Source organism: Cynocephalus volans, chromosome 9, assembly GCF_027409185.1.
Source record: "Cynocephalus volans isolate mCynVol1 chromosome 9, mCynVol1.pri, whole genome shotgun sequence".
NCBI lineage: Eukaryota > Metazoa > Chordata > Mammalia > Dermoptera > Cynocephalidae > Cynocephalus > Cynocephalus volans.
Window position 1 is genome coordinate 64937618 of NC_084468.1, and position 55038 is coordinate 64992655.

A 55038-nucleotide genomic window follows, 5' to 3' on the forward strand; every position below is an offset into this window, starting at 1 on the left:
CTCACCACTCCATCTCCAGAACTTTATCATCTTCCCTAAATGTGCTTTTAAACAAGAACTCCAGGTGATCCAATATGCTCATTAAAGTTTGGGAAGCACTGGTCTAGCGGGCTCCTGGCCACGATAAACATAACCACAGCTTACCATGTGGCGGACACAATGGTAAGTATTCTGCATGTCTTATCCTCCCAGCAACCTTTTCAAGTAGGTACTATCATGAACTCCACTGTACAGAAAGGGAGGCATTTAAGCATTTTACTCAAGGCTGCACAGCTGGTAAGGGGTGAAATTGGGATATCACGTGGGGTTTGTGATTCCAAAGTAAATACTTTATTTTTTCCTGACTTCCTCTGAGCCCAGAAAGATCCCATCCAGGTGTCTTGCATTTGAGAATGTACATTGAAGAAGAAAGATTTCTGGATATGCAAAAGGAAGAAATCAATCTCCACTGCAAATAGATCTTTATCTTTGTGGCTTTACACAACTCATGCTTCTAGTAAAGAGATTTGGAGAATCTAGAACTCTGCTTTCACTGTGTTGTTTTATTTTGTTTCTCTAAAACTTTACTTTCCTACCCAGACTTTTTTCCCTTTCTTAGGCATTTCAACTGATACTATTTCTCTCTTTTCAGACCCCTCTGGAACAAACAGGGAGACCAAACAGCAAGCTACCATGTGGAGTTCTATGCTGGATGGAGTGGTGTGGCCAGGTTCACTCCCTTCCTGCCTCAAATCTCAAGGTTTCAGGACTCAGCATGATTCAGGGATGCAAACTCCGGAAGATCTGACTTGGACTGTGACTCAGGAATTCTTGCCAGTCTTCCTTGCACATATCTGAAACTGGGAAGTTTACAAAACCCACAATCAGAAAAGATAAACCCCTATAAGGAAGAGAAACACAATGGAAAATTCCACTAGAGATATCTGAAACTGCCTGACTCTTGTGTCAGCAATTGGGAGGTCGGATGTGACCAGATGGCCACAAAGGGTATACAGCTGGACAAGGTCTTCCAGGGAATGAGCACCTAGAAGGTACCTGTGGTCATTTAAAAAGTTGCTTGAACTACATAAACCAAGACCCAGTCTTCTTAATGATTGTCTCAGAACTTCTCATTGATCAAAGGTCAGTTAGATGAATGGTTCTCAACCCTGGCTAAATAGTAAAATCAGTCACCTGTGCAGATTTATTTAAAAACCCCTATGCTGAGAATCCATGCCCAGAGATTCTGATTTAATAGGTCTGGAGTGACACCAAGACCCCGGTATTTTTCAATGTGTATCCAAGTTTGAGAAATGCTGAATTAGATAAGGTAGGGCCAAGGTCCTATTTATCTTTGTATTTGCACTGCCTAACACAGCATCTGGCGCTTAAGTACTCTATAAATATTTATTAAATGCATGTGTGAATACATGAACTACTGTCATCATATAAACAACTGTTAGCACTTGGGTAGCTCTTTATAGGTTTCAAAATAGTTTTGTATGTGCTTCCCTCATTTAAGTCTGCTAAAAAGGTAAACTGAGGCACAATACAATTGTTCTTTAAAGAGTTTTTGAGCAAATAATGATTCATAAATTGGACAGCTCGAAACCAGAAGTGGTTCAGGGGCTCCATTAAAGAATCATAAGGGACAGGCTTTTATAGAGTGAATATGTAAGTAATACAAAGAAAATATTTCATTGGTTGGGGTTATAAAGTTGCATTGGAACATCCCTAGTTATATAATTATAAGTTCATTGGCTGCTTCTGATTGGTTGAGCTTAAGTTCTGTTTTTCTTTAGTATAGACATTTACAAGATATATAAGAAATTTATAAGTTAAGTTTTGCTTATGTTTGAAAATCAAACAAGGTTAAAGACTAACTGACTTTGTTTGCTCAAGGATTCCTTAGGCCTGGTTTCAATTTCAATTTACTTTAACAAGTCTCACGACTTCCCTGGAAAATATCATTGTATGATGCCTGTCTTCTAGATGAGGAATCTGAGGCTTAATGAGATTAGTTGACTTTCCATCCAAATCCAATAAAACTAATAAATGGACTCTGTTTAACTCTTGTCCACACATAAGTTTAATGACTGGGATGGTTCTCTTCTGACTCTAATTGTGACCTGAAAAGGTTTGCTTGATTGTTTGCTTTGGCAAATATGTCATTTTTCCTCCCACCTTAACACTGAGGTCTAATTTTTTCAAATGCTTATTATAGAAAAATTCAAACAAAAAAAGTAAGAGAATAGTATAATTAACCCTCATGTAATTATTGCCCAGCTCCAATAATGATCGACTCAGGCCAGCCTAGTTTCGTTCATATCTCCCCACTGGCCCTTGCTATAAAACACATCCCAGTAAATATTTCAGTATGTATGTCTAGGGACTTTAAAAACCTCAGTATCATTACCACACCTAAAAAATTAACAATAATTCCTTAATATCATCAAATACTTGATATCCATAAATCACTGACTATCTTTTTTGAAAGTTTCTTTGATTAGGGGTTCAAAGTTTCTTTACATTGCAATTGGCTGATACGTCTCTTAAGCCTCTTTTATTTATATTTATTTTTTATTGTGGTAAAACATAAGAATTTCCATTTTAAGCATTTTTAAACATACAATTTCATGGAATTAATTATATTCACAATGCTGTGTACCCACGACCTTTATTAATTTCTAAAACTTTTTCGTCATCCTAGGCATAAATTCTGTAGCCATTAAGCAAGAACTTCTCATTATCTCCCCAACCCCCCGTCACGCGGCCTCCCTCCCCCCACTTCCTTGTAACCTTAATCTACTTCTATCTCTGAATTTTTTTTCCTTTTATTTTTTTCTTAATAGACCCATGATAATTGTATATATTTATGGAGTACAATATAATTGGGTACATTAATACAGTGTGCAATGATATCAGGGTGTTTAGTATATCCATCATCTCAACATTTGTCACCTTTGTGTTAGGAACATTCAACATCCTGTAGCTACTTGAAATTATAAGCCTCTTTTAATCTATAGGTTTCTTTTTCACTTCCTTTTGTTTATCTTGTAAATTATTTGTTGAAGAAAACAGGTCATTTGTCCTGTAGAGTCCCCACAGTCTGGATTTTGCAGACTGCAGCCTACCTGGTCATTTGACACATTCCTCTGGGCTATGTAGCTTCTATAACTTAATAAGTAGATCCAGAAGCTTAGATCTCGATAATTTTTTTTTTCCAAAACTTTCTAGATGCTAGAAATGTTAAATAGAAAGGTAGAAATTTTAAAAACAAAACCAATTGTTAAGACTAGGCACCTAATATGCATTAATTTATGGCCCAGAATTAAGGAGGTGCCTTTGTGACTATGGCCACTATGTGCCCACTTTCTGCTGGGAGGGTCTCTTATGACTCCGGGTCCAGTTTTGGCCCTGTCCCCGGTCAGATGTCCCTGCCTCCACCTCTGTGCATTCCTGCCTCTCCTTTCCTGACTCACACTACCTGGTGCCAGCGCAGGCAGGCCTTCTATGGGGACTCTTCTCCCGAAGTCAGCGTTTCCTTGCAACCCGATAACATCGCTATTTCTAGCAGCCAGTTGGTGCTGAGAGATCAGCATTTTCCAGCAGCTACTGGTACAACACAGAGCATTTGTTCAGAGCGACATCTAGTGGCTCTTAAAAAGGAATTTATTGAGGTGTAGTGGCCCTTTTTTAAAGGGTCATCAAAGTAGTTTGATTTTATAATATGTATTTTATCGTTTTTTTAATTACAAAAAAAACTCACGATCATAAAAACCTCGAAAGACACTGAATAACGATAGCCTTGGTAATTAGATTTGTTTCCAAAATTTCACTCAACTCTTTCCTGGTGCACCATCTGAGTAGAAAATGAAAGTCCCATGTGAACCTGAACCCCAAGGCTCACCACAGCTAAGGTAGATCATTCTCTTTAATGGCTTCATAGTATTTCATAGAATGGGTGGGGATGATTTAATTCACCCCACCCACCTAATTAATGGACTTTGGGGTGGATTCCAGTTGTTTTGCTTTTACAAACAATGCTGCCAGTTTTTCTTCTTTTTGCTATTACGAACAATGCTGTACTTATCACTCGTGCATTCTTAGGAGTGTTTCTGAAGATAGTCGTCAAAGAGAATGAGCATTTCTGGCACCAATTTACATCTCTACTAACAATGTATGAGGGTGCCTGTTTCTCCGTGTGCTCTCATGCCCAGAATATTGTCACTTAAATAAAAATCTTTATGTGGCTTGGCTTTTTGTCCTTTGCTTAAAAAAAAAATGGGGGAGGGGGGTTTTTGCCATGACAAAAAGGGCCGGGTCAGGTTATGTGTAATATCATTTTTTCTAACCAGAAATCTTCCCAGAGACATTTCATACTGAATTTGTAAACTGGTGGTAGACTCTAGTTTAGAAAAAAAGGGTATTTTTGCCCTTCACTAATATTATGAACTCATATTTATGGAGTGCCTATTGTGTGCCTGGGCAGATGCCGGAGACACAATGGTGAATAGGATATGAAACCTGCCCTGTCTTTTAGGGAGTTCACAGACCAGTGGAGGAGGCTGGTTTGCACTGCAGTGAGTGCATGAGTTGGAATATACTGGAAGGAACATAAGACAAGTTGGTGGCTGAAAGGAGGCAGTGAAGAGCATTTGCCCTGGGTCGTGCTGGATGACGGCCAGGCCCACATGGAGGAGGGCAATTCAGGGACGGGGAACCAGAATATGAAAAGCATGGTGTGTTTGGAGGACTGTGGGGAGATCCAAATGGTTAGAAATTGTTTGAGAAGTTGCTCAGATTTGAGGCTGCAGATATGGGCCTAGGCTGGGTCATAGAATTTGGACTTCATCTGCAAGACTGATGTTTTTCAAATTCTGGACACTTATTTTAAAAGAAAACATTACCTCAATTCTGTAATTGAAAAACCAGTACACTTGCCATAAGTATAAGATAACCAGAAAAATTAATTTAGTTAAAAAAGAAAAAAAAAGTGAGTTCATTTAAAACAGCTTAGAAATTAAAGTAAAATGAAATATAATAATGAATCTAATTTGTTTATTAAAAATGCACAGCTAAAATTATCTTCATCTGTGAAAAAATAAAACAGTTTATGATCAGTCAGTAATAAAGAGATTTAGTGATGTATTGCTTAGTTTAAGACTAACGTAAGGGTTATGGCAATAAGACAATGCTGTGTTTTTGTTTTTGTGTTAATTAGCCTCTGGACTCAACTCTAATGTAAGCAGACCTCCTCCCTACTCCTGAAGAGGATTGTTGCAGGAGCCCAGTGCAGCCATCATAGCTCAGATGACCTCCCAGATCTTGAAGTCGGGAATTGAAATCCAAATCTGCTGACACCACATCCTTATGTGAGGCTGATGCTTGATACAAGGAAAAAGTTTCTAACTCATATATGTCCAAAACCAGAACTAGGCTGCCTCTAGGAGCAGTAACGTGCTCCCTGGAGCACTCCAGCAGAGCCTGGAGGACACCTGTCGGGGAAGTGCTCTTGAGGTTATACTTAATGTCTAAAGTTCCTTATAATTCTTAAGAGTCTCTGAGTCTGTGACTGGGAAATATGTCGAGACACTATCCCAGAGATTAAGCTTTATGCTTTTGTTTTAATAATTAAAATACAGATAATAGGAGGTTTTGAGTTGTACAGAAATAAACACTCAAATTTAAAGCAATGATCTTTCAAGATTTATGGAACCCTCATTATACCTGCATGTGAGTTCTATGTCCAGCATCAGTAGTAACTGTTTTTAAGAAAACAAAACAAAAAAATCCCAAAACATTTTTTTACAATTTGAAGATATGTCAAAAATCTCAAAACAGAGAAAGATTTTCATGACTATTAACACATTCTCAGAAAACACTGTTTCTGGAAAGTATGAGTCCTATTTTGATTAATACAGCTAATCTTTAATTCCTTGGATTGTCAGTGTTTTGGGTTACCTATTGCTGTGTAACCAATTACCCCAACAGTTAGTGGCTTAAAACAACAATAACCATTTATTTATTTTTATTTTTATTTTTTAATTCAAAATATTTTAATGTTTACTCGTACATATTTGTGGGGTACAGTGTGTTGTTTCAATACAAGCATATACTGCGCAATGATTCCCTTAGGGTAGATGGCATAGTTTTATACCTATTAGACCACCATTTATTATATTTCACAATTTTGTGAATTAACTGGGCTCGGCTGGGTTATTACTCTGCTCCATGTATGACAGCTGAGGCTGCCATGATCTGGGCTGGAACCCAACTTTGTTCAATTACAGGAGTGTTCCTGGTGGCCTTTGGCTGTATGGTATTGACAGTATGAAAAGTTTATTGATATAGTTTCAAATTCTCCATTTCTACTAAACTTTTGTGTGTGTGTGTGTGACCGGTAAGGGGATCGTAACCCTTGGCTTGGTGTCGCTCGCACCGCGCTCAGCCATTGAGCGCACCGGCCATCCCTATATAGGATCCGAACTCGTGGCCGCAGCGCACCCAGCTCCGCTGCGCTCCCAGCGCCGCACTCTCCCGAGTGAGCCACGGGGTCGGCCCCTCTACTAAACTTTTAAAAAAACTACCACTTGCCAAGTTTTGGTATAATATCAAAGAAATGTGTCCACAATTATCTGAAAAGCCTACTAAAATACTCCATCCTTTTTCAACTACATATCTATGTGAGGCTAATTTTTTTCATATAGCTTGATCAATGAAATATAGCAGGTTAACTGCTCAGGCAGTTATGAGAATCCAGCTGTCTTCTATTAGGCCAGCCATTGTAAAGGCAAATCATAACTAAAGCCAAAATGTTTCATTATTTTAGTTATTATTTTAGTTATACTAAGTTTCCATTTATATTGTCAGAGCTAGGGCTCAGACCCGCCAAACCCATTGTACTGACTGGGTCCCCAGACCCCCACACACAGGTCCATGCTAGGTAATTGGGAAAGATTCCAGGAGCTGTTGGCGGATAACATGAGCTCTGTCCTCAGCTTCCTCAGTGGCAGCAGCAGCAGCGGTAGTGGTCTCTCGGGGCATCCTGCGGGCCCTGGCAGCAACAGCTTGCAGCAACGACCTCTAGCAGCAGTAGCGGCCTCCCTGTGCCCCCCACTGGGGGGCATCCCAAGAGTGGGGGGCACTGTGGACCAGAGCCACTCATCCTTATACTTAAGTCCATGACCCAGGACACCTGGGTGCACATGAGCAATTACACTAGACAACCAAGGAACACCTGAGTGCATATACCTGTTTACATCAAATGCTCAGCAAGATTCTGAACATCTGAGGGGCCCTGACCATTTTTCCTATATTTTCCCAACAGCCATTAAAAAGATTTACAAAAATGTACAACGATCCCACTCTTTTTTACCAATTTTTTTTATGCGGAATATACATATAGTTATTCTTTTTTAAAAATATGTTAACATATAATGGGTATATTATTATGTTTAAATGGTTAATTATTTAAAAATATTTATCAGTTTTAATTCCTAATATTGTAAGCATCAATAGATATAAGCCACATAAGCAAAAGCTCTTTGGGATCTTCAATAATTTTTAAGAGTATAAAAGGACCCTGAGATCAAAACATTTGACAACTACTTCAATAGAGGCAAAGAGAGAAGTGGGGACACTGGTAAGACATAATATGGACTACGAAATAATTGGAGTAAGGTTGTAGCAATAGAGGAGTAAAAAGGGGGTTGATTTTGAATGTGTTTTGAAAAGAAAGTCAACAAGATTTGCTGATGTGGGAAATGAGAGAAAGACAAGGGTTTTGTCTATTGCTTTGCGTTTGTTTCTGATCTGAGCAAACTGGTAGAATGGAACTGACATTCAATCTGATATGAAAAACCAGGGACGGACAAATTTGGGGGGGAATATAAGGAGCTTATTGTGGAAATGTTAAGTGTGAGATGCCCATTAAATATTTAAGTGTTAGTGGAGTGGTCAAGGCTGGAGATACAACTTTCAGAGTCTCAGGCATATGGATTACATTTGAAACCACGAGACTGGACGAGATCAGCAAAAGAGTGAAGGAAGAGAAGAAAAGAAGTTCAAAATCTGAGCCTGAGCATACTCCAAAATTTAGAGTTCAGGGATATGCACAAGAGCCATCAAAGGAGACTGAGAAAGAGCTGTCAGGTAGGAAAGAAAGTAGGAGAGAATGGTGTGTCTTGAACTGTCAATTGCTGCTGATAAATCAAGTAAGATAAAGACTGAAATAGATCATTGGGTTTTGAGGGACTGTGTTTCAGGAGCAGGAACAGTGTAAGAAAAAAGCCCAAATCAGAAGGGAGTGCTAGAGTATAAAGTCAGGGATGAGATGGGAGAGTGCGCAGGGTCAGCTTGTAAAGGGCCTGGTAGTCCATGCTAAACAGCTTGTACTTTATGCTATAGGTTTGGGGGGAGCCACTTAAGGATTTAGGCAGAGAAGTGACACAGCCAAATTTGCATTTTAGTTAGGTCATTCTGGATGCTTGGAGAAGATGGAACTAAAGGATCCAAACTGGAGCAAGGTACTCAAGGAAGCGGAGGCTATAGCAGGAAAAGGCCAGAGGTGGGGAAGGCATGCATACGGCAGTGGGTGTGGGGATGGAGAAGAGTGGGATATATGGGAAGAAAAATGCTCGAGACTTGGAAATTGATAAGATTGGAGGAGTGAGAGGGACGGAGGAGTTAAGCTTGGGTTACAGGGCAGACAGTGGGAGCGCCAACCTGAGACAGAGAAATTAGGAGATGGAACAGGTTGGGTGTGAAGGGATGGTCACATTTGGGTATGTTATATTTGAGATACCTGTGGAAGATGTAGGTGGAGATGCCAAGAAAGCAGTTGGACATGTTGGGGCTCACAAACCAATACCCCAAAATTTGGTGCTTTGACATGCTGGGCTAAACAAGCAGCCTCAAGGTCTCTCTGACTGCCCCCCACCCCCATGACCCACCCCCCATCCTCTATCTCTCCCAAAGCACAGGACGATACTGTTCCCTTATCTGCCTAAAGTCTGGACCCACCAAAGAAGAAAACACCTCCTAAATTTTCACTAACTGAATTTATATTACAGAAAGAAGGTCACAAACCATTGTCTTCTATTTCGGTCCCATTCAGTATTTCAAAGAGTATCATTTACCAGCCATTGCCTGCTCTGCAGGCACAACAGACTTTGTCCCAGGCCATTGTATATTCTCCAAGTCTATTCATTTCCCCCTAAAAATCATTTACGGCCATACTTCCCCAACTCTTCTCCTTTAAGGAAGTGTGTATAAGCATCTGTACCCATTAAGGTAATGGGCAATCATTCTCCTGCAATTCCCCTGTGTGAGGCATGTTAAAATAAACTTGTATGACCTTTTCTCCTATTAATCTGTCTTTTGTCAGTTCATTTTCAGTGAGCCTTCAGAGGGTGGAAATGGAAGCTTTCTCTCTTCACTCTTACAGATACACAGTTCTAAAACCAAAGGATAAGATTTGCATATAGAAACTTATGACAACTTGGGTTGGATTCACTTAAATCTTTAAAAACGGTATTAATGTAAAGTCTCAATTTATATGTCCCAAATTTTTAAAAAAACTAATTATAGTAAATTTCTAATTAAAAAAATTAATAATTCTTGGAGAAGTAAGTATGTTTTAGTCCATCTGCATCAGGATTTCTTGGATCTCTAAATACTATTTGAGGGTATTTGGCAGTTTAGTCATCTCAATCTGAAAATTTTTGGTTTCTGAATTTACTTCTCATACTTACAGTTATACCAGTGCAAACAGTAGTAAGGTCTTACCAAATAATCACCCTTTACTACTGCAGGGTATATTAGTCCATTTCTGTTGCTTATAACAGAATACCTGAAACTGGGTAATTTATAAGGAAATATGATTTATTTCTTACAGTTTTGGAGGCTGGGAAGTCCACAGTCCAGGGGGCACATCTGGTGAGGGCCTTCTTCTTGGTGGGAACTCCACAGAGTCCCCTGGTGACCAGGGTGTCATGTGGTGAGAATGGGCTAAGCCAGAGAGCTAACCTGCTCACTTGCTCTCCTTATAAAGCAATCAGAATCAAGCCCACGAGCACTGATTGAACTATCAACCCGTTAGTCCATAAATGGATCAATCCATTCGCTAGGTCACAGTCGTCACAATCTAATCACCTCTTAAAAATCCCACCTTTCAATTACCATTATAGAGTTTCCCACTCTCTTAACACTGCGTTATAGTGGGGATTGTTTCCAATACATGAACTTTTGCGGAACATGTTTGACCCACAACACAGAGTAACCAATTAGATTAATGGTACTTGAGCCCGACTGCACACCAGCATTACCTGGGGAGCATTTACACAGTACCAAAAAACATCTCCAATCATCAGAGAAATGCAAACTAAAACCACAATGAGATATCAGCTCATACCTGTTGGATTGGCTATTATCAAAAAAATGAAAGATAAGTGTTGACAAGGATGTGGAGAAAAGGGGAACCCTTGCACACTGTTGGTAAGATTATAAATTAGTACAGCCACCTTGGAAAACAGGATGGAGTTTTCTCAAAACACTGAAAATAGAATTATTGTATGATAGAGCAATCCCACTACTGGATATATATCCAAGGAAATCAAAATCAGTATGTTGAAGAGATGTCTGCATTCCCATATTTATTGCAACTGTTCACAATAACCAAGAAATGGGATCCATCTGTCTATTAACAGATGAATGGATAAAGAAAATGTGGTATATATACACAATGGAATACTATTCAGCTTTTAAAAAGCAGGAAATTCTGTCATTTGTGACAACATAAATGAACCTAAAGGCACCATGCTAAGTGCAATAAGCCAAAACAGAGAGGCAAACATCATATGAACTCACTCTTATGTGGAATCTAAAAAAGTCGAACTCATAGACGTTGACAGTAGAATGGTGGTTACCAGAAGCTGGGGGTGGGGTGGTAGGTAAACAGGGAAATGGGAAATGTTGGTTAAAGAGTATAAAGTATTAGTTACATAGGAGGAATAAGTTCTGGTGTTCTATTGCACAGCATGGTGATTATAGTTAATAATAATGTATATTTCAAAATAGCTAAAAGAGAAGATTTTTCAATGTTCTCACCACAAAGAAATGATAAATATTTGAGACAATAAATATGCTAATTAACCCAATTTGATTATTCCACAAAGATATACATATAACAAAACATCACACGTAACCCATAGCATGGCCTCTCACCCAGGCATTTTGATCTAATTGATTTGTACTGGGGCCACAGACACCCTATGGTTTAAAAGCTCCTCCTCCCCAGATGAATTTAATCAGCAGTTAAGGCTAAATCACTGGATTAGAGGAATGATTTTGCTATTTCTTCCTAGCATAAATTTCATCAGCACCACACTCTCCCAAGTGAGCCACGGGCTGGTCCCCTACCTAGCACAAATTTTAATTCCTTTCTAATTAAAATTCCCCTGAAGCTAACCCCCTATTAATTCACTGTGCTCATTGATAACAGGAATTTTCTCTGAGCCCCTAGTATGTGCATGGGACCTGCAGGACACTGTACCTGAAGGATATAAGACAGTAAGTGGTGCAGGCCTCTGAAGAAGGAATCAGAGCAACTGCTTCCCAGAAAACTGGTCAGAATGAACAGAACAGCATGATGTGAACTCGTAACTGTGCTATCTAGACTCAACAAAGGAACTCAGGGTTCAGCAATCATCCCACCAAGCTCTGCTACAACCAACCAATCCTGAATTGACAAGCCAAGGACTTGTTTAAACTGACCAATCACTACCTTTGAAGCATTGTGGCTTTTGTCTTTACAAGCCCATCCTTGCCTTTGGTGGAGAGAGATGGTATTCATGGGCTGCTCTCCCTCCTGTATCCCTCTGCATATGTAAATCTTCAGGGCTTTACCCCATTGTTTCAGAATTATTTCTTTGATGCCTCAGAGTATTTGTTCACCTTTAATCACAATGATGGGAAAGATATTGTGAAAACAACAAGTGCTTTATTTTCTGAATTTGAGCTGTTTGCACAAGATATGTCAGACAGATATAAACAACAATTCACTACCTATACTTGATCTTTCAGTTGCTGAGTCAGGCAAGATAAACTCATAGATCATATGTCTCTACTCAAATGCCTTACTAAAAATGACCTTGACTCTTTCTCAATTGTATCCACTGATGAAAGTCCAGAGTTTTCTGGAATAGTGGGATAAGAAAACAAATTGTCCAGAAAGCAAGGGGCATTTATTTTTTATGCTATGGAACAAATAACCACAAAGTTAGTGGTTTAAAACAACACAGTTATTGTTTCACATTTTTCATGGGTCAAGAGTCTGGACACGGCTTTCCTGGATCATCCACTAAGGGTTTCACAGGACGTATTCAAGATGTTTTACAGAATGCATTCTCATCTGGAGGATCAACAAGAGGAGAATCTGTTTCCAAGAGAATTCAGGTTGTTTGAGAATTTATTTCTTTGTGGCTGTATGTTCAAGAGCCTTGGCTTTTCTGTAGCCTTCCATGGGAGGCTGTCTGCAGATCCTACAGGCCACTCTTGTTCCTTGCCATGTGAATTCCCTTCATAAACTTCTAGCTTCAGCAAGCCAGCAAGGAGATGCTCTTGCTTCAGTCTACTAATATGGAATTTTATATACTGTAATATAATCATAGGAATAACACCCCATCACCTTTGTCATATTCCATTGTTAGAAGCAAGTCACACACAGGTCTCATCTGCACTCATGGGGAGGGGATCACACAAAGGCATAAACACCAGGAGATGGGAAATCACTGAGGGTGGGTGTGTCACCTTAGGGTCCATTTGCCATGCAAGAAAGAAGGCTAAAGAACCAGAGATTGCTAATAGCCAATCCAAACAGATGATATAGTCACAGATAAAACTGGAAAGAACCCTGGACTGAGGCAGGAATCATGGCTTCCAGTCCTGGCTGTGTCATCAACTATACTACATCCCCAGCAAGTTCCGTGGACTTTGGTTTCCTTAGTTTACAAGTAAAATGAGGTAGGGGAGACAGTTTTGCATACTAACCAAAGAAATGCATATTAAAATACCATGGAAGCACTATCATTCATCTTTAGCAAAAATAAGAAATGATCCCACTCAAAGCTTATAAGTTTATGAATGAGTTTATGTTGAAATTGGTATATTCAGTCCTAAAAAGCAATCTGGCAATGTATAGCAAACCATAAAACTGTTCACATCTGTGATGGTTAATTTTGTATGTCAACTTGACTGGGCTATGGGTGCCCAGATATTTGGCTAAACATTATTTCTGGGTATGTCTGTGAAGGTGTTTCTAGATGAGATTAATATTTGAATCACCTCCCCAAGGTGAGTGGACTTCATCCAATCTGTTGAAGGCCTGAATAGAATAAAAGTCTGAGTAATAAAGAATTCTTTCTCTCTACCTGACTGCCTTTCAGCTGGAATATCAGTCACTGCAGGAACTTACACCATTGGCTCTCCTGGTTCTCCAGCTTGCTGACTACAGATTTTAGGACTTCTCAATCTCCATAATCACCTGAACCAATTCCTTATAGTAAATTATATAATTATAAATTACATATATATATATATATATATATATATCCACACATATATATCCTGTTTCTTTGAAGAACCCAGACTGATACACCCTTTGACAAAATAACCCCATTCTGGGGATTTCAGCCTAAGAAAATGTATAATTGAAAAGATTTTTATAAAAGAAGCTATACACACAATGTTATTAACCACAGTGTTATTTATAATAAAGAAAAACTGGAAACAATATGTATGTTTAACAATTGGAGAATGGCTAAACAGATTATAGTGCCATCTATTTGAAAGAAAATTATGCAGCCATTAAACTAATAATCATGAAGACTATGTAGCAACATGGGAAAGTGTTAATAATTAGATGTGAATTTATTTTAAAAATCAGAATGTAAAATTATATAAACATTATTATTACAAGTAAGGAAAAGTAAATAATGAGAAAAATCCATATGTTTGGGTCATGGGATTACACATACAATTTTTTGTTAATTTTCCTTCACCAATATGACACTTTAAAAACAATAAATAAAAGTATAAAATGAAAACAATGAGGGGGTTGAATTATCAGTGGTTCTTAACTGGAGTAGACTTCAGAATTTAAAAATACTTATATCTGAGTTCTACTTCGTAAAGATTCTAAGATGGGGCTGGGGCACCTATATACTTACTTACACACACACACACACACACACACACACACACACACACACACACACACACACACACACACACCCAACCCCATCCCTCCACACTCAAATACACAGGTGATACAGACGCATATCAGTAGGCAGATTCTCAGCATAAAGTTCCACGAATCTATGGAGAATAAGGGAGATACTGCAATGACAAGCTTAGCATTTCCTATGAGGCACGTGGGCGATGAAAGCCAGGCTGTTCTTAGTGTGATCCTGGACTGCTGCAGCCACTGTCTTTAGTGTTTGTGGCTCGCTGGGCAATCTGCGCCATCACCCTCTGAGCAGGATTGCTCTACAAGGCGGAAGGCCTCCAGGAACTCATTAATATCAATTTGGCCATCCTTGTTGAAATCGATGCTCCGGGCAAGGTCATAGATGCAGTCATCTGTGACATCAACGTTCATATGAGAGCTGAACAGCTTCCACGTCTGCCTGAACTCGTCCAGTGAGATGAACCCTTACCAGAGGGAGGAAGTAACTTCAGTGAGTCAGTCTAGTTTTCAGTGTTCATTTCCTCTAACATTCTTACAAGGAGACCTGCTCCCTATTGTTAAACAAAGACACCCAAGGCATAGTATCTAGTTTAAACTTCCAGTGGGATCACATAAAGCCACTGAATCTCCAGTGGTTCTCAACTGAAAGCAATTTCACTTGCCTCGCTCCAGGAGACATTTGGTAATATCTGGAGACATTTTTGATTGTCATGACTGAGGTCAGGGTGGGGGGTTACTGGCATCCAGTAGATAAAAGACAGGGATGCTCTGAACATCCTACAATGCACAAGATGGACCTCAAAACAAATAATTATCCAGCCCACAATGTCAACAGTACCACTGCTGAGAAACTCTGCAATTAATTGTCCCAACCATATACTAATTTAAAAAGCCTTTGGGGGCCAGCCCCGTGGCTCACTCGGGAGAGTACGGCACTGGTAGCACTGAGGCCATGGGTTCGGATCCTATATAGGGATGGCTGCTGTGCTCACTGGCTGAGCGTGGTGCAGAACACACCTTGCTGAGGATTGCAATCCCCTTACCGGTCAAAAAAATAAATAAATAAATAAATTTTTAAAAATAGATAAATAAAAAGCCTTTGGACCCATGCATTTACGGTCAAATTTTTACAAGGGTTCCAAGATTATTTGATGGGAAAAAAATAGCTTTTCCAACAAATATAGGGGGATAACTAGATAATCCACATGCAAAAGAATAAAGTTAGACTCCAACCTCATACTATATACAAAAATTAACTCGATATGGATCACGGACCTAAATGTGAGAGGTAAAACTATAAAACTCAGAGAAGAAAACATAGTTATAAATCTTTGTGACCTTGGATTATGCAACAGTTTCTTAGGACACCAAAAGCGCAAACAACAAAAGCAAAAATAAATTAGACTTTTTAAAAACTTTTGTGCATCAAAGGACACTACCAAGGAAGTGAAAAGACAATGTACAAAATCAGAGAAAATACTTGCAAAGCATGTACCTGTTAACTTTCTGATATCAACAATATACAAATACTTCTTACAACTCAAATAAAAAGACAAATAACTCAATTTCAAAAATGGGCAAAGGATTTGAATAGGATCCAAACAATTCTATTTGTGTATCTTCTATGTGTATATCTTCTATTGTCCATTTGTATATCTTCTATTCTCCAAAGAAGGTATACAAATGGACAATAAGCACACAAAAAGATGCTCGACATCATTAGTTATTAAGGAAATACAAATGAAAATCAGAATGTGATACTTTATACCCAGTAGGATGGCAATAGTAAAAATTTAAAAAATAAACACAGAAAGTATCAAGTGCTGGTGAGGGTGTAGAGAAATTGGAACCCTCATGCATTGTGGGGATGTAAAATGATACAGCCACTGTGGAAAACAGTTTGGCAGTTGCTCAAAAAGCTAAACATAGAATTAACACATGACCCAGCAATCCCACCCTTAGGTATAAGCTCAGGAGAATTGAAAATATATATTCACAGAAGAAGTTGTACATGAATGTCCATACAGCATTATTCAAAATAGCTAAAAAGTGAAAACAATCCAAATGTCTAGCTGATGACTGGATAAACGAAGCATGTATGTCCGTACCATGGAATGTTATTCAGCCATAAAAAAGGAATGAAGAACTGATACTGCTACCACATGGATAAACCTTGAAAACATTATGCTTAATGAAAGTATCCAGACACCAGAATAGGCAAATCCGTAGAAACAGAAAGTAGACCAGTGGTTGTCAGGGACTGCTGGAGGAGGGACAGCGGCTGGGGACTGACTGCTGAGGGGTATAGAAATCATTTTCAGGTGATGAAAATGTTCTAAAATCAGATAATGGTGATGTGATGGTTACACAAACTCGTGAATACACTAAAAACCGCTGAATTGTACACTTTAAATGGGTGCGTTATATGATATGTGAATTATACCTCAAAAAAAAAAAACATTGAAGAAAGCCTTTGGAATATTAGGGGAATATTGGGGTGAAGGTGTATGGGCCCTCCCTGCACATCTTTATGTAAATTTCTGTGAATCTATAATTATTTCAAAATAAAAGTTTTGAAAAAAATACTTGGGGAATGAGACTGCAAAAGTCTTTCTGTTCCAGGCACTCTTCATTACTTTGTGGCTCTCGTGGATGGAATTATAAGGGATGTCACATCTCCTAACAGTTACTCTTCCTCTAAGAAGCTCTCGTTCAGTTTGTCCGCATTCTTCTCTGCCCCATCCGTTTGTATATGGGCTGCTTGTATCGTTCAGGTACTTTTCTAGTGTCTGCCACTTGTAAGTACTACTTACTATGCTCCCCAAATGCTTGCTCGAGTGGAGATGAGTCAGGAGGAATCAGGAAGGGGACTAAAGGGTTCGAGGTAAAATGCTCGCCATGTGTCAAAAGTGGTAGAATAATGAATGCCTTTACCTGAATGATCACTGTCTATGATCCTAAAAATGGTCTCCAGGTCATATCGGTTTCGATACAGTGTTTCCAGCAAACTTGATTGTATGTTCTGCAAGAAAAAACTCATTTTCCTTCTATGTCTTATATTGAGGCTTGTCCTAATATATGGGTAACACACAATCAGCCCCGACAATCACACGCTCTTGAAAAAACCTGAAGATATCTTACCATCCCTCTACTCCCCCAAACCCCTTTACTTCACCAAATAACCTAGTGATTTAAGAAGTAGCTAGCCCATGATGAACATGTTCTAAAATTGACCGTGGTGATGTTTGCACATATCTGCAAACATGTATACTAAAAACCACTGAATTGTATACTGTAAAAGTGGATGGATTGCATGATGTGAATTATATTGCAATAAAGCTGTTTTTTAAAAAGCACCTAACCCACGGTCTCACATACATTACATATTCAATAAATATTTATTAAATAATTACTTTTTTAAATGGAGGAAGCAGCATAGTGTCGAGGAAAGAAAATGGGTCTTGAGGTCAGATGCACGTGGATTTCAGGCACAACTTAGAAGTTCTATGGCTTCGGGTAAGTTACTAACATCTGTGGGCAGCGTCCTCATAAGTATAACAGCACTGATAATACCTACCTCTCGGGGTGATTTTGAGGATTAACTGAGGCAACATATGTAAATCACTTAACACACAGTCTGACACATAGACACTCAACAAATAGTTCTCTGCCTTTTGGGTTCTCCACAGGTGGTTGTTTCTGATTCAAGGTTCTCTGTAAGAGGCCTCATAGTCCACAGTGCGCCCTCACCCACCATTATCACACCATTACCTCACGGCTCAGTTGCTTTTTGGCCAAGTCCTCCAACCAGGACTTGTAATCCAGCACATTATCCGTCGAGCTGTTCACCAGCTGTGGCCTCAGCACCCGCCACGGCAGTCCTAGACGCAACACACACTCCACAGCGGCTGCCCAGTCACTCAGGGAGATTAAACCTACAGGAAAGAGCCAGCTTATTGACTTGTACCTCCAAGTCTAGTTTCCTGCCCAAGGGTGTGTACATTTTTACCCTGACGTCCTTCTTACTATCTCTAGGTAATAGAAATAATGGGCACTGTCACCATTTTTGAGAGTTGGCTGGAAACTAGGTTTGCCAGAAAAAATATACGATGCCCAGTTAAATTTGAATTTCAGAAAGACAAAAAAGTGTAAGTATGTGCCAAATATTACATAAAAACTATTTGTTGTCTGTCTATAATACAAACTTAATTAGGCACCCTAAATTTTTATTTCTAAATCTGGCAACACTGCTGGAAGCCACACAAGACTCTTGTAAATAGCATCATAAAACATTATACATATACAGCATTAGTTGTTTAAAAAAAATCAAGCTTCCTAAGTTCCTTAGAATATATTATTTACTGAAACTCTTGGAAGGCTACAATTTGTGTGTATGAAAAGATATTTCTATACATTTTTAAATGTTACTGCTATTTTTAATAGGGCTGTATTTAGTCAATGCCCATTAGACATTCCATTGAGTTGAGGAAAGCCATCACTTTTAGTTTGGATAACAGACCATGGAACAGATAAGCACAGACTCAACAAGAAGTCAAGTCATAGATTTTTGCTGGTCTATCATATACTCTCCTAACTTCTCCCACTTGAGTTTTGATTAGTTCAGCTTTGTCACCAATTTTTTAGTTCAGCTTTGACTCCAATTTTTTCACCATCTCCATTTATACTTGGCCAAGTTCATATTCTGTTAAAAGTTTAGAATTTTTAAAATGTAGAAAAAATAAATGGGACATTACATTGAATAAAGTGAAAGAAGTAGTCAAAGGGGAATTTTGATCATTTGCTCATTCAACAAGTATTTATTTGCTAAGTCCTGTGAGATAGACTGTCTGGCTAGCTTCCATTCTCTGTGAATCTTTTTACTTCATTGGTCTTACCGGTTTTATCGGCATCATGCTTCTTAAATTCACCAAGAAGATCCGAGGAATGAGCAAATAACTTTTCCCGCAGAGCTCTCAGAGCCGACTCCTCTACTCTGCTAATCCTGGAACAGGAGATGAAAGGAGAATTTTTAATAATGTAGAAGAGATGGTCACGTGTTCTACTACATTTTTCCTCTCTCTTTCCTTACATCTTAACTTCCCAAGAGCTCAGTCACTGCCCTTCTTAGAAATCTCTTCAGGGTTTTTTTGGCAACTTTATTTGTTGCTGTTGTTTTTAATTGTACGTGTTTATAGGGTACAGTGTACATGCATACATTGTATAATGAAGGAGCTCGGTTTCTGAGGGAAGATCTCCATCTCTTATTTTCTTCACCGCCTCCCTCCACTTTTCCCTGAGGGGCACAAGTAGGACCAGTTTGGGGAATGCTGCTGTCCTGTCTAGTACTACAGGACAGTAGTTAAAGCAGAAGTTCTGGAGAAAGATCACCTTTGTGGTAAATTTATCTAAGTGTCCTATGCCTCAATTTCCCCATCTGTAAAATAGGGATAAAATGGTACCTACCTCATAGGATTATTGTCAAAATTAAATGAGTAAATTCACCTACAGCACTTAGAAGAAAGCCTGGCACATACAAAGCAGTTAACAAATGGGTATCTGTTTTCATAATCATTACACTTTCCTTGTAATTTATTATTATGTCAAATAGTCAGAAAGCAAGATCTATGAATAACCAAATAATATTAATTTCATTTTCTCATTCTCTCTGGGTCCGTAGAGTAATGCTTGGCACAGCACCTGGCCCAAAGTAAGTGCTCAATAAATATCTGTAGTTGAATGAACAAACAAGAATGTAAAAAGAGATAAAAGGTAAATGTACTCTATTTGTAACGTCTCATTGAGGAATGAGCCATTCTACAGATAATGACTATCTTTTGAAGTGCTAAAATTTTTTTAAAAAACAGTTTAATCATGCTTGATGAAAATCCTTATTGCAGCTTAAGGTATTTAACATAACAGTCCTTCAGTGGGCTCCACAGATGCTTTAAAAACTGTGAACCACCTGGAACTCATCCCAAATATCATGGATATGTGAGTACATGTGCTTTTTCTGGAGAGAGTTTGTTGTTTTATCAGAGGCTAAAAGAAGCATGGGACCCCTTAAAAGTTTAAGAGCCACTAGTTAGACAAAGCATTTATGCTGTTTCCTGGTAAACTGCAGTCATGGACAGTTACACAAGGGTGGAGTATAGCAACGTCCTCGAAGCTATCTGAATGCACAAAGCTCTCTGTCCCTACGTCAGGCAACACACATTAAGCACTTACTAAATGCAGAGCTCTACACATATGATCTAGTTAATCCCTCAACAGCCACTGAAGTAGGTATAATCTGTTATGCTCAATACAGAGGTAAGTAAGTAAATCAAGGTCACAGAGCTAACAAGGGATGGGACCAGGAATCCATCTTGACAGCTGAACTGCAGGCTGGCTATGCTATTATTGTGAGAAGCAGATTTAAACAAAAGGTACATGAGTTCTGAATGAGCGTTCCTCTAACAAAAGCATGTGATCCTGTGTTTATGGACCTTGAGACACCAACTATGGCTGCCCAGAGATATTTCTCCCTTGTTCTCCATTCTGCTCCAGATAGTTGAAGTCATTGGATAAGTGACTTCTGGGTGAATGAGGTGATGTTGTACTTATTTAATGCAATCAATGAATATTTCAAAGAGCTGAATGTTCTTTGATTATCTTATTAAAACACACTATTTATGGGATTCTCTACAATGACTCCTTTTGTAATGACAATACCTAAATCCTATGGAATCATGGTGTTCCAGGTGTCAGGGCCCACCCCTGGAGATTCTAATTTGGTAGAGCTGGGTGAGGCTCAGGTGGGTGGTTTTCTGTAAAGCTTCACAGATGATTTTGCTGCACAGTAGATTTGACTCTCACTAGATAAGTTAAAACTTTTACATAATACTTCTTTTTGAGTGAGGCTGGCCTGTATTTAATAACTCAATAGCGATTTAAAGTAATTTATTTTTACAGCATTCACACAAGCTAAATGCTAAACATTAAAGTGTTCTCTATTCATCTGATTTATGCTTTGTCTATTTTGATTTCTAATTTAGTTAGGCAAAATAATTAAAGAAACTTGTTAAGTAGCACTAAAACTGTATCTATTAACATCTTATATACTCTGAGGCCATTTTCTGCGTGGGAGGCAATATTGCATAGTCATTAAATGGTGAGTTTTGCGATATATACATGTATATTCAAAACGTGTAGGTAGGCTCATTCCGTTTGCCTTGTTTTACACTTGTACTATGTATGTGAGATTTTTGTATTGTCAGAAAATTTGATCTGCCTCCTTCTGGTAATAGTTGCATAACTTTCCAGGTGATTGTTTCATGGTTTATTTAACCATTCATTTGTTAATTCCCTTATTAATACATAGTTCTATTTTTTAATGTTTTAGCCAATACTACAATAAAGATCTAAATACATTAAAGAAACAAAACAAAAAAGGATTAACACAGCCCCACCACTGGCCAATAAATAAATAAATAAATAAATGGTGAGTTCTGAAATAAGACAGCCTGGGTCTACCTTCTACTTATTAGCTGTGTGACCACAGACCAGCTAATTTAACCTCTGTTCCTTAATTATCACATCTATAAAATTGAAATTAATAATAATATCTAGTTCATAAGTTCATTGTAAGACAATACATATATTCTTTATAATTACACTTAATGTGGGGCAAGCTCTCAATTATGATTAGAACTCACAATCATCTCAACAGACATCATTTAAATAATATTACATACTTCCTTCTCAGAAAGGGGCATTGTTAACAAATGTGTGAAATCCATCTGCCAAATCTTCAAATAAAGACTTTGGCTGTGGCTTACGGGGATAACACAAACACTTTAAGGATGAGAGAAAATAGAAGAATAATCCTAGAAAGACTTAGAGGCCTGGGATATGAACTTTACCCGAGATGCATCCCTTGAGAATAATTTCTGCAGAAAACAAATTTGTTGTTCCCATTAATGAGTGGCAGGTAGAGATATTAGAGTGTATGGAGAAGGGAGAGACCTTCTTATAATGTCTATTCCAGACCTTAATCCTGACATACCAAAATTCTGAATTCTCACTTAGAATTTGGATAAATGTAATGACGTTTGACATTTCAAAGGTCCTACAAACACTAAGTTTTTCTGGAAATCACTCATTGCGAACTCTTGCCTTTGTCTCATGGTCAGTGTGTGGGTTGCCTTGTTAGTTTGATACTGCACGATGTGTGGCATCAGGGCTGGCCCCAGTTTGACATAGGCTCCTCTGTTGCTGCCAATTTCATAGTAGTTGGAGGCAGAAAAGATGGTTAATACCTGAAGAAAACAGAAGAGAGACAGGCATTCACGCTCACTGAAGAACCCTTCATCCTCAATCCTACATGACCCAACCCAACTTTAGAGGCTGCTGCTGTTCCTCATACTCATCTGTGGATCTTTGTCTTTTCTTTCATTTTTTTTTTTTTCAAGTCATCACTGCTAATAGGCAGGAGTTGTGACTCAAGTCATAGAAACTTGAATTCTGATAGGACATCCACAACACGTATATCCCAAGTAAAAACAGCAGGGGTCATAGAAAACACCTCATTTGGTTCAACTTGGAGGCATGCTGGGGCTGATAAACTGGGATGGTCATTACAACTAGCAGGCAAATCAGTGCTTAAAGCCGATGTGATGCCTCAGAGCAGACTTTCCTACAGAGTGTTGTGCCTCCTGAGATGCTCTGTGAAAGAAGTTTCCATTGTCAATACATTGGGAGTGCTAGATGCTATATCTCTTTCTGGAGACTTACAATGTATATAGGAAATTAAAAGTTCTTGGAAGTCCTACAGTAAAGAAACTTGTATGACCATTTACCAAATATTTCTTACATTAGTTGATCTCACTCCTTTTTTTCACATGGGAACCTGTTACTGTCCTGTAGAATTAGTATTCCTGGGAATACAGAATCCCATCCTAGTGGCATTGGCAAAAATTGTAGGATTTGCCCAAAGATTAGTCAGGACACTCATCATGCTCCTGAGAAGACAAACAATCCTGAATCCCTGCTTGGGAAACAGTGCAGAAATCCAATTACCCTGTAGGGTTGTTTGAGGTACGATAGCTAGCCATGTGTCATGGGTTAAAAGTGTCCCCCTAGGAAACTTGATCATCACTTAACAGTGTTAAGAGGCTGGGAAATCTGATTATGGTACTTGAGAGGTGGGACCTTTAAGAGGTGATTGGATCATTAGGGCTATGCCCTTGTGAATGGGATTAATCCATTCATTGGTAATGGGTTAATGGTTTAATGGGTTATCATGGGCATAGACTGGTGGCTATATAAGGAGAGCACATGAAAGAGCTCTTGCCATTCTCACCATGTGATACCCTGCATTGCCATGGGACTCTGTACAGAGCCCCCACCAAGAAGAAGGCCCTCACCAGATGTGCTCCCTGACCATGGACTTTCCAGCCTCCATAACTATAAGAAATAAATTCTGTTTCTTTGTAATTTACCCAGTTTCATGTGTTCCGTTATAAGCAACAGAAAATGTACTAATACATTGTGTGTCTTAAAGAATAGAGATGTAGCTGGAAAACACTGGCCTCATATTCTCATCCATAAAATGGAACCAAATCTGCCCCTTACTCTTAGGGTACCGGTGAGCAGTGGCTTCAATCAAATTTTGAGTTGTAAAGAGGTTATAATAGTCAAGGATAACTTGACTGTTAAAAGCCTAGTTGCTTTGAGCAAGTGGGTAACAGATACAAGGCACAGTTGATTGTTAGAAACTGAGAGCCTCAGCTCATCCAGGCCTGTGCCCTTTTGACTAGTGACACACAAACCTGTGCTGCTGCGGAAGGTCTACCTACCTTGCGGTTGTGGCAGAATTCATAGCCTTCAGGTTTGCATTCATGGGAACGGATCAGGAATTGCAGGTTGTATTTTTGTAGCAACTGTTCTGTCACATCAGGCCCAAAATAACAGCCTCCTCCTCGAACAGTGTTGGCCTTGCAACCCTCCTGCACCATGGGATCACTCCACAGGATGTCTACCACCTGGAAAGACAGAGAGATGGTTTCTTTCCTAAGAACTAGACAGACATTCATTCATATGAAAAGAGAAAGAGAAGGAGGTGGAGGTGGCAGAGGAGAAAAATATCTGAATAAAAGTAAGTGAACAAATTTCTAGGCAATCAATATTTGACACAGATTTATATCTTTGGACCCCTACAGAATTTTTTATTACTCACAAAATGAGTATGTGTATGTGTATGTTAGTTGACAAGCATATACCCACTTTCTTGAAAATAAATCTTATGTGAAAGCTCAATATGCAAAACAGACAGAGTTGCTCTGGTAGTAGCTTTGATCACAGCCAGCAGTCTTCAGCCAGTGCTCCAGGCTCCTGGACATTTGCCCCAAAGAGAAGGCAGAAGCCCTGAGACTGGCAAGATAGTCTCTCACGCAGCATTCACAAGTCCCCAGATGCAGTCATGGGAAAGTGCAATTGATGCTTTATTTCTTAAAATAATTTAAGAATTTTGAAAAGAATTTTCAGAAGAACAGAGCAATTTTTCTAGCAATTTAGATTCTATCTTATTATTAATACTCAGGAAAACTCTGACTGCCAATCTTTCACAACTCAGATGAAATAACTGAGTATACAAGAATGCTTCAAAAAGTTCATGGAAAGTTTATATTATCTTTTAATTCTATTTTTCCATACACTTTTTGGAATACCCTCATATTTTGGTTGTTGACACCTAATACTTCCTAAATGTACTTTTAAGAAAAAATCTCATTCGATTTGAAAATATTAGAACATTATTATTGAGTCGTGTTTTGTAAAAGAAGAGATTTGCACTTGTAAATTTCAATTCTCAGTTAGTGTTGAAGCCCAGACTGACTAAATGTAACCTAAACTCACCACCTCTCTCTCGCTCTCTCGCTCTCTCTCTCTCTCTCTCTCTCTCTCTCTCTCTCTCTCAGGCTTCTAGCCTCAGAGTGAGCTGCTACTCCTCCTTCTCACCATCCTCCATCCAATTGATCAGCAAGTTCTGCTTATTTTAGCTCCTCCTTCTTCTGTACTTACAGAACTCTGATTGTGTTTGGGGTGGCAATGTGCCAAGATAAACACTTGCTTTCCAGACTCCCTTGCAACTAGGGGTGGCCATGTGACACAGTTCTAGAGATTCCGGGAAAGCTCTTTAGTGGCCTGATAACAGAGGACAGAGCTGCTGATAGCCTCTTGGCCTTGAGCTATCTCAGCCATCCTGCTGACACACATAAAATAGCATGTAAAAGCACCCAATAAACCGTAGCTCACTTTCTTACCCCATTGATGCTAAGTCGGCAAAACAAGTAGTCTCAGGCAAAAGAGCCCATCCACTACATCTTCCCATCCTTTATAAAACTTTAACATGTATGAGTCATTAGGCAACTACTAATGTCCTTCTGGGGTGTTCTAATATCAGAGAGAGAAAGAGGGGTCCAAAGACATACCCTGAGTTTACATGGAAAGAGGAGATTTAATCTGTTTAAAATCATTGGTCTCTGCTGATGGCAGCCAGATTTTAGGAAGCAGCACCTGTCCACAACCCACCTGCCTCCACTCCTCCTGAGTGGGCTCCAGCAGCTCCCCAGCCTCAGAGTCCGTCTCTGAGGTGAAGGGCGAGAGCTCTTTCTTCTCCCTGACCTCTGCGAAGCCTGCTTGCAGCCGGCACTGCTCCAGCTCCAGGTCCACGGAGCGCCGCACCTGCCGGGAGAGCTCCTTGCGGTCAAGGTGGACGCTGATGGGGATGCTGGAGGACCGGCCGGCTTTGTGGGCCTTGTCAGAGCTGAGCCGAAGGGGCGAGGAGGGGAGAGAGCGGCTCTGGGGGAGAAACCATGGGGTGGGTATTTCTGCAGTGCTCGTCTGATTGTCTTTTCTCTTCTCCTCTGCCTGTTTCTCTTTCTCACTCTCCTTTCTCGTTTTGTACCTCAGGGTAGAAACAACCTAAAAATGTCCAAAAAAGATACAGATGCTGGAATGAAACTGTAAGTCCTTTCTGAGATCAGTCCTAAACACTGGGGTCCACAGACAAGTGCTCCTGGCCTGGGACAAGATAAGTGCAGATCATGAAAGTAAGCCTTAGAAATGTTTATAGCAACTTGATATTGCCATGACATTCAAACACATGATCAGTGAGCTTGTAGTTTTTGTTTGCATAACATTTTTCTAATAATTCATATTTATTGTATTTTACAAAAATATTGATCTGCTGGCTTTGAGAAACACTAACCTAGGTCATCATTTTTCTCTAGGAGCCATGGGACAGGAGGCACAGAATGGCATTTTGCAGGAAGTGCTATTGTACCCATTATGTCGCCTGTGCAGGAGGGACAGAGAGGGGAAGGAGCACCTCTTTTCAGCCTGCACCTAATTGGGAAGATACTCTTCTTGCCAAAAGAAACCGAATATAGTCCCTTTCACTGACTCACAGTCGGCACGGTGCTGGAACCAATGGAGAATGAAGAGGACACAAATGGCATGACTTCTAATCATGGGAAAGAGAGGGTCAGGCCATGAGCAGAGTCACGGCACTGAGCAAAAAGAGAGAGCAATCCTTCCTGGCGTGCCTGACCACTGCAGTGAAAACTGAAGGAAACAACTTCCAAAAGGGATATCCATGACCAAGGTCTGGTTCATAAAGGGAACTCTGTGCAGGCGCAGAATCAGAGAACTAGAACTTTCTGCAAATAGATCTAAGGAATGTGATACAAGAAAGCCGTGTCCCAGTGTGGACTGGCTTAGGGCAAGAACAAAGAAGGACACCCAGAGGGGGTCAGCAGAACCGAGAGTCCAGATTGAATAGAATAGAACAGAGGTATTCTGACACAGGACAAGTACTAATCGGTTTCTCAGCAGTTCCTGTCTTGGGCACAGTGAGTGAGAGGCCAAAAAACACAAACTCACTCGTAACCACCTCCTCTCTCCTCATTGCCAGCTCATAGTGAAGGCCAGTCCACCAATCTCACCCCTACCAATCTCAGGTAACTTTATTTTAAGGACGTTCTTATTCGCTCCAAGAAGCATCCCTAACTTCGATCCTTAAGGAGACTAATAGTGTTAGTACATATTGATCCCTTTCCAGATGGGTGCTTTTCTGGGCACTTGGCATAAATTAATTGATTAACCCTCATACCACCCCTATGAAATAGCATTATCACTCATAGCATGGGTAAGAAAATTGAGGCACTAAGATACTAAGACCCTTCCAGGACTGAATCCAGATAGTTTGACTCTGGAGCCCACACTTCCCTGTCTTCCCTCCCAAGTGGTCCCCAGACTATACAAATCGATACATCACTCCCTCTCCAGAGCTCTACAAACCAAATATTGGGAAGTTTGCTTTTTGCTAAGCTAGAGAAAACAAACTGTTCTTTAGCAATCTTTCCCAAAGTTCTTACTTCTATGTTTATATAATTAAACATGATTTTTCCCATGAGATAATCTGCTCTACTGCGACTTGCTATCTGTCCTTCCAGATGCAGATGCAGCTGAATAGAATGTTTGAATTGAAAGTTTGTGAGGAACACCAAGATACAATAGATGTGAAAGTGAAACAAAATGAAATGAAAAATGAGGTGCAAACAACATGCAGAATTGACAAAGGCAATACTAAGAACTGGTTTTAGGTTCCTTGGGCTCCTCATTCTCTTCAATTATAGGGAAGGGCTGAGATTGCGTAGAAGTAGAGAGGAGATTTTGTAATGAGGATTTTGGAGGGAGCCACTGAGATGTTGCGGGTCTCCCCTCCTCTGCCTCTGCCAAGGAATTATCCTTTTCCTCTTCCAACATTGAGTTTGCGTGTACAGGGACACATAACTTGTCATTTAGTGACCAAACCACAAAGAGGCATATCCAGACCTGATAGAACCTAAGTTAAGAAACTGTGGACTCTGAGTTGCATGGAATTACTGGATGAGCCTTGAGAGGATTCTCCACTTGGGATGGGATGAGCACGATTCTATATGTGGGAAGGAATGTTCATTGAAATTTGGGGAACCAAAGGGACAAATCAAGTTAGAGTGTCAGTACCCTAATATTTGTCTAAACTTCTTCCTTAGTAACAAAACCCTTGATTCTTATATGGACAAGTGACAACGCAAAATGAAGACTATACAGTCATACCTTGATATCCATGGAGGAATTGGTTCCAGGACCTCCTGCGGCTAGCAAAATCCACAGATGCTCAAGCCCCTGGTATAAAATGCTGTAGTATTTACATATAACCTACACACACCCTCCCATATGCTTTGAATCATCTCTAGATTACTTAAGATACCTACAATAATGTAAATGGTATGCAAATAATTATTACAACATCTTGTTTAGGAAATAATGATAAGAAAAAAAGTCTGTACATGCTCAGTACAGACACAAATTTTTTTCCCAAATATTTTCAATCTGCAGTTGATTGAATCAACAGATGTTGGGTACAAGGACTGACTGTACTTGCAAACTTCCCTTTCAGCTAAATGTAGACATATGACTATGTTCTGGTCAATTAAATATGAAGAGAAATTTTTTGTACGACTGGATGTCCATAAAGGGAAAGAGCATGTCTTCTTCTCTCTTTAATTTTTGCTAACTAAAATGTGGTCAGATGGCTGGAACTCAAGCAGCCATCTTGGGCCATGATGCAACAGGGCAGCTCAACAAGATGGGAGTCAGAGTCACTGATGACTTTGTGGCATCACTGTACTATCACTGGACTGGTTGCCTCCAGCCTTTATTTACATGAGAAAGATATAAACTCCACTGTTATTTGGAGTTTTCTGTGACTTCAGCCACATGTAATTAATATAATTTCCACTTATGAAGTGCAAATTTTGTAAGGCACAGCACATATATTTTCACTTAATTCTCACAACACCTATGATAGAGTTATTCATATCCCTATTATATAGATTTAGAAACTGAAGTTACAATAAGTTAGATCACTTGTCCAAGGTCATGCAACTGTAAGTAGCAAAACCAGAATGTTTATCTGACTTCATAGACCATGAGTTAACCACTCACCATACCTACTCAGGAAAAAAAAGAAACACTTCCATACTTGAATATCTTTGTGGCAAAGACCATCATTCCTCTCAAATCTGTTTCCTCCTTCTCTCTCATAGAAATGGAAACCCCAAAGTTTTTTGCTGGACACTTGGCCAACCATAAAAGAAGACTTCATTCCCAGCCTCCCTTCTAGTGAAGGGTAGCCATGCCACATAACCACATTCTGACCAATGGAATGAGAGCAGAGACATGTTCAAGTACTACATTGTGTCTTTAAAGGGCAGGAGTACTCTTCTTCCCTTCCTTCCTCTCCCCTACAGAACAGATGTGATGGCAAGCCATCTTGGGTGATGCAGCTGAAGCCATGGGGCTGACACCCTCGGGCTGACAGTGTAACAAGACATAAGAAGCCTGGGTCTCTGGACAACTGCATAGAACAAAACTGCCGTATCAGCCAATAACTGCACATTCCAAGATTCATACCCACATTTGTCTGACTCAAAAGCCATGGTCTTTCATGCACATCATATCTACATAGATTTTCATATTTATTAGAGTTTTCAAGTTGAAGTAGACTGGCTTGTGTGGTGATGAATTCCCTGTCTTTGGAACTTCTCAGGAAAATTTCGTCAAATATGTTATAGCAGGAGTTCCTGTGTGGAATGGGCAGTTGGAGTATAGGAGCCATAAGGTACCACTCAAGTGTGAGAGCCTATTATTATAGAACCTTTGCTACCTAGATTTCCACTTCCAAAATGAAACAGAAAATAGGAACTTATTAGGATATAGTTGTAATACATTCTAACATCCTGCCCCCTCTCCCCCAACACATGCTGGTTACTGTGAGTTCCTTAAGGACAGGCACCATCTCAGGTTCATCTTTGTATCTCTCCTAATGCTTTCTTTGCACATAGTAAGCACTCAAAACAGACAAGGGTACTACACTAAGTCTGTGGAAAAATAGAATTAAGAGGGCCAACCCTGTGGCTCACTCAGGAGAGTGCGGCACTGGGAGTGCAGTGGCGCTCCCGCCACAGGTTCGGATCCTATATAGGGATGGCCGGTGTGCTCACTGGCTGAGTGCGGTGTGGGTGACACCAAGCCAAGGGTTGTGTTCCCCTTACCGGTCACAAAAAATAAAAATAAATAAATAAAATATAAATATAAACAGATTGTACTTCTAAAAAAAAAAATAGAATTAAGAGATAATACGAATCTTTCCATGAAATTTTTGAAGTACCCTCATATTTGTTGAGTTTAACTGAAATTGAGAGGACTTCTGGGACTATGGCAGATAAGAGGTGCCCAGAGGACATTCTTCCTGCAGAAGATCAAAATGGGCTCACTGCCACCACTGCCACAGTCACTGGAGCCATTGTCTGGTCCCAGAGCCATTGCCCATTGCAGAAGAGCTCCCTGCAGAGCAGCGGTCCTGTAGGTTGCCCATCACTGCAGCCACAGACTCCACAGACACAGAGAGGCAGTGCAAACACTGCCATTGTAAGTTAACACCAGTGCCACCAAGGATACTGCAGATGCGAGGGAGGCAGTTGCAGCCGCTAGCACCACTGCTGCCCCCACAAGGTAACCAACTGCCACCAAGGACACCAAAGACAAGAGGTAGGCTGTTGCAGGCACCAGCACTGCTACCACCCCCACAAAGTAACCCCACTGCCACCAAGGACACTGCAGATGCCAGGGAGGTACTTGAGCTGGCAATGCCACTGCCACCACTGCAAGGTAAACCCACTGCCACTGTGGACACCCATGCGAAGCTGTGCAGGCCACAACTGCAGATAGTGCAGCCAAGCAGGGGGCTTCTCAACCAGCACTGCTGCAGTCACTGCCACCACTGGTGCCACAAGGCATCCACCATTGTTGTGTGAGCAGTCCACTGCCACTGGAGCCACCACTGCCATGTGGGCAGCCCACCAAAGCTACTGCCATAGCCACCACTACCACAAGGGCAGTCTGCTTCCACAGCAGTAGCCCCAGCAGCCACTGCAGCTGTGTGGGCAGACCACCAACCACTCAACTGCCTTGACACAAGGAAGGTCACCAGTGGGGTATAGGGAAAGAGTAATAGAAGAAGCAACTGTTCTACAAGATGATCAGATATCAATGAAGAGATACTAGAAAAAAAAAAAGAGAAAATATGAGTCCACCAAAAGAATATAATACCTCTCAAGTACCAGACCCCAAATGGCAGGAAATCTTTGAAGAAACTGTAAAGGAACTCTGAGTAAAAATCTTAAGGAAACTCAATGAGATACAAGAAGATGCAGTTAGATGGCATGATGAACTGAGTAAAACCACCCAGGATGTGAAGGAAGAAATTTACAAAGAGATTAATACCTTTAAAAAGGGGTAGCAGAACTCATGCAACTGAAGGAGTCATTCAATGAAATAAAGACCACCACTGAGAGCTTAAGCAGCAGGCTAGAGCAAGCAGAGAAAGAATTTCTCTTGAAACAGACAGTCTCTTTGAAATAACTCAGGCAGGCCAAAAAAAAAAAAAAAGAATTTAAAAAATGAAAATCTAGGATAACAGATAACTTTAAGCACACAAATATCTGAACCATGGGAGTTCCTGAAGGGGAGGAAGAAGGAAAAGGCATTGAGAACATATTCAATGAAATAATAATGGAAAACTTCCCAGGTATAGGGAGAGACATGGACCTTCAGATTTAGGAGGCTCAAAGATCCCCAAACAGATTCAATCCAAAAAGATCCTCCCCAAGACACATTATAGTCAAACTGGCAAAGCTCAAACAAAGAGAGAATCCAAAAAAAAAACAGCAGAGAAAAGTATCATCTATAAGGGAACCTGCATTAGTCTAACAGCAGATTTCTCAATGGAAACTCTACAAGCCAGAAGAAAATGGGATGATATATTCAAAATACTAAAAGAAAAAAATGACAGCCAAGAATACTATACCCAGCAAGGTTATCCTTCAGAAATGAAGGAAAAATAGTATATATTTCCCAGACAAACAAAAACTGCAGGAGTTCACCACCGCATGACCAGCCTTACAAGAAATTCTCAAGGGAGTCCTGCATCTGGAATCCAAAAAATGATAATCACTATCATGAATACACAAGAAAGAACAAAACTCACTGGTAAAACAAAAATGCAAATAAAAAGGAGAAAAAACTGTATCTTACCACCTCCAAAAAACAACAAATGCCAAAGACAAACAATAAAAGGGAAAGAAAAAAACAAGATATTTAAAACACCCAAATAAAAATTGATAAATGCCAGGAGTAAGACAATACCTTTTAGTAACAACCCTAAATGTAAATGAACTAAATTCTCCACTCAAAAGACACATATTGGCTGACTGGATTAAAAAGCTAGACCCAACTATATGCTGAGACTCACCTCATCTGTAAAGACACACACAGACTAATAGCTAAGGGAAGGAAAAAGATATCCCACACAAATGGAAATAAAAAATGAGCAGGCGTAGGTATTTTTATGTTGGATAAAATAGACTTTAAACCAAAAACTATAAAAAGAGAGAAAGAAGGCCACTATATAATGATGGAGGGATCTATCCAGCAAGAAGGCATAACAATCATAAATACATATTCACCCAACACCAGAGCACTCAGATATATAAAGCAAATAATATTAGACCTAAAGAAAAAGATAGACCCCAATATGATAATTGTTGGGGACCTGAACACCCCTCTCTCAGCAGTGGATATATCATTTAGGCAACATATCAACAGAGAAACACAGGATTTAAATTACACTTTAGACCAATTTATTTGGCAAATATCTGCAAAACATTTCATGCAATGACTTCAGAATATACATTCTTCTTATTAGCATATGGAACCTCTCTAGGATAGATCATATGTTAGGTCACAAATCAAGTCTCGACAAATTTTTAAAAATTGAAATCATTTAAAATATCTTTTCAGACCACAATGGATTAAAATTAGAAATCAATAACAAGCAAAACAACTCTGGAAACTATACAAATACATGGAAATTAAACAATATGCTCCCAAATGACCTATGGATCCAAGAAATTAAACAGGAAATCAAAAAATTTCTATAAACTAATAAATATAAAAACACATCATACCAAAACCTGTGGGATACAACAAGAGCAGTACTGAGGGAAGTTTATTGCAATAAAAACACCAAAAGAATAGAAATATTTCAAATAAACAACCTAACACTATATACCTCCAAGAACTAGAAAAAGAAGAACAATCCAATCCCAGATTAGTAGATGGAAAGAAATAATTAAGATCAGAGCAGAACTAAATGAAATAGAGACCCAAAAAACAATAGAAAAGATTAATAAACAAAAAGTTTGTTTTTTGAGAAGATAAACAAAATAGACAAACCATTAGCTATGCTAGCTGAAAAAAGAAGAGATAAAACCTAAATAACAAAAATCAGAAATGAAAAAGGAAACATTACAACTGACATCACAGAAATACAAAGAATCATTAGAGGCTATTATAAACAACTATACATCAACAAATTCAAAAACCTGGAGGAAAGGGATAAATTTCAGGACACATACAAACTACTAAGACTGAACCAAGAACAAACAGAAAACCTGAACAGACCAATAACAAGCAATGAGATTGAAGCAGTAATCAGCAGTCCCTCAACAAAGAAAAGCCCAGAATCAATGGCTTCACTGCTGAATTCTACCAAACCTTTAAAGAGGAATTAATACTAATTCTTTTCAAACTACTCCTAATAATTGAAACAGAGGCCATTCTCCCAAACTCATTCTATGAGGCCAGCATCACCTTGATACCAAACCAGTCAAAGATACAACAAGAAAAGAAAACTATGGGCCAATATCTTTGATGAACATAGACTCAAAAATCCTCCATAAAATATTAGCAAATAGAATACAGCAACACTTCAAAAAAACTTATACACCATGATCAAATGGGATTGATACCAGGGATGAAAGAATGGTTCAATGTATGCAAGTCAATAAATGTGATACACCACACCAACAAAATCAAGGACAAAAACCATGATTATCTCAATAGACACAGAAAAAGCATTTGAAAAATTTCAACATTACTTCATGATGAAGACTCTAAGCAGATTAAGTATAGAAGGAAAGTATCTCAACACAATAAAAGCCGTATACAGCAAACCCACTGCCAATATCATCCTGAATGGAATGAGACAAGAATGCCCACTCTCACCACTCTCATTTAATATAGTATTGGAAGTACTACCCAGAGCAATCAGGAAAGAGAAAGAAATAAAGGGCATCCGGATTGGAAAAGACAAAGTCAGATTGTCTCTGTTTGCAGATGACTTGGTCCTATTTAGAGAAAAGCCAAGAGACTCTCCAAAAATCTACTAGAGTTGATAAACAATTTTGGTAAAGTTGCAGCATACAAAATCAACATGCAAAAATCAGTAGCATTTTTATACTCCAACAATGAACTAGCAGACAAAGAAATCAAGAAAGCTATCCCATTTACAATAGTCACCAAAAAAACACAAGAAACAAAAAACAAAAGTACCTAGGAATAAATTTAACCAAGAAGGCGAAAGCTCTCTACAAAGAGAACTACAAATCAATACTGAAAGAAACTAAAGAAGACAAAAAAAGGTCAAAATACATTCGACGCTCTTGGATCAGAAGAACCAACATTGTGAAAATGTCCATACTACCCATAGCAATCTACAGATTCAATACAATCCCCATCAAAGTACCAAGGACATTCTTCACAGAAATAGAAAAAACAATCCTAATATTCATATGAAACAACAAAAGACCCTGAGTAGCCAAAGCAATCCTGAGCAAAAAAATAAAGCCAGAGGCATTATGCTACTAGACTTCAAATTATACTACAAAGCTATAGTAACCCAAACAGCATGGAACTGGCATGAAAACAGACACTTGGAACAATGGAACAGAATAGAGAACCCTGAAATCAACCCACATACTTACAGCCAACTGATCTTCAACAAAGACACCGAGAACATACATTATGAAAAAAATTGCCTCTTCAATAAATGTTGCTGGGAAAACTGGACATCCATATGTGAAAGAATGAAAGTAGACCCATACCTCTCACCATATACCAAAATCAACTCAAAATAAGGACTTAAATATAAGTCCTGAAACTATAAAACTCCTAAAAGAAAATATAGGGGAAAAGTTTCAGGAAGTAGGACTGGGCAAAGACTTTATGAATAAAACCCCAAAAGCACAGGCAACAAAAGGAAAAATAAACTGATGGTATTATATCTAACTAAAAAGTTTTTACACAGCAAAAGAAACAATTCACAGAGTGAAAAGACAACCAACAGAGTGGGGAAGATATTTGCAAAATATGCATCTTACAAAGGATTAATATCCAGAGTATACAAGGAACTGAAACAATAGTAAAAAAAACAAATAACTTCATTAAAAATGGGCAAAGGAGCTGAATAGGCATTTCTCAAAGGGAGACATACAAATGACCAACAGACACATGAGAAAATGCTCAACATCACTCAGCATCAGGCAAATGCAAATCAAAACCACATTGAGATATCATCACACTCCAGTTAGACTGGCTATTATCAAAATGACAGAGAACAACAAATGCTGACAAGGATGGGGAGAAATGGAAACCCTCCTACACTGCTCTTGGGACTGTAAATTAGTGCAGCCATTTTGAAAAATGGAGGTTTTTCAAGCAACTACAAATAGAACTGCCATAGGATACAACAATTCCACTGCTGGGTATATACCCAGAGGTTGGAAATCATCATGTTAAAGGGGTACCTGCACTCCCATGTTTATTGCAGCTCTACTTACAATAGCCCAGAGTTTGAACCAATCTAAATGTCCATTGACAGATGACTAGATAAGGAAAATGTGGTATATATACACAATGGAATACTACTCTGCCATAAAAAAGAATGAAATACTGTCATTCACAGCAACATGGAGGAACTTAGAGAAAATTATATTAAGTGAAATAACCCAGGCACAGGAGAAATTCTGTATATCCTCACTCATAAGTGAGAGCTAAAAATAAACAAGTAAGTAAAAAGAAGAAAGAAAGAAAGAAACAACAATCACAATAATATGTTGAACTTTCAAAAGGAAAGAATAGAACTGAAGTCACCAGAGGTAGGAAAAGGGAAAGGGGAAATTGGTAAAGGGCCACAAAAAAATTATATTGTATAATGTTGAATATACTAATTATCCTGATTTGACCATCATATATTGCACACAGGTATTGATATCCAACTCTGTACTCCACAGAGATGTACAATCAACTATATTTCACCAAAGAATAAATTAGCAAAAAATTTTTTTTAATTGACACATATTATTTGTGCATATTTATGGGCTACAGAGTTATATTTCAATACATGTATACAATGTGTGATGATCAAATCAGAGTAATTAGCATGTTCATCATAGTAAATATTTATCATTTCTTTGTAATGAGAGCATTTGAGCTTCTCTGTTCTAGCCATTTGAGAACATGCAATAAATTATTGTCAATTATGTAAAAAAAAAATGATTTTCATCTTTATATCTGCAAATAGCACCCTCCCTGCTTGTCATAGGCACTAAATACACATTTGTTGAGTTTAATTGAAGATGATATGGATTATTTTGGAAATGGAGGCTCTCAGATGACAGTGATTGAGGGATAGTGGTTAGAATCATCTAGATCAAGGATGGGAAATATATGGCACTAGCTGCCACTCCCCACTAGCATGTCCATGACAGACATTACTAATTGATTACAGCACATTTGCCCCTCTGAGCCCAGCCATGGATTCTCAACCCCTCTCCACACTTGTAATAACCATTATCAGTTGAGTGGAGTCAGCATGCAAGATGACATTTATTTTACGTTGGCAGTGAAACTGGGCATTATGGTGAAATGCATATTATTTCATTAGTCAGTACCTTGTGTCTGTCTAGTTTAGCCAAAAGCTCCAGGTCAGTCGTGTCTGACACCCCACCATGAAGAATTAGTACTTTCTCATCAACCAGAGTAGCCAGTGGAAGCCAACGGAAGACATCTCGCAGTGTTCTTAGTATTTTCTTGCCATGTATCTGAAAAAAAATGATATTAACAAGATGTCATTTCAAATAATCCACTCAACTTATGTGAACTGAGAGAAACTTGCTTTCAAAGGTCACACACCTTGTATTTATGCATCACTTCCTTGGTGAAGCCATATCTAGATTTAGAAGCAAAAACAAGTATTAAAATAAATTTAGTGACAGTAGTTTTGACAGTCACATTTCTATAAAAATGCATATTCCAGATATACGTACTTAAATATATAGAAAAGAGACAGGAATAATCACCAAAATGTTTACAATTATAACATTCATCTCTGGGTAGAGAAATTATGGGATATTTTAATTTTCTTCCTTTTGCTTCTCTGTATTTCCTACTTTTTCTGTCATGAACCCTTATTGTTTATATGATAAAGAGTATGGATATGTGAAATAAAAAGTAATGGTTTTATTAGAATAATAATGTGTAAATTTAAAGAAAAATCTTTTTAAATGTTATATATTGTGTATTCTACTTTTCTAGAAATTGGAAAACTTCTTTTAAAAGGCATCTAACAAATAAGCAGCTCTGGTGAAATAACTTTTTACAATCATGAAAACATGGACTACTCAAGCATGTTCTGGCTTGTACCGTAAGTTCACCATGTGGTCCTCATGATTTCCTCGGTTAAGATGGAACTCTTTTGGGTAAACCAACATGAAGGCAAAAAGAACCATCAGGATCTCTACTGAATACTGGCCTCTATCCACGAAGTCACCGTTAAACACGTACGCCCTCTCTGGCGATGGGAGGCCATTCTTCCCAACAAGGAGACAACCAAAGAAAAGTTAGCAGAAAGGAGCAGAATAGGAAATCAGGTTAAAGCCAATGGGCAGTTGACAATCACATCAAGTCTAACGCCAGTTCTATGCTTTCCTGGTCTCCTCCAAATGTGAAATGTCAGTAAAAGATGGAAATATTTTCTATCGGTCTTTTGTTTCCTTTCCAGCAAGGATGAGGTTATGAAATGCTGGTCAGAATAAACACTTTACACAAAGACAGAGTGTTGCCATGTGGTGTGGAGCAAAGGGCAATGAACTTGTGATCAAAAGGTCAGTTTTAAGTTCTGGTCAGACTATCTTTAACTAGCAATAAAAAAAAGCTGCTATAGATCCCTCATGATTAAACAAGGTAATACATGGGAAAATGAATAGGCAAGTACGGTATATGTATAAGGTAATATTATATTAATAAAATATTGTTATATTCATATACTTTATTATATGTTCTACATTTTATAACTAAGAATGGATATGAAAATAGCTTTTGGTTGCTTTGTTAATAATCAATTTTTCTTTATTTGGAAAAAATAAAATCAATTGCTAAATAATGATACCTTCTATTTATTAACCTAACATTTTGTATTTGTTAAACAGTTTACAAAAATGTGTTTGAATATAATGTAGTACTGACTTTTTATATTATGTATTTGCTGCATAGCAGAAAACATTAAAAATATATTAAAAATTCAAACAATATTTAAGTATTTATTTAATAGATACTGTATTTTAACTTCTAAATTAAGCCTTAGAGCATGAAAGGAATTTAATTTAAACATTCATACCTTATAAAATATAAATATTAAGTCATCCAACTGGCCATGTAAATCTCCTAACAAAGATAGGAAAAGAATATCAGTTCTGATTAGTCCTTACCATCATTTCTGATTTTTACTATAAAAAGAAAAATACCCAGAAAAATCTGATAAAGTTAAGAAATTTATGGTTACTAATTTTTCCATAAGTAAGATAGAGATAAATATTAATTTCTCTTATTGCAGGGGTAGTTAATATTGAAAGCAGAAAGCACAATATTTTTTTCTGCATGATTATCATAAATAGTAAATGACATATTTTTATTGATGCAAAGATGGGACAGAATAATGCAGGGTTGCAAACACAGTTGAGATCTGGAAAGCTTTTGCCCCATGTAAAGTAGGAAGCTGCTACTCGTTTTATGGGCAATGTTATGAGATTTTTCAAGTTGGAAATATGGATTTTAATATGAAATCCTCCAACTTTCAAATGCTGTAATACCAATTTTAAAGGTTTAAGAACATTGTACAGCAAACAAGCCAAATCTGTAGGCTGCCTGTGGCCTGAGCGGTGCCAGTTTATGGTCTCTGATGTACTGTGATCTCCCTCCCCTAAGGTAAGGGGTGGGGCGTCAGTCTATAACGAATGTTAAACATCACTGCAAACATGAGGAGATGGAGAAAACTGTCCTTAATAGCACTTCTGTCTGGGAGAGGAATGTATATGGATGGAAGGAATAATTCGCTAGGCATTGAGGCTTGCTCAAGTACCAATAAATAAGCTGTCTTCTAACAAGGAGGGTCTGGTTATTTACAGGGATTTTGTTCTGAATGGAGAACATGAGTTTGGGGTCAATATGAATTGCTTGGAAAAATGACGCAGAGGCTGGGCCCTCAGCTCCATGGCTCCCCTTCATTGCACCACGTCTCCTTTAAGTGAATGTGGAGCAAATACATAAGTGCTCAGCTTGAAGGAGGGAAAGGGCTCTGGGCAGCCTCCTCTCCTCCTACCCGCCACAGACAGAATTTTCTTGTTTGTGTCTGCCATGGAAATTGTTTCCTGACTGACTCTTACCACACACTGTGATCTCCTCGTTGTAACAGGTCGAAACCCGGATGATGTTTGGCAGTTGTACCAGATGCTTCTTGGTTTCATACAAAAGATTCAAGACATAACGAGCATGGAGCTGCTACTGGGAGGAAGAGGAGCGGGGGGAACAAAGCAACACTGATATCCAGGAGGGACGACAGCGCTCGCCTCTGCTACTTAATGACCCCAATCACCAAGTCCTCAAGAGTAACCCTAGTCCAGTGCTCCTGGGCCTCTGTGCATGGGTCCTTTCTTTTCCACCCATCTTCTGCCCTCGTTTCTGCTTTTCATTGTCCCCATTTGTCCCTTCTGCAAATATTGAACTAATTTCCTCTTTCCTATCTATTCTATAAAACCCTTCCTTGCCTTTAGCTTGGGAGGAAGACATGATTGTCTCAGCAAAGTATGAATAAGTGCATGTATATATGTTGAAGATACTGAGCGATCCTGTCATTACTGGGAAATGTCATCCCATCTCCTCCTGCAGTGAGTCATCTTCACGTGAAAGGGGGAAGGACTGCAATCTCACACACAGCCAGAATCTGACCTCTTCTCACCACCTCTGCCGCTGCAGTCATGGTTTAGAGCCACTGTGCTCTTTTGCCTGGACCATTGCAGCAGTCTGCTGACTGGTCTCCCTGCTTTGGCCTTTGCTCCTTACACTCTATTCTTAATACAGCAACCAGAATGATTATTTTAAAAAGCAAGTCAAATGTATCATTCCTGTACCCATCTCTTTCAGAAAATAAAAGTCCACCCCCCCCCCCCCCCGCTCACCTCTACCACACCTCCCCCGGCTCCCTCCTCCCCAGACACAATGGCCATCCTGCTGTCCCTGAACAGTCCAGGCAATTTGCCACCTCAGGGCCTTTCTATTTATTCCCTCTGCCTGGAATGTTCTCTCCCTGGATATCCACATGGCATATTTCTCACCACCTTGGACCTTTGCTCAGAAATCACTTACCCATACCACTGTATAAAATTGTCATCTCTCCCACCCACTAATGAGTTTATTCTTTCCCATAGCTCTTATGACCTTCTAATATACTATGTAATTGACTGGTTGTTAGGCATTATTTGTTGTCTGTCCCCTACTAGAATGTCAGCCCCGTGAGGGCAGTGGTTGGAGTCTGTCGTGTTCACTGCTGTATCCCCAGTGCCCAGAACAGTGTGGGGTGGTGCTCAGTAATTATCTGTGGGATGAATGAAGCAAGAGAGATTATGTGATTTAGAGAAGCTTTCAAGTATAAAACCTGGCTGATCGACCACAGGTCCTTCCTGAGCAAAGGGAGTAGAGTCTGTCTAGCTGACACATGACATGAGCACTCTAAATCCGGGCCATTATTTCTATGCTGGGTTTGGTCTCCCTTTGCACCTTACACAGTTGGTGGTGACCCATGTTCCCCACATAAGCTTACTTGTTTCAGTCTGAAAGCTTCCACCAGGGCAGTTGCATGGTCAGGAAGGAGCGGGAAGGAGAGGCGCGGCCCCGTGTAGCTGGCAGGTACCTCTATGGATTCATAGTCACCGCATTCCTCCAGCTGAGAGTCCTGGGGAACTCTCTCCTCGGTGAACATGCGGTTCAGGAAGTCTCCTAGTACAGATAGAAAAGGAGGCCGGCTTATGATCAGACATGTAGCCCACAGACAAAACAGAATAGCCTTCCCTGGACACGATTTGAAGGGGACCTGGCCAATCTGGCCTCAGCTCCAGCACAAGAGATGAGAAAGGAAAGGGGAAAGTGATGAGAGACTAGGATGGGCGGGAGGAAGAGGTTAGGGTTTCATGTCAATAAAACCATCAGCTGGTATCTATTCTACTTTTATTTTAATTTATTTTATTTTATTATTTTTTATTTTTTTAAAAGATGACTGTTAAGGGGATCTTAACCCTTGACTTGGTGTTGTCAGCACCACGCTCTCCCAAGTGAGCTAACCAGCCATCCCTATATAGGGATCCGAACCCGTGGCCTTGGTGTTATCAGCACCACACTCTCCCAAGTGAGCCACAGACCAGCCCTTCTACTTTTATTTTAAAAGATCGAGATTTGTCAGACTTAGAAAGTATAGAAATTTAGAGGTCTAGATTTGTAAGCAAGAGGGAAGGGAAAAGCCAAGATGGAAAACCACTTGACAGGCATCTAGGGTGCACTTAGTGAGTGCAGCAGATGCGGCAGGCCTTTCTGTGCCCTTCAAACCCTCCAGTGGCCAGGCTCTGCGTCTCTAGCCTAGTATCACAGAGGGCCATGTGGTGCAGGCCAGAAATGCTGTGGAATGCACAACACTCCCATCCTTTCCTGCCAGCAGCCTTCAACCAATACCTCTCAGGAGTCAGCGGATAAAGACTCCTGTTCCCTCTGCCTGCAGGTGGGATAATTCTGAGGCTGGTGTTTGGTGCTATCTCCCAGACACGCTGGCTTGGTAGCCCACCTCTACTGGCAACCTTCCCTTTCCCAAATCCCCTCCCTGCTCCCTCTCACCTGCAGTGTTTCCTGCACTGAACAAGTAAGCTCCTTGCACGCAAACTCTTGTCTCCAGGTGTGTTTTTGGGAGATCTCAGGATAAAATTGCACTCTGCCGTTCATCTGTCAGCACTCTTGCACATTCCCCAGGTGTCACCCAATTCATGGTCTGGCTCCCTGTGCATCCCCCACCTCACCCTAACATCTATGACCTTGGGACAGGAGGACATGCCATGTGGCACTTCATACTCACTCTCACTGTGGCTGCTGGGGGTGAAGTGATCCACCAGGTAGGTGAAGAAATCATGGAGCTGCAGAAGAACCCAAAGAGACTTGGCTTTAGAGATGAGGGAAAGAGAATCCAGGAGTGGTCCAGTCAGCTTCCCCTTCTGAGCACCTGTGTCTCGCTGCCCCAGGACTAGAAGGCAGAGCTGGAGGCGGCTCCATCCCACATCCCACCGCACCTTGACCTGGTCTTGCTGCCCAGCGTACTCTATAGACTGGAAGATGCTCCAGGTGCAACGCCGCCTCATCTCCAGGCGGGCCATGTAGCGACGGTACCAACGTTGGATCAGAGCAGCTGCCTTGAAGGCTGTGACACAGAAGGAGAAGCAAGCCTGTGAGCTGGGACTCCCTGGGCCGGGGGTGAGGAGCGGAGAGATGGGGAGGAAGGTGCCTGCTCCCTCTCCCACTGTACATGCGGGGACAGGTGGTGGGGAAAAATCTACCCATGGATGCCCCAAAGAAGTGTCTGCTTTGCTGCTGGCCATAGTGCTTTCTCCCCGTTCCCATCCCACCACCACCCACCTCCATTCTTGCCAAATGGCTATGTTAATATTGCTGGCGGTTTATTGACATTCCCATTGACTGATGAAAACATTTATATGTGCAGAGATGGAAAGCTGGATTGCCAGGATTCTGAGAAGGAGATATAAACTGGAGAGATTGCGAGGAGGCAGCATCCTCTATAAGTCGGATAATGGGGGGCTGACATTTTCTTATTGTAACAATAGCCTGGATGTCAGGAATCCTGGCTTCTCCCTGCATCTGCCCTGACAAGCAAGTGGCTTCAGGCAAGTCACCTTGGGCCTCAGTGTCCTCATCTGGAAAATAGGCTGAAACCAGATGAAATCTGGGGAAAACAAATGATAAATACTGAATACATCATACAACATCAGGGATGATAAATGTTTCCTGGGTCCTGTGCTTGCTCTTCCCAGTTCCCTGATGTCCCTGCAGGCTTTAAGCATCCCCGTCTCAAACGTCCATAACTGCGTGGACAATGCAGTTTCTCAGACAGCCTTTGGGCTGATCCTTTTTACCAGGATTTATGCTAGGTGACCGTGTAGGGCAGGTTGGGTGTGTAGATTTTGTTCTTTGTAGGAGGTTTAGGACCTGTGGTCAAGCGTTGTTTCCAGAGAAGGGAACAGCTGTCCGCACAAATAACTAGATTCTTCTTAAGCTCCTGGGCCTGGATATGCTGCTGGTGATGAATGGACTATTTATGGATAAAGCTGGATTAAAAAGGAAACCCTGCGGGTTCACTCAGGTCAACCTCGTGAACAGAAGACAGATTAATTTAATACATTTAGCTTTCATTAGAGAGCTAATAGAATCCTTGCTGATATCCCTAAAAGGAAAGCTGATGGTGAAGTGGGAAGAGAGAAGCTGGGAGGAATTAAAGCAAAGCCAAATTTGTTTTCCTATGGAAAAAAGTCATACTATAAGTATTTCTAAAAGGCACTCACACTAAATAATAAGTGTTGAGGTTGACGCTTTACCCATTGAATTCTGTAAAATCGTGTTCAGAATAGTGAATGAAATGTCCAGGGCAGGCGCTCCAGATGTTTTAGGAACTCCTGGTAAACTCACAGACTTCCGGACCTCGCCCTAGACCCTCAGCATGAGAATCTCTACAGGTGGAACCCAGGAAGGAATCGGCAGGTATAACATGCTCTACGCATAATTCTTACTTGCGCTGAAGTTTAAGAACCACTGAGGAAGACATGAACATCAGTGCTGTTGTTTGCTAATGCCTTGCCCCATGCATTTAAAGCAAGTGCTGCCAACAACCAGGCATACTTATATCCTCAGTCCTGCTTTAGCTTCTTAGAGCTGGGGGAGTGGGTAACACCTCTCTTGCTCCCTCTTTTCCTCTTCCTCCCAGTCGTCTATCTGGGGCTTGGGTTACCTTTAATTGAGATGGGTGCTGTGAGGTGCAGGATAGTTTAAAATCCTTTATCCCATCATCCCTTTACACCAGCACAATGCAAAATGCTTGGGGACTAAATCCTAGGGTGCAAGTTACACATGCACCTGGCCATAAAAACTCCACGTGTAAGAACACTGTGAGAAAATTGTGAACCAAGGTGATGCCCAGTAGAGTGGAGGAGAACAAATCAATTATTTAAGAAAAGTATAACAGAGACTTTTTTAATGGTTCCTCTTATTTCCATTACTTTTGTCAAGAATACTGTATTTATCTCTCTACACAACACAGATTTGAAGAAAAAATAATAATGCCTCTAGAAAGAAGTGCCTTTCTCTAAAGGAAGTATAAGCTTAACAAAAGGTAAGCAATAAAAACTTAATGAATTATGACACCTCTTTAGGGAGAATAGAGAGTCTGATTTTTTTTTCTTTTTCTTTTTTTTTTTTTTTGGCGGCAGACTGGTAAGGGGATCTGAACCCTTGACCTTGATGTAATCAGCACCATGCTCTAACCAAATGAGCTAACCGGCCACACCTTTAGAGTCTAATATTGGCTTCTACTCTGACATGGCATGCTTAAGCCGATGTAGGAATCCCCCACACTCTAACACATTAAAAAAATAAAAGCTGCATAAAATGATTTGAAAAAAATTTTTTACTGATAGCTGAAGTCAAAATTAGGGAAGGGAAATTTCCATGTGTCAGAAATGAAGAACCTGCAGCCAACACTATCAGCAAGTATTGAAGTCAGGCAGCCCCAGGGGAAGCTGGACTAGACACATGTCTAGGCAGTTGGGGGTTTAACACCCTTATGGGATGGGAGATAGTCTTCAGGATCTGTGCGTGGCAGGGAGGTGTAATTGGGCTGTCTGTGAAAAGGCAGGACCTGGGGAAGTTTCTGTACTTAGGGGAAACCAATAAATCTCTGCCTCCTAGCGCCAGCAGCAGCAGGGTGAGCTGACCTAGAACACAGAGTCCCCTGTGAGATAGGAAGTCTCAGCCTGAGCTGAAACCAACTCAAAAACGATCTGTATAAAGGACAAACTGGGAAAAAATCTTTGCAATTTATATCACAAAGAGTTGATCTTCCTACTATATTAAGAATTTCTAAAAATAGAGAAGAAAAAGAACAAAGATTGTGTAGAAAATGGGCAGAAGATATGAACAGACAGTTCTGAGGGGGGAAAAAGCACAAGATTTAAACGTGAATAGATGTTCAACCTTACTTATAGTAAGAGAGAGACAAACTAAAAGTACTATGAGATATCCTTTCTTACCTATTAGATTTATAAGTCATAACTCTAAAATTGGGCAATGCACTCTGTTGGTGAGATTGTAAGGAGACACTCATACATTTGTTCTGAGCTAAATCATATCTGCACCAACAGCCCCCCCCCATTCATACATGGAAGCCCTAACCTCCAGTACATCAGAATGTGACTGTATTTGAACAGAGGGCATTCAAAGAGGTGATTAAGCTAAAATGAGGTCATTAGGGTGGGTCTTAATCCAATGTGACTGGTGTTCTTATAAGAAGAGGAAACTTAGACACACAGAGAGACACCTGGGATGTGCACACACAGAGGAGAGGCCACATGAAGACACAGTGAGAAAGCTAATCTGCAAGCCCAGGAGAGAGGCCTCAGGAGAAATCCAAACCTGCTGAAACCTTGATCTTGGACTTCTAGCCTCCAGAAATGTGAGCAAATAAATTTCTATTGTTTAAGCCTTCCAGTCTGTGGGACTTTATTATGGCAGCCCTATTGTGCTAATACAGTATTGCTGGTGGAAATGCACTTAGAGGAAAATTTGATAAAATCTTAACAAAATTACAAATGCATTTACCCTTTGACCCAGCAATCCCACTATACCAAAAAATAAATCTATGACAAAAATAAACTGGCAAAGATATGAAAAGATATATGCACAAGACTACTTAAGCACTATTTGTAATAGAAAAAGACTGGAAACAATCCAAACATCTGTCAATAGGGGAATTGGCTGAGTAAACAATGCTACTACCATCATGCAATGGAGTACACAGAGGTATAAAAGGATAAGGAATATTTCTATATTTCGCCTATGGCATAATCTACTGAATATATTATTAAGTGAGATGAGCAAGGTACAGAACAGGGTGTATTGGATATTGCAATTTATCTAAGAAAAGGGGAAAACATGAATACACACACAAACTATTTGCTTATGTTTTTTAAGAAAATGGAAAAATAAACCAAAAACTAATGTAGTTACTTAAAGGTGGAGGGAAGAAGCAACGTGGAAAGGACAGAGATGAAAACAATACTTCTATGAATGTACCTTTTGTAGATTTGACTTTGGAACTGCAGCAAAATTACAGATGATTGCAAATTCTTTGACACTTCTCTCTTCAAGAGGTGGGGTCTGTGTCCCTTCTCCTTGAATCTAGATAGGCTCTGTGACCACATTGACCAATAGAATACAGTCAAAATGATGCTGTGCCAGTTTCCAGGCTCAGATCTTAAGAACCTAACAGCTTCTGCTTCTTGCTTCTTGGAATGTTTGCTCTTAGAATGCTCACTCTGGGGGAAGCCAGCTGCCGGTTAAGGAGTTTGACTAGTCAGAGACCAAGTGCCATGCAATGAGAAGCCCAAGACACACAGCAAGGCCCTGGGAAATAAGCTATCACGTGGGGAGAAAGAAAGGCCAAGGCACACTAAGGCACCAGACACCAAGAGAGAAGCCATCTTAGAAGCAGATCTTCCAGGGCTGGCTGTTGCTGAGTGGGTTAAGACTGTAATGTTATTAACACCAAGGTCAAGGGTTTGGATCCCCCTACTGGTCAGCTGCCAAAAGTAATAACAAAATAAGAATTTTTTTAAAAAAGAAGAGTCTCTAAGCCCCAGCTGCCCTAGGGATCATAGACAAACCACCAAGCTGGGCCTTTTGCAAAGTCCTGACCCACAAAATCATGAACAAAATAAAATGATTGCCTTAAGCCACTAACTTTTCAGATAGTTTGTTTCATAGCAATAGATAACTGAAACAGGAATTGTACAAATGTTTTATAAAATACATTTAAATCAAAATTTAAAAAATCAATTTCTGAAAAGCAAAAGTAAAAATTAAACAACTGAACCAAGCCTTGCATAAGTTAGTGGCATAACCACACAGAAAGGAGTTATTTCAAACAACTAGAAAATTTGGAGATTTGTATATTCTTAGTGGATATATCCAAAGGCCAAACACAACTATGAAGAAATTTTAGAGTTTTTAGTAATCATATTGCTTATAATACTATTGATATTGTTATTCTAAAACTACTTTTTATATATTGTAGGGTAAATACTTCTATATTAATGTCATGACTGAAAAAAGAATTTTTAATAAAGAAAAAATGGAATACAAATATAATATCAAATATGGATTGGTCATGATCTTCTTTTCCCTTTAAATATTTTCTGAATCCATTCACTGATAAGCTCTGGAAACAATGACCAAGCTGCTAGCCATTAACGCCCCAGCACCCTAAAGAAATAGCTATTCCTGGTCTTGGGCAAAAAATGTGCAAGAGGAGCTGGGACAGACGGAAGCCATGGAAGCCATGGGCTTATGGGGACGCTTAGGTCCATGTGAACAAGGTGCTGCCAGTGTTTCCCCACAAAACACAAGTGCCTTCTCCGCAGGCTCATGCGGTCCTGACTCACTCACTGTGTGCTCTGTGTTAGGGCCACCTATGTGAGGGCTGCGTTAGGGCTATGATTTGGTGTTCCACACTCTAAGGACATTAAATACTATTCCTTTTCCACATCCCCCTGACTCATATTGACAGGTCAGGCTTTTCAAAGATAGATTAATCAAAGGCTCTTTATCTTTTTCCAATGTACTAATTTTTCCCATGTCTTCATCATGGGGGGCCTGTAGGCCTACGTATCAGACGTGGTGGTGTGGCCACAAAGTAAAGGAATCGGATGAATGCCCAGGAGGAAGAGAGGGGGAGAGTCCCCCTCAGAGTTTCAGCGTGCCCACAGACCTACGTGTCGCTTGCAGCACGAGGCTTACTTTCAAACTGCTGTTCACTAAAAATAACTCATGTTTTTACTGGCATGTCTCAGTTTAAAGTCCACATACAACTATTTCATGTAAGACTCACAATATCAAAAGGGGGGCAAATAATAACTGCATCTTTAGAATGGAGATTAGGCCTGCCTGGTTAGCTCAGTTGTTCAGAGTGCCAACTTGCAACACCAAGGTCAAAGGTTCAGATTCCTGTACTGGCCAAATGCCAAAAAACAAAAGAAATAAAAATATAATGGAGATTAATAAAATTTCTGTTGGGAAAATAAAATAATGAGTGTAAAGCATTTAGCACAGTTCCAGGCATGTAGTAAATACTTAGTAGAGAATAATCATCTTTGTTTATTACCTGCTCTTTTCAGATGGCACACAGAGTCCTTCAATGGTGTCATGCAGCGGGGGCCCAGGTCTTCTGACTCAAATGGCCACCCTCTTTTCACTTCGCTCTGAGCCTCTGACCATTGTATTTTACACTCTAGATCTTTTCCTCAGTACTTGGCCAGTCAGTCCTTACTTTTTGAGAATATCTGCAGCTTATTCTGTCCATTTTATTTCTAAAAGGTCAAAGCCACTTAGAATTTTATTTTATCTTTTGTTTGCTCACTTTGACTTTTAGAACAGCTCTCCAAAGGGTATAAAAGCCCCCACCCTACTCACCTCCCTTCACACACCTCGTCTTGGTAGGCTCACCGCAGTCTGAATGCTTCCTCTATCCCATCTTTCAGACACTAAATAGCTAACCTTGGATTATTTCCAAACCACCCACAAATTTTGGTAATAAAGGTAACTAATACTTATTGGAATGCTTACTATGAGCCAGATACTGTTCTAAGCATTTTATATTAACTCATTCATTTAATACTCATAACAAATATATGAGGGGAGGTATTATTATTTTTATCCCTGGTTTAAAAGTAAAGAAACTGAGACCAAAAAGAGGTTAAGAGGATCTCACAGCTGGTAAATGGTACAGTCAGGATTTGAACCCAGGACATCTGGCTCTTAACCATATGTTGCTTGATACTGATAAGTGTTTGATACAAAAACCTTTCCACCTTGGTTTGATACAAAAACCTTTCCACCTTGACTTTTCAAAGGGTTAGCTTTCCCCATTTTCTTTTCTCCATCAATCCTCATCCCATGCTGTAATTTGTTTTTTATCCCCAGCTTGAATTGGTTCTATTAATGTACCCATGACATTCCCATTACTAAATCTAAAGGGTATATTTAATTGTCATTTATTTGATATCTCACCTGTGTTGAGGTTGACCATACTCTTGAAACACTCTTCTTGCAGCTTCTAAGATATCACATGCTCCTGACTTTCCTCCTACATCTCTGGCTGTCTTTCCTTGGCCTCCTTTGCTGGCTCATCCTTGTCTACCTGATGCTTAAGTATGGAGTCCCTCATGGCTCTGTCCTGGGCCTTGGTCTCTACTCTGTCCTTACTCTCACTCTAGGCTAACTTCAGTGACCCCCATGGCTTCAACAACCGCCTATACTCTGATGCCTTCCAAATGCATGTATCTCCTGCCTAACCTCTTCCAAAATCCAGATCTGAATATGCAGCTGCCTGTCCACACTTTCACTAGCACGCCTCATGGGCACCTCAAACCCAGTGTGTAAACACTTCTTATCTTCCCCCTAGTCACACCTAGTTCTCTTCTGTTATCTTCATGTCAGTAATTGGCATCATCATCTGTCCAGTTTTGCTGGACAGAAACCTGGAAGTCATTCTTGATTCATCCTTCTCTCTCACTCCATACTCTGATCAGTTGGGTCCTGTCAATGCCACCTCCAGAATATTGCTGGAATCCACCCTCATCTCTCCATCTCTACTGCCACCAACTCTGGACCAAGGCATTACCTCTCTTGGTCAGACGACTTTTGTTACTTCTAAACCCTTCTTCTCTCTTCTACTCTTACCCCTCCAATCCCTTCTTCACAGAACCCAGAAGAACGTTTAAAATATGTAAATTTTATTATAAAACTCCCTATTTTGAATTCTTTAATGGTTCTTCATGACTTTAGGATAAAGTTTAAAACTCGGCAAGATGCTGAGTCATCTGGACTCTGCCTCATCTCATGCCATCCTCCATCACATTCACTTTAAACCATTCAGTCCTTGAATATCCTGACTTCTTCCTACCTCAGGACCTTTGCACATGCTGTACCCTCTGCCTGAAATGCATTTCATCCCATCTTTTCCCAATCATATTTTATTCTCTAGTACATGCATAGTTTGGGATAAACCCCAATGGATGACATTAACTCTGTGAACAAATTTTAACTCTATCAAATACAGTTCAGCTGAGTATTCTGGTGGTCATATCACAAAGAGGAGAAGCTCATTTCTAAGAATTGGCTTGAGAAGAAATTAATGCTTTTCTGCTTCTACCCTGAAGAGCCCCTCCCTATGCAACACAGATTTGGGGTTACCCACAGTTGGTTTTGAAGGCAGGAAACACATACCTTTCTCTGCATTCTGAAAAGCAAAATGGTGTTGGGTGGAGGTTCCACTTCCCATAGTTTAAGTGCAATGTTCCTGCAGGAGGCAGATAGCAGATCCAAGGGGACAGCAAGCTGTTTGCTGACAAACGGAAGAGGGAATCTGTGATAGGGAGAACCAGGTAGGGTATTGTTCAGGTGGACCAAATTGTCTATGGAACATGTGAGAGCATCCTCCCCACTCTCCAGTCTCAGTGCACAAGGTATTCCTCTCCTGAGAATCCCCTGCATTTGTCATTCCACATCTCTCTCCTGTTTTCAACCTTCCTACCTGCTTTACCTTTGCAGTCTAGAAACATACTGTAGTTTCTTCTCTTGCATTCTCAAAGCAATTCATTATCATTATCATCATTATCATCATAATTATCACCATCTTCTTTTGGCTTCCTAAATCCCTCTAGCTTTCAACCAACCTCTCTTCTCATTCAGATTTCTCTCGAGTAGACTACATATTTTCTCCTTAATTCCTATTAAAAACACCTCTTTCATTCTTACTTTTGATCAAAATATTTCCATCTGATGTCTCCGATGCCTTTGTCTTTTCAGTCCTTACTTTTTCAGAACAACAAGGCCATCTGTCTCCATAGGCCACATCTCAACTTCAGTTCTATGCCTTGGGCTTCTGAGATGCCAGACTCTCTGTCTCTCTCTCTCTAATTATTAGTTCTCCTTGAACTCATTTCCCTCTGTTCGTCTCTTAAATGCCTTTTTAAAAATGTGTATTCTAATCTCAAATGTTTCCTCTCCTTACTCTGCATATGCTCCCGCCTCTCAAATCTATATTTCCATCCCAGCTGATCCCTAAACTTCAGCCCCATATGTCCAGCTTCCTGCTAAACAATTTCACTGGGGTGCTTCAGACTCCATGTATCCCAAACAGAACCCATTTTCCCAAAAGCCTCATCTCTCCTCTACCCTTTGTTCAAACTCTGCTCTTTACCATGACCTTTGTATTTTTGCTCTTACCTGGAAGGGTCTTCCCTTCCCACTTCTCTTCCACTGGCTCACTTGACTCATTCCTTAAGGCTCACTTTAGGCATCACCTGCCTTAAAGAAGCCAGTTTGACATGTCCCTCCTCAGAGCTCCTGCACATCTGCTCGCATCTCCATCATCACTGCAATACCATATTATAGTTTTCTACCTTGTCTCTCTACCATTAGACATGCGTTCCTTCAGAGCAAAGACCGTGTGTAAGAAAATTCATCATGTTATCCCCAGGATTTATCACAGAGTCTGACACATACTAGGAATTCCATAAATATTCGTCGAATAAACTTCATGCTATATTTATTTTTACACAACAAAGACGACTTTTTCTCTAGCTCCCTTCAGGAAGCAATGTGAGATGACCTAACAACATAGAGAGTGGATTCAACTTATTTTTTTCTCTCCCTCACTTCTACTCCACGCTCCTTCCTCTATTTTTGAAGGTTATGGTATTGGGGATTGTCAAAGAGTTGTATTTTCCTTCGCAAATCAATACTAAAGACTCACCTCGCTTATGCTGGTTAGCTTATTCTGAATAAATAACCAAAGAAAAAAAGACTATGATCTTTGTGTGTGTGTGTGCAAAATGGTTCCCAGTTGTATGAGATGTCATGAAACCAGAATCTCAATATGGGGTAAAACGAGGTGCCGTCATGACCAAACCAATCAAAGTCTTCCTGGCTACCCGCACAGTTTTGGAGCTGGAAGGGACTTCAGCAACGATTGGGCCCATCAATGACTCACAGCTTCTTTGATACATTGGTAACTTGCCTGCAGAGCCATGTTGTGTATTGAAAAGTGTTTGGGTTTTGGAAGTGTACAGATTTGGGTGGGAACTCCAGTTCAGCTTCTCACTAGATCTTGGGCATTTAAACTCTCTGAGATTCAGTTTTCTCATCTATCTTCAAGGATAATAAACAATATGTTTAAAGTGCTTAGTATACTGTAATACCTCAATATATGTTGATGGATTCAATCTAAAATCATATTTATTTTAAAATATCAACAACCGAAAACATGTCCCTGGATCAAATTTAGGAGGCAGTAAAAGACATACTATTTCAATGCAGCATGAACCAACAGGATGGATACTGATTATTGCGGGGTCAAGAGCTGTTATTGATTAAATCCTCTTTTTTGCCCTCAGGTACCTGGTTTCTTATGAGTTTATTAACCCCAAAATGGTGGCAGAATAAGATGACTTTATTAGTCATCTACCCTATAAAAAGTCATTGGAGATAGAAATATGACACTGCTCTAGAGTGAGGGAGTGATAACTATCACAGGCTAATAAACTATTTGAAACAACCCTTAGAGGTGAAAGAAGGGAAGTCTCCCATTAAGCAGCACACTCAATTGTAACTAACCCTGGATTATCAAGGACAAAAAGGATGTGCTTTCGTGTATGTTGTGGAAGGGGACGGGGTGATCCAGCTATCATTACAATGGCAAAGGTGCCTGTGATTCCGGCCTTGGGTTCCGTGGCTTCATCTGGTTCTTTGTTAATAATGATAGTAACTCCATTACGGGGTTGTTTCGAGGGTGAGGTGAGGTGATATGTGAGGAGTACTCTGCAAATGTTTGTCATTGTCATGAAAAGCACAGACTGTCTGAAAGTCTCAAAAAGCTCCCAAATAACTCTCCCCACAAAATAAAAAGCACCTTATATAGTTATCATACACAGTTAACTAAATATATCATGGTACATTAAAAACAATGGAACAGTATTCAGCCGTGACAAAGAACAAGGCAAGTCCATATGTAATCCTGTGAAAAGATCCGCAAGATAAGTTACATGAAGAATAGCAGGTTGTAGAATAGTATGCTTACTGTGCTCTCATCTGCATTAAAAAAAAATCTGCTAGCAAGTGCATAAGAATCACAGTATGCACCAAACTATTAACAGTATTACCGCTAGAGAATGGGGTTGAGTGACAGCCTATCCCATTCATTTTAAAATTATATAGTTCTATTATAAATTTTATAATTAAAAATCGATAAATAATATTTTGCCAAAATTTTTACATATAAGAAAAATTAGAAAGTAGCTCTGACTAAATGGGTATTATATATGGCTGCTTAAGAGAAGAAAGTGAAGTCATCTACAGACTAGCAGAGAACATTCCAGATGTCACTAGAAAAATAAATAGAAAGGGAAAAAAAATAATTCTTAAGAGAAAAACTGAAAAAGTAAAAACTTCATAAGGTCAGGCATGGAAAATGAGCTTGACACAGCCTCACGTTGTTGAATCAGCAGTTTTTGGCAATAACTGCTTCTCCTGCTGGTGCTTTCCCCAGCTGAGCTATCTTTTCAGCTGAAAAGCACATATACACCACATGGGTGAGACTACTTCTTCTAGGATCTGACTTACAATCATCCCTTCCTGGCACTGTCATTCAAAAAATGTAGGTAAGTGTTTATCCACCCACTAAGGGAGCCCAAGAAATGGAAGGAAGATTGATGATGCAGGACTTGAAGAACGTCTGGGGGATTGATGAGATACCAAAGGTGCTTTCTCTGACCTCTGTCCCCAGATCAAACCCATATTTATTTCCTGTGTAAAACCTAAGTTTTTTGCCGTCATGTTCTCACCCATTTCTGTAATTCTTAGAAAATTCTTACCTTCTTTGGTGTTTTTTTTGCTATACGACACAAGGCGGAAACTTCTTTAATACACAGGCATGATCCCCATCCTGTCTTAAGAGTTGGCTGAAGGATCCTGGGCTGACCTGATTTCTTCCAGACCTACAGGTCCAATCTTCTCTCTGAAAGGCAGTGACGATATACACAGCCCTGACCAAGCGTTCACAGTGACAGGGAGGAACCTCGCAGCGCTAGGCACCCCCTGACTCAGTCAGATCAGGC

At 39.8% G+C, this 55038-nt stretch overlaps 1 protein-coding gene across 1 annotated transcript; it reads right to left on the bottom strand.

Moving 5' to 3' along the window:
• Positions 1–14470: 14470 nt before the first annotated feature.
• Positions 14471–51203, bottom strand: PPEF2 (protein phosphatase with EF-hand domain 2). The gene is made up of 16 exons (XM_063108460.1): positions 51149–51203; positions 42874–43001; positions 42663–42720; positions 41367–41542; positions 39934–40048; positions 38889–38935; positions 37916–38082; positions 37406–37442; positions 37165–37314; positions 25796–26188; positions 24064–24249; positions 22382–22524; positions 19123–19229; positions 17999–18162; positions 17162–17249; positions 14471–14691 (listed from the first exon to the last, which is right to left on the bottom strand). The coding sequence occupies exons 1-16, from the start codon at positions 51201–51203 to the stop codon at positions 14471–14473; spliced, it is 2235 nt and encodes a 744-aa protein (XP_062964530.1).
• Positions 51204–55038: the final 3835 nt, after the last annotated feature.

Coding starts and splice junctions, on each gene's coding strand:
- PPEF2 (XM_063108460.1), bottom strand. CDS start 51,203: ATGGGAAGTGGAACCTCCACCCAACACCATTTTGCTTTTCAGAATGCA. Junction 22,525..24,063: donor AATTCTGCCACAACCGCAAG/GTAGGTAGACCT, acceptor TGTTTTCTTCAG/GTATTAACCATCTTTTCTGC. Junction 18,163..19,122: donor GCATGATGCCGATAAAACCG/GTAAGACCAATG, acceptor TCTTTCCTGTAG/GTTTAATCTCCCTGAGTGAC.